Below are 72,089 nucleotides of genomic sequence, written 5' to 3' on the forward strand. Positions count from 1 at the left end.
ACACGCTACTGCTAAGTAGCAGTAGCGCCTTATTTTGAACCGCGCTGCTGGTCCCTAGTAGTGTTATAAAGTTTATAACACAGAAATAGTTCATACAGAAAAAAAATCCCACTTCATATGAAGAAGCCATGAGAAGCCCTCACTCATCAAAGTGGCTAAAGGCAATGGAAGACGAGATGAAATCAATGAGTTCCAAAGATGTTTGGGACTTGGAGAATATTCCTAAAGGATCCAAAACAGTAGGTTGTAAATGGGTCTACAAAACTAAATGTGACTCTAAAGGGTATGTAGAAAAGTATAAAGCACGACTTGTGGCAAAAGGATTTACACAAAGAGAAGGGATATATTACAATGAGACATTTTTCCCAGTCTCATGTAAGGATTCCTTCAGAATCATAATGGCATTAGTTGCACATTTTTATTAAGAGTTACATCAAATGAATGTAAAGAGGACATTTGTCAACACGGATTTAAAAGAAAAAGTTTACATGAAACAACCCAAGGGTTTTATCATGGAAGGCAAGGAAGATATGGGATGCCGCCTGAAAAAATCCATTTATGGATTAAGGCAAGCCTCTAGACAGTGGTATCTAAAGTTTAATGAGACAATCAAAAGTTTTGGATTTAAAGAGAATATTGAGGACAACTGCATTTATGGAAAGTTTAAAAATGGGAAATATATTTTCCTAATCTTGTATGTGGATGATATCTTGCTTGCTAGCAGTGATGTTACTCTGCTGCAAGAAACAAAGAAGTTTTTGTCCTCAAATTTTGATATAACAGATCTTGGTGAAGCATCATATGTTTTGTGCATAGAAATTCACCGAGATACAAAATTGGAGTTTTAGGACTATCGCAGAAGGCATATTTAGAAAACGTTCTTAAAAAGTATAATACGCATGCGAGTAAAGCCACACATGCTCCTATAGTGTCAAGGCGATAGTTTTGGGAAATTCCAATGTCCCAAGAACCAGTACGAGATCGATCAAATGAAAGCAGTACCATATGCTTCGGCTATTGAAAGCTTACAGTATGCACAAGAGTGCACTCGCCCTGACTTAGTTTTTATCACCGGGGTACTCGGTAGATATCAATACAATCTAGGCATAGAGCACTGGAAGATGGTAAAGAAAGCATTGCGTTATGCGCAAGGCACGAAGGACCTCATGCTAACATACAAGAGATCTGAAACCCTAGAGATAAGAGGGTATTCAGAGGCAGATTTTGCAGGAGACAGAGATGATAGAAAATCCATGTTTGGATACGTGTTCACTCTCGCTGGAGGGGCTATTTCGTGGAAAAGCTCCAAACAGTCAATAGTTGCATCGTCCATGATGTATGCAAAATTTATAGCATGTTTTGAGCCCATAGGGCAGGCGATATGGTTAAAGAAATTTATACCCGACTTGAAAGTGGTAGATTGTATTCACAAACCACTAAAGATGTACTGTGATAACCAGCCCGCAGTATCCACTAAAGATGTACTGTGATAACCAGCCCGCAGTATTCTATGCTCACAACAACAAGTCGAGTAATGCTGCCAAAACAATAGAGATAAGGTATTATGTTGTGAAAGATAAAATCCAGGATCACACTATAAGTATCGAGCATATAAGGATAAAGGATATGCTTGCGGATCCGCTCATGAAAGGCTTACCACCCAATGTGTTCAAGGAACACTTAGCCGGCATGGGTTTAAGGGAAAGCCTATGATTCCTGGATCATGAGAGGCCCAAAAGGAACATAATTGTTTCAAAATAGAGAGGTATGTTGTAGCTGTCTGATTCAATCGGCAATTGAGCTGTGACGATGAAACATGCTCTATGTATTGATCTGTGATGAAACGAGTAAAGTAAAAAGTATATGGTTAAAAGTAAAGTTGAGATCAGGGGGGAATGTTAGGTTGATCTTCTCCCGATCGAGTCAAACGGCTCGACGGGCCCCTTGGCCTGCGCCCTGATCAGGGGCGCCCAACCCTCTTATGGTTGGTGGGCCCCTGTCACCAGCGCTATAAAAAGAGTGGTGGGGGCCGGACGCACGTAACACGAGGTTCACCGTGCGTCACACACCCCACCGACATCCCAATCCGATCTAGGGTTGCGCTAGGCCGACGGGAAGCTCCGCCACCAACACTCTCACTCACCATCACCACCGCCGCTGCAGCTCCACCATGGCCTCTGGCTCGGCCTCCTCAAGCCAAGGAGAAGGTAGTCCACTGTGGATCCCTAACCCTAACCAACCCAGACTCCTACCGGTCCCGACCATGATGGTGCCGTCAAGCGTGGCGAGAACAACCATGTGCCATGACTGTTCACCATGTGGACTGCACTTTTGCCATTATACGCCGAGCGCTTTTATAAGCCGAGTGTATTTTAGGTGTATCATGGCATACATGGTAGTAAGCCGACGATTCATTCTTCGCGGCATACCTTGACGCGGGACGCCAACACACGTCTTAAAGAGTTAATAAAGTACGCTCGGCTTACCGCGAATCACAAGGTGATTTTTTCCCATAGTGTATGGACGGAGGGAATGAGCGGGAAATATTTCCTCATAATTCTCACACTTAATATGTGCATCACCCCGTCATGCACTCTGTACTTATACAAAGCGCCCACACATTTGAAAATAGATAGTGTTTTAAATATTATCATGCTTTTATATAGCACCCTATTGCTATGCATTTAGAAAAGATATTGCGCTAAGGGTTTTTGGTCCAAACAGACGTCTTAGCAAACTCATAATTCATATAGCATGCTATAACATTTAGAAAAAGTCTGCCACTAAGATCCTTCGCGCGCTATTTAAAACTATGGGTATTGTTAGAGAATTATGAAATATAGATTACAAAAAAATTGGCATCTAATGATACAATTATCACATTATCGACAAAAATAAATAAATAACGAGTTCACATTTGCTCGCTTCCTCCCTTGCATGACGTGTGATGCTTGACAGCTATGCCCCGTCCTTGTCCATCCGCTTGTCCACTGAGATTTGAATTGCACACAAGAACTGATAACTGGTCTTCCATGCAGCCGCACATGGAAACAGAGCACCGAGGCTTCACCTCATGTCCATTCTGTTACAAACCGAGGTGCCACACACTTAATTGTAATCCCATTCAAATCTCATCATCTAGGGTAGCGAGGGATCTATGGGCGCGCCATTGCCGCCAGATAGAAGGGGTTATTTGCCCCACTGTATTGGTCTGTTTATACAGTACATGTACATGTTCAGTTACAAGTCACTAGGAGGTGGATAATCAAGAGAGAGGTCTAGATCTTCTACATTCTAGCACTAAGTTCTAATTGCTAGACAGCACTAATTCGTCACATTTGACACCCCCTCTCAAGATTGAGATTGCGACGACATCAGTCTAGCATCAGCTTCATGCACAGTTTGGTGAAGACATCTGCGACCTGATCTGCTAAAGCTATGAGCCGAACCTCTAGAGCTCCTAGTGCCACCTTCTCTCGGACAAAGTGGAACTCGACCTCGATATGTGTTTGTCCTTGCATGAAACACTGGGTTCACTGTAAGATAGGTAGCTCCAAGGTTGTCATGCCATAGTACAGGAGGGCGCGGCTGCGATATGTGCAACTCATTGAGTAATGACTATACCCAAGTAACTTCGGCACCCCCATTTGCAAATGCCTTGTACTCTGCCCCTGTAGATGAGCATGACACGATTTGCTGTTTCCATGCGCTCCAGGAAATTAAGGTTGGTCCAAAGAAGGCCGCAAAGCCACCAGTTGAGCGCCGATCATCAGCGCATCCAGCCCAATCCGCATGTGTGAAAACACTCAAAGGTGTATATGTTGATCTCCGTATGCTGAGTACAAATGATATTGTCCTCTTGACATAGCGGAGAATTCGTTTTACAGCTTCCCAATGGACCTCGGTTGGTTGATCCAAGAACTGACAAACCTTGTTGACGGCAAACGAAATGTTGGGTCTGGTGAGCGTCAAGCATTGTAAACCACCTCCAGTAGTGTGATAGACAAAGGCATCCTCATCATTAAGAGCTTGACCAACGTCCTGTGATAACTTCTGTTGCACATTCATGGGGGTTGACAGTGCCTTGCAATTTTCCATGTGTGTACGTCGAAGGTTAGTAGCATATTTCTGCTGAGTAAGACTCAACCCCCCAGAATTGGAAGCCACTGAATGCCCAAGAAGTACTGCAGTGGCCCAAGGTCCTTCACCGGGAAGGACTGAGCTAGCTGACCAATAGACGTCGAACAACAGTTGGGCACGAACTGGTGGCTACACTCCCTCCTTCATGTTTTCTTGTAATTTTGGAGCCTCTTTGACTCAAAGTATTTTCCTAGAAATTATGGATTGTTGAAGTATTATTAGGAATTTTTTCGTGCAAGGATTGTATCTTATGCACGTACTTCGCAAGAGAAATTCCATTGACTCAAAACTCTCTTTTTTTTGCGGGGGAACTCAAAACTCTATTGAAGACTCTTGAACATTAGGAAAAACTCTATTGAAGACTCCTTCACTTTTCCTAATGTTCAAGCTTGAGGGAGTTGATAAGATCAAAACCTATCTTTTTTTATGAACACTTTTGCTTATAATTTTCCTTTTAATCTTGCTCCATTGGATGATAGTGTATCACTTTTCGGCGGAATTGCAAATTGGTCTTTGATATGGTGTAGACTAAATTTTTCCAGCTATGCTTTTCTTGTGGGATAACAAGAAACTAGTGGGGTAACACGCACATTTGCGCAGCTATATTATTGTTTATTTTGTGTATATATATATATATATATATATATATATATATATATATATAATATATATATATAGCATCTATAATACTAGTAAGGTACATGTGCATTGCACGCATGAGATTTGATAACCAAATTACGAATAAATACCACACTATAGCATGTATGCTTTGAGTCATATATGCATGATGTAGATGTTCGTTTAATTCTTATAGTCCATCTTATTCAAAATCAATTAGTTTTATAAAAAATAATCTATTTTAAGATTAATGGAATTGTGCATTGTAAAGCATAAAGTAAAAAATTAGTGACAATTCATTTAGAAGAAAAAAAGTTTGGGCAATTAAGATATGGAAGATTCTAAAACAAAGGAGAAGTGCTTGTGTTTTGAGGTTTGTGCATTATGCTTAAGGTCAACCATGGAGTCTTCTAGATTGTACATGTGGCAGAATCTGGTGGAATGTAGATGATATCTAACGGCAGTAGTGCTCGGATTTGCTATCTCTGTACCATCGGATTAACTTCATACAACGACCAACTTTTAAAGTTATTCACACACTATATAGAGGTATAGATGTATTTCGGTGTTCAAATAAATATTTCATATTATGAAGCTTATTTAATTGCATGTGAAGGAAACTGTTTGTTCATGGAACCAATGTGCCAGCATTTAAAAGTCACACAAGAACATCTGATTCAAATATAAGTTTAATTCTAATTCTAATTCTATAGAGGATGTAGATGTAATTTCTCAGTTATATTATATAATTTCTCTGTTATTATAAAGTTACACCATTATCTTATAAGTACCACCATGGTGTGTGTGCGTGCGTGTGCATGTGTGTGCGTGTGTGGATTACAGCGCAGCTTTGGGCCAGTAGCCGACGTTACTTGTGGCGTGGGTAGGTGGGCCCCATGCCACCACTATTAATTTGGAAACAAAATTTTACTTTATTACTATTGTGTAGTATATTTCTTTTCAAATTTTATATATTATTATTATTTTGCAGTCAACTTTATTTACTGTAATTTTTAGGTTTACTTAGGTTACTTTTTAAGCAATATTTTATTTAGTCCATTTCTTATTTAGGTTAATGTTTAATTTATACTTTATTTAGTTTATATATATTTATTTTGTATTTAGGTTTATTTTTAGCTTAGGTATTATTAAGATTATTTTTAAATATTTTTTATTTATGTTTTATATATTTAAGTCGACCCGAATACATATATATTACTAAGAAAACATAATAGCGACCTAAAGGCTACACAATAGCTACTAATTGTTACTCGATCTAGATAATTGCCTAAATAAACTACATCATCACTGCAATGAATCACACAAGAAAAATGATGTCACCGATCTAGGTGGGAGTACGAGCCTAATCATAACACAAGCCAAAAGTGCATAATGTACCTTCTTGAATTTTCTGATCCGGTCTTGCATCTCGTTGTTATGGGCTTGCATCTCATTTAGCTGTTGTGTCATAGGTTCATGGTAGTACTCGAGCAACTCGCTTGTGTATAGTTCTTTACGAGATCAACACATATCCATGTGTGGCAAGAGACTCCTTTCTGCACATGTGTATACATCATGATGTGAGCAATGCGAGTTTGTATGCATGCCAATTTAATGACACAAAGGGAGATTTTCTGTCATATACCAATGCACGGCCAACACATATGAAGAACTCTCATTGTGGATTCCATGGTGTGTATTCGGTTCTCTTATCAAGAGGGAATTGGCAACCACAAAGCAACATAGGTGGCCTTGCCGGATTCTGGGCCGCTTCGCCGCCAGTGGTGTAGGATTTGCCACGGAATCAAATGGACGCGCTGCTGCAGTGGGATTATTCGCCGGACATGGTTTTTTGCATAGGCCACGGTGACAAGCTCATGGCCGAGCCAAGAGGTCAAAGGGTAGCCCGACCAACACGGCGGAGCCCCAATATTTTCGGTGCTCTTAGCAAACGTGTGCTCGTATGTGGGGTTCGTTCGAAGCTCTGATGGGTCCATTACTGCCAGCTAGGAGAGGAAGACCAAAAACTAAGATGAGCTAGCTTGGGAGAAGTAAACAGGGAGAAGAGGAAAAGTGAAAAAAATAATAGAGAGGCCGCGAACACTTACATAGGCATATAAGTTACCAATGGCGTGCCACATGTCCCACAGGCCACCACTAGTGACAGTACCAGTAGTGTGTCACATGTCACCACTAACTTTTGCCTGGTTAGGAAAGTTGGTCTCACATGCCGGTGGCGTGTGAACATGCAAGCACAACACCAGTAACCTATTAGTGGTGGCATACCAAATATGGCGTAGATTGAAAGTAGGGCGCCACCAATTAAGATTGTGTCTAACCATTTTTGCAATATTGCAAGAAGCTAATCGATGGAGCTTTCTTCGGATATCATTTCAAGGGAGGGGTCATCAAAAAGTATTGTCAATAGTTGGACAAAAATAGCATCATATGCTTCAGTGAAAAAGCCACTTCAGCTGCATGCATCAACCGGAAAACAGTCAGATGAATGGCTAATATGTCATGCACCACATGTATGCATATGTACGGGAGGGAGACATGTTTTCAAAGCAATCAGACGAGGGGAAGACAATAGATCAAGTCTTAGAAGAAGATCACGGAGATGAGTCACTAGTGCAGAATTGGGATTTAGCCCCGGTTCGTAAGGCCCTTTAGTGCCGGTTCTGCAACCGGCACTAAAGTGTGGGGACTAAAGGCCCCTTCCTTTAGTCCCGGTTCAACACAAACCGTCATTAAAGGGCCACCACGTGGCACGAGCCTGCGCCGGGGGCTGGGAGACCTTTAGTACCGGTTGGTAACACCAACCGGTACTAAAAGGTTTAGGGGGTTTTGGGTTTATGATTTCTTTTTCCTTTAATTTTGTGTTTTCAATTTAATTCTTTTTCATTTGCTGGTATTTTACGATACTACATATTATACTCGTTATGCATATATATAAATAAAAATTCTCGTAGAACCAATCATGTATATATATATCATCGAATGTCTCGCACCACCACTCACTCATACACATGTATATATACAATTTGGTATATAGCCTTTCTCCTACATGGAGGCATTACTGCGGTAGCGGGTAACGAAATTCTCCTTTGGGATCTATGACCTGGTCGAGCAAAAATCCCGCTATTTCCTCTTGAATTGCTCGTAGGCGATCCTCCGGTAGGAGCTTATCCCGCATCTCACTACTAGGGAAAACCCTTGCAGTAGCGCGTGTTTAAAGCCTATCAGTAGCGCAGGGTGCAGCGCTACTAGTAAGGCGCTACAGTTAAAGGTTAGCAGTAGCGTGGGTTGGACCACGCTACTGCTATATCGACTTAGTAGCAGCGCTTTGTACTATGAGCGCTACTGGTAATTAGTATTAGCGCTTCTCCTAGCACGCGCTACTACTATTATTCCATATTTCTTTTTTATTTCATGTTGTATTCATACACCTTTATACAAGTTTTCATACCGCAGCAATTTAGAGAATGATTTTACATCATAATGAGTTATTACATCACTGGGAGAAAGAATCGTGGACTAGTTTCAAGTGGATGGACATCCACTTGAAACTAATCCGCGGTTTTTTCACCCAATGATATAATATATCATCATCATCATCATATCATTAACAACTTATCATCATAATACATCATTGTCATATAACACCTCCTCATGATCATCGTTTTCATCAATGAGACATCACATACAAGTTGGTCACTAGACATAATCACAACTACTCATCATCATCAACTCTCATAAACATATTGTACCTCATAGGACCTACTACATTCTCTTAGGTCCTACTATATTATCTTAGGTAAAATAGCATAAAACAAGATAGCCCCTAACTCTCCATTATGGAGAATGGAGATTATCCTGTCTCCAATTCTTGCCTTTCGCACAATGTTGCTTCCAAGAACCTCCTTACGACTGTCCATATATTTTTTCCATTCTATGATTATCATGTGTTCACCGGTTTTAGAAATCCGGTATGGACAGGTGAGATTCGTAGGACGACCTGGCTGTATGTTCAAAACATCAAGGCGACCATTTTGATACATCAAATGAGGCACACAATCCATCGGGATTTTCTGTTGAAAAACATAGTAATAACTTCGTAGTTAGCAATGTAGTTCAGTTTTAGAAGTATGACAAAGATGCACGGATGTCGTAATAGTAAAAAATCTTACCAGGATATCTCCATGGAAGTTATCGTGGTTCAACACGTGCACTAGTGGCACGTATTGACCATAATTTGGAGGAGTTCGATAAAAGGCATTGTAATTCTCAAGATCAGTACAATATGCGACCAGTTGAATTTTCTCCTGATAAGTTAACTCAGAGCCATCGGTGTAGTTGGTTCTGTCTACCATCTTCCGCACATTCTTTGAAGAATGAAAGTAAGCTATCAATGGAAATAAGCTGTCAACTATTTTGAAATAAATAATATAAATTACTTAATAACTATTTTTGAGGAACTCACATAGCGGTAGAATTGGAAGAGTATCAACAAGGACCCAAATGTCCAAATTGTCTTGGTCGATGTCACGATCACCAAGATCCATGGTGACAAACATATGATACGTCTCCAACGTATCTATAATTTTTATTGCTCCATGCTATATTATCTTCTGTTTTGGACATTATTGGGATTTATTATTCACTTTTATATTATTTTTGGGACTAACCTATTAACCGGAGGCCCAGCCCAGAATTACTGTTTTTTTGCCTATTTCAGAGTTTCGCAAAAAAAGAATATCAAACGGAGTCCAAACGGAATGAAACCTTCGGGAACGTGATTTTCGGAACGAACATGATCTAGGAGACTTGGACCCTACGTAAGAGAAGCTTCCAGGAGGCCACGAGGTAGGGGGCGCGCCTACCCTCCTAGGGCGCGCCCTCCACCCTCGTGGGCCCCCTGTTGCTCCACCGACGTACTTCTTCCTCCTATATATACCTATGTACCCCCAAACGATCAGAGAGGGAGCCAAAAACCTAATTCCACCGCCGCAACCTTCTATACCCACGAGATCCCATCTTGGGGCCTGTTCCGGAGCTCCGCCGGAGGGGGCATCCATCACGGAGGGCTAGATGGCTTCTTCTCTCTTTTTGGATCTCAATACAATGTTCTCCCCCTCTCTCCTGGAGATCTATTCGATGTAATCTTCTTTTGCGGTGTGTTTGTTGAGACCGATGAATTGTGGGTTTATGATCAAGTTTATCTATGAACAATATTTGAATCTTCTCTGAATTCTTTTATGTATGATTGGTTATCTTTGCAAGTCTCTTCGAATTATCAGTTTGGTTTGGCCTACTAGATTGATCTTTCTTGCAATGGGAGAAGTGCTTAGCTTTGGGTTCAATCTTGCGGTGTCCTTTCCCAGTGACAGTAGGGGCAGCAAGGCACGTATAGTATTGTTGCCATCGAGGATAACAAGATGGGGTTTTTATCATATTGCATGAATTTATCCCTCTACATCATGTCATCTTTCTTAAGGCGTTCCTCTGTTCTTATGAACTTAATACTCTAGATGCATGATGGATAGCGGTCGATGAGTGGAGTAATAGTAGTAGATGCAGGCAGGAGTCGGTCTACTTGTCTCGGACGTGATGCCTATATACATGATCATACCTAGATATTCTCATAACTATGCTCAATTCTGTCAATTGCTCAACAGTAATTTGTTCACCCACCGTAAAATACTTATGCTCTTGAGAGAAGCCACTATTGAAACCTATGGCCCCCGGGTCTATCTTCATCATATTAATCTTCCAACACTTAGTTATTTTCTTTGCTTTTATTTTACTTTGCATCTTTATCATAAAAATACCAAAAATATTATCCTATCATATCTATCAGATCTCACTCTCGTAAGTGACCGTGAAGGGATTGACACCCCCTTATCGCGTTGGTTGCGAGGATTTATTTGTTTTGTGTAGGTGCGAGGGACTCGCGCGTAGCCTCCTACTGGATTGATACCTTGGTTCTCAAGAACTGAGGGAAATACTTACGCTACTTTGCTGCATCACCCTTTCCTCTTCAAGGGAAAACCAACGCAGTGCTCAAGAGGTAGCAACATACCCTCTTGAAAATCATACATCTTGCAAAGTGCTTCCCAACCCGGGCAACCAAAATGGAATACGCTCTCAGAATTGTATAGATTTACCTCAAAATCCATACCATGATGGGTCCTTAGGTTAATTTTCTTTGTTTCATTCCTCTCATGATCTTCAAATTGAAAAGCTAGTCGAATTGTAAAAGACGAAAATTGCACGTTGAAGTAGTAGAAGTCGAGCTTAATTACGAAAAAAACACTTTGCGTCGTAGCTCACCGTATCACAATCGAAGGCCTCCTCGAGCTTAATGCTGAAGCGTCGACCTTCGTCCAGGTGAGGCCTGTCGCAGAAACCCCTGTTGTCGCCGCACCAGGAGCACTCCCCGGGACCTTCTTCGTCCGACGACATTTCCTATGTTCATAATTCAAAGATTAAACTTGTACAATTAAAACTCTCAGCTTGTTCATTATTCATCACGGGTTGACAATCGGTATGTCGAGTCTTTTCTTGAACACTCTCAGCTCACGTGGTGTACATATTCGACCGTCGGTGATGGTAGCTCCTCCTTTCATTCCCGAGTGCATTACACCAAATTGTCTAGCACACGGGAACGAAGGAGAAGCTACCCCCACGACAACAATTGGGATTCTTCGTCCTCTCATATATGGTGGAGACTCTCCCTCACTGATTCCTCTCTGAGATTTGTGACCATCGGTGATGGTCGTTACTCCCCCTTCCCCTAGTGCATAACAAAGGTCTAGCACCCGGAGAAGAAGGAGAAACGACCCCCACGACAACAGTCGGGATTCTTCGGCCTCGAAAGACTTAAAGTCAACCCGAAATATCGTTTAATTATCTTTCTAGAAAATCCAGGCCACTCGATATTTCCCACATATTCTAGCACAAGTCATGCCAAAATTCACGGAAAATTCCGGCATGACCTTTGCTAAAATAGGACATATCGAGCGCTTGAAATTTGCCGGAACGGAAATTAATCAACACTCCGGCAAAACATAGGCCACTCAAAGGTGTAACCTGAACATGACCGGCCACTTCGGCAACCACATATCCTATTTGAGCAACACAAGATATACATGTTTTTATCTACATCATATCTTATAGGACTCATATTGACATGGATATTTGGCTGGTCTCACCTCGAGGTCGGAGGGGGTCGATGACGGGGACGACGGCGGGGATGATGGAGGGGCTCCTTGATTTCTGCAAAAACAAAAACCCTATAAGTTATCACTAATACATCCCGAATAGTATCATACATATAACATCACTAATACAATTAAAAACCTAGCGAACGATGGGTATCGACGACGAGGATGCGGGATAGGCATCGTCGACGTCGATGCGGGAATAATTGCTTAAACTAAAAAAATAATAACAAATGTGACATGTTCAACTAGTTCTATTAATTCAACTAGTTCTTACTAAATATAAACTTACTATAAATAGAAATAAACTAGTTCTTTCTAAAAATAAAGTAGTACAACTAGTTATATTAATTTTCTTACTAAAAATACATTAGTTCTATTAATTCAACTAGTTCTTACTAAAACTAAACTAGTTCAACTAGTTTATTAATTTACTTACTAATTATTTTAAACACTTACTAAAAACAGTAAAAAAACTACATTATACAATAGTAAAAAACTACAGTGAAAAATAGAAAAAAAGAGATGGAGGGAGGAGGGGAAGGTAGGAGGAAGGAGAGAGGAGGAGGGTGAGGAGGCCGGTGGGATCGGAGGAGGGAGGGGCGGGGGGAGGAGGGGGAGGGTGGCCGGAGGAGGAGGAGGGAGGGGGCGGTAGGAGGAGGGCGGCCGGAGGAGGAGGAGGGAGGGGAAGAGGGAGGAGGGAGTACCTCGGCGAGGAGTAGCGTGGCGGTGGCGAACGACGTACGGGTTCGGCGCGGGCGAGAGCGAGTGAGAGGGAGTGAGTGTGAGAGGGTGAACCGCTCCAGGATAAGGTAAGTAAGCAGTAGCGCTGGTCAGTGGTACGCGCTACTGCTAAGTGGGGCTAGTCTGCGCCCAGTACAAATATAGCAGCAGCGCGGTTTCGCAGAACGCGCTACTGCTAAAGTAGTAGCAGTAGCGCGGTCTATTTGAAAACGCTACTACTAAGTAGCAGTAGCGCCCTGTTTTGTCTAGCGCTACTACTAAGATGTTGTGTATAAGGTTTTCCCCAGTAGTGTCTCCATGAACTTTAAAGAAAGGAGACCAATATGCATTTATTAGTTGTGTGTATATATATATTAGATATCGATAATGATGTAAAAATTGTGAATAGTGTTCTGGCAAACGTACCCATAGCTGTCTATCACATCTGCTCCTTTCGGACGCCATCATGCGAATGTTCTCGCAAACGATGTATGCACATACATTAGTCCCGGACGCCTACTTTATGGCATTTACGAGAATAGAATTCAATCAGATAATAATTAATCAAGCATGATAATTAATGGTATTGAAACTAGAATTAAAGAGATGGTAGCTAGCTAGTACTATACTTAATTAATTACCTTGGGTCGAGACCAATACAACTTTTGTTTCCATTGGCCTGGAACCGTTTTGATGAACTTTTCCCAAGCCCTGCCCGCCAGAAAATTAAACGAATAAAGGAGTTATTAATTAGTTGATATCAGGAAATGGCAAAGTAAAGAGGCCATATAGTTCGATAATGATTGAAATTACCTGTTGACCATCCCCTTCACAATTTCCTACTCAGTAACTGGTTTAAGTAGTGAGTCCAGTACTTCAACTTTTCCATCTTCAACTTGAATGATTAACAAGATCCAGTGGAAACTGCATGCGCACAGGTTTGCATGTATAAATTAAGCGGGCATGTGCATAACACTCATCAACTACCCTAAACCCTATACACTTATTAACATCTAGCTAGTATGCAAAAACAAAATTTATAGTACACGACAGTGTGACTCACCTGAAGTTGTAAGGAAGTAGTATATCTCGATTGGTATTTAGGCGCTTCAAGAACTCTAGCAAGCTTTTCTCTGTGTATTTTCTCGACCATTCTATTGTCCATATCTCTTGATTAATGGTATTTGGGTCAATGAACCCAATGCCATAGCGTCTACCTTTTTTCATTTCATAGATCTTCATTCTTCATAATACCACACAAAGGAATATAGTGAGGATAATTACAAGTAATGATCAACGAACACTACAGCTAGCTTGAGACTTCAATTACAGAAAGAAATCACTTACAGACAATAGCAACTGAAGATAGATTTGTCGAGTGCGTCTTGATCGAATAACTGAAACAGTTATGTAAACTCAACATACAGATCCTTCGCATGGAAGTAATGCTCTGGCTTGACTTTCACCATGATGGACTCTCGATTGGTAGTCTTGGCAATTTTCATGTACCATTCGTGCAATTCATACATTCTCATTGAGAGCTTCTTAACCTCCTTAGGCTTGATCAGAGGTTCGCCGTGGGCATATTTCCGTTTTAGCTCCTCCTCTTTAAAGGTTTCCATGGGCTCCATGCCTAGGAGTTGTTCTATAGTGCATCCGATCTCTTCAGCCTGCCTTCTATGATCGTCGGTTATTACCATCTGATCGGCCGCGCCGGTACTCACATGTGTTGGTACAATTAGCGGGGGGATCGATTGCACCGCCTGTTGTCCTAGCTGGGGAACAGTCTTCCTGCTTTTTTTGGTAGTTGTTTGGCTCGAGCTCGAGCTCGAGCCCTTCTTTTGTTGTGCTTGATAAGACTTCCTGATTTGATGCTCATAGTCCGAGTCAATAGGCTTGGGAGCTGGTGCTTTAGCCATACGAATAAAGTGGTTGACGACATGCTCAGGCACTTTCTCCTTTGGCGGCGGTGGCGGTCTCTGTCCAAAATGGGCGTCCAATTCGGCCCTGCATTGGGCATCGGTTTCCTCGTCGGTCATGTTGTAAGGCCTCTTCGGAAGAGGCGCGAGGCTTGGACCAAATTGGTATCTCTTGCCTCATGTACTTGTACTGCTAGCCGCCATAGCTGTGGTGGCTCTCTTCCGCTATTGCTTAGGCGGCAGAGCCCGCTGAGACGGCGGAGACGGCTGACGCGGTGCCGGACTTGGAGGAGGAGGAGTGGCCTGATGCGGTGCTGGACTTGGAGGAGGAGGAGTGGCCTGACGCGGTGCCAGACTTGGAGGAGGAGGAGTGGCCTGACGCGGTGCCGGACTTGGAGGAGGAGTGGCTTGACGCGGTAGCGGACATGGAGGAGTGGGAGTCTGCTGACGCGGTGGCGGACTTGGAGGAGGAGCCGGCTGACGCGGTGTCGGTGGCCTTGGAAAGATGATGCAATCCTTTCTCCATAGAATGATACGATGTATGGCCTCTCCCAGTGTGTTCTCGTCGTCACCTCCAGGAATGTCAAGCTCTAGCCCCGAATATTTTGCCACCACTTCATTGACAACGACACAAGCATAGCCAGCTGGAATCGGGTTGCAATGGAAGGTTGCTTTAGGGGGATTTGTATAAGCAACGGCGTCCGCCACCTTCATGGATATGTTCTTCATTTTGAAGTGTAGCTCACAATTAGTGTTATCCATGATGTCATCCACACGGTATCTATCCAGCAGTGCCTCATCGCCCGGGGTGGAACCCATGCTGCTTCTCGGCATGGATGATGCACTGCCAGCCGCGGTGCAAAAGTTTAGTCCCACCTCACCCAGCGAAGGGCAGCCGCACTGGTTTATAAACCCAGTCGCGGCTGCTCCTTCGAGCTCCTCTCTATTGCAGGCCTTCTGGGCCTACCTCTGCTGCGATGCCCTGTGGGCCTACCGGGCCTTGCGGGCCTGCATCCTGGCCCAACTACAGGTTTGGTTTCTAGTCGTATGCAGGCCGTTGTGGCCCAGTAGGCGGGCTTTTTTAAAAAAAAAATCTTCATTATTTATTTTTTATTGTTTCTGAGTTGTTTTTTGCTTTATTTAGAGTTTCTTTATGAATCTTTTTGCTTTAGGTAAAAAAATTATAAAATTTCTGTTAGTGCCAGTAGTTTTCAAATTTGAATAGTTTAAATATGAATTATTTGAAATTTGTGTGAATCACTAGTTTGTGAATAACTTTACTTTAATAATAGATTTTTCAGTGATTCTTTTTTACTCTCTCTAATATTAGTGTGTTTTATCATTATATTCAATTTGGCAATACTTAGGTTATTTAAAAAATGAAATTCCTTTTGTAACAGATGAGTTTTCATCCGAAACCCTGATACTTCGAAAGAGATTGTCCATTTTGTATATGAAGTGCATCCAGTTTTTGTCGTAACCCTCTCAACTTTTTAGCACATGCTATGTGGGTGAAATGATGATACCATGCCAACTTTCAACCTTTTCAGAGTTCATTTGTAGTGCTTTTCAGTTTCAGGGTCCTTTAGCTCAAAAAAATCAGTAAATGCATGAAAAATAGCAAATGAAGTCAGAAAGGGTTGAAAATTGATGATGTGGCTTTGAATGGTGCATACTGAACACAAAGAAAGTCTGGAGTTTAAATAAGTTAAAAAGTAATGCCTTTGTAACAGATGATTTTTCGTCCGAAACCCTGATACTTCGAAACTTATTGTCCATTTTGCACACGAAGTGGATCCAGTTTTTTCCATAACCCTCTCAACTTTTTTGCACATGCTATGTGGGTGAAATGATGATACCATGCCAGCTTTCAATCTTTTCAGAGTTCATTTGTAGTGCCTTTCAAGTTCAGGGTCCTTTAGCTCAAAAAAATCAGTAAATGCATGAAAAATAGCAAATAAAGTCATAAAGGGTTGAAAATTGATGACGTTTGTCCGAAGCACAAAAGTACACGTTTCAAATGCCAAAACACATAAGCACCCTAACTATTACAAAGATTCCCTATGGTTTGTCCAAAGTGGGACTTTCCAGATATATAAATCCGGAAACTCACTAGAGAAGAAAGTGATGACAGTGAAGCCGGTCACATCCCAGACTGGGATCTCTGGATGTGAAACTTTTTCTTCACGTGTGTCCCTTTGCGTCGTAACCATGGGCAATCTTCATCATTTAACTGGATGCTCGGGTCAATATTCACTGTGAAGGGAGCTATTTCATGAAATTTTTCATAATCTTCTGACATGTGTGTCTTGTCATCCACTCCCACGATGTTTCTTTTTCCTGAAAGAACTATGTGTCGCTTTGGCTCATCGTATGATGTATTCGCTTCCTTATCTTTTCTTTTTCTCGGCTTGGCCGTAGACATGTCCTTCACATAAAAAACCTGCGCCATATCATTGGCTAGGACGAATGGTTCGTCTGCGTACGCAAGATTTTTTAGATCCACTGTTGTCATTCCGTACTGCGGGTCTTCCGTTACCCCGCCTCGTGTCAGATTGACCCATTTGCACAGAAACAAAGGAACCTCCAAACCATGTTCATAGTCAAGTTCCCGTATCTCCTCTATGTAACCATAATATGTGTCCACTCCCCTCTTGGTTGCTGCATCAAAGCGAACACCACTGTTTTGGTTCGTGCTCTTCTTATCTTGGGCGATCGTGTAAAATGTATTCCCATTTATCTCGTACCCTTCGAAAGTCATCATATTCAAAGACGGTAACTGGGACAACAAATACAGGTCATCTTCAACAGTGTCGTCATGCATGGCACGTGTTTGCAACCAACCGGCGAAAGTCCCCGTTTGTTCACGTGTAATCCGGTCGTCAGACTGCTCTGGGTGTTTGGAGCGTAGAATATTCTTGTGTTCCTCCATATACGGAGCCACCAAGGCGGAATTTTGTAGAACTGTGTAGTGTGCTTGAGTGAGAGAATGCTCGTCCATACATATTATTTGTTTCGGTCCTAGCGTGCCATTTTCATCCAATCTGCCCTTATGCCGTGATTCAGGAACACCAATCGGCTTAAGGTCAGGAATAAAGTCAATACAAAACTCAATGACCTCCTCATTTTCATGGCCCTTGGAGCTGCTTCCTTCTGGCCTAGCATAGTTATGAACATATTTCTTTAAGACTCACATGAACCTCTCAAAGGGGAACATATTGTGTAGAAATACAGGACCCAGAACGTTAATCTCTTCGCATAGGTGAACTAGGACATGCGTCATGATGTTGAAGAAGGATGGGAACACCAACTCGAAACTGAAAAGGCATTGCACCAAATCATTCTCTAACCTTGGTATGATTTCTGGATCGATTACCTTCTGAGAGATTGCATTGAGGAATGCACATAGCTTTAAAATGGGTAATCGAACGTTTTCCGGTAGAAGCCCCCTCAATGTAACTGGAAGCAGTTGCGTCATAATCACGTGGCAATCATGAGACTTCAGGTTCTGGAACTTTTTCTCTGCCATGTTTATTATTCCCTTTATATTCGACGAGAAGCCAGATGGGACCTTCATACTGAGCAGGCATTCAAAGAAGATTTCCTTCTCTTCTTTGGTAAGAGCGTAGCTGGCATGACCCTGATGTATGCCGTCTTTTCCGTGCATACATTATTGGTCCTCTCGTGCCTCCGGTGTATCTTTTGTCTTCCCATACACGCCCAAGAAGCCAAGCAGGGTCACGCAAAGATTCTTCGTCACGTGCATCACGTCCATTGCAGAGCGGACCTCTAGGTCTTTCCAATATGGTAGGTCCCAAAATATAGATTTCTTCTTCCACAAGGGTGCGTGTCCGTCAGCATCATTCGAAACAGATTGTCCGCGAGGACCCTTTCCAAAGATTACCTTCAAATCCTTGACCATATCATGTACATCATCACCAGTATGGTGGCGAGGCTTCATCCGGTGATCTGCCTCACCTTTGAAATTCTTGCCTGTCTTTCTTATGGGATGCCTGCTCGGAATAAATTGACAATGATCCAGGTACACATTCTTCTTACTATTATCCAAATATATATTGTCGGTATCATCCAAACAGTGCGTGCATGCGCGGTATCCCTTGTTTGTCTGTCCTGAAAGGTTACTGAGAGCAGACCAATCATTGATGGTCACAAACAACAACACAAGTAGGTCAAATTCTTCCTGTTTGTGCTCATCCCACGCACGTACACCTTTTCTATTCCACAGCTGTAAGAGTTCTTCAACTAATGGCCTTAGGTACACATCAATGTCGTTGCCGGGTTGCTTAGGGCCTTGGATGAGCACTGGCATCATAATGAACTTCCGCTTCATGCACAACCAAGGAGGAAGGTTATACATACATAGAGTCACAGGCCAGGTGCTACGGTTGCTACTCTGCTCCCCAAAAAGATTAATGCCATCTGCACTTAGACCAAACGATACGTTCCTCGCATCACCTGCAAAGTCCTCCCAGTACTTCTCTCGATTTTTCTCCACCGCGACCCGTCAGCGGGTACTCTCAACTTCCCGTCTCTCTTACGGTCTTCTCTGTGCCATCGCATCAACTTGGCATGCTCTTTGTTTTGGAACAAACGTTTCAACCGTGATATTATAGGAGCATGCCACATCACCTTGGCAGGAATCTTCTTCCTGGGGCGCTCGCCCTCGACATCACCAGGATCATCACGGCTGATCTTATAGCGCAATGCACCGCATACCGGGCACACGTTCAAATCCTCGTACTCACTGCGGTAGAGGATGCAGTCATTAGGGCTTGCATGTATCTTCTGCACCTCTAATCCTAGAGGGCAGACAGCCTTCTTTGTTTCGTACGTACTTCGAGCAATTCGTTGTCCTTTGGAAGCATCTCCTTTAACATTATCAACAACTTTTCAAATCCCTTGTCAGATACACCATTCTTTGCCTTCCATTGTACCACCGTATTCAGGGAACCCATGGCCAGGACAGCTATTGTCGTCCTCTTCTTCTTCATTGTCTTCCATCATAACCCCTCTTTCTCCGTTCTTGGTCCAAACATTATAGTGGAGCATGAAACCGGACTCAAACAGGTGGATGTGAATGGTTCTTGACGTAGAGTAATTCAGATCATTCTTACAGCCAGCACATGGACAAGGCATAAAACCATCCGCCCGCTTGTTTTCCTCAGCCGCAAGCAGAAAAGTATGCACGCCATTAACAAACTGGGGAGAGCATCGGTCATCGTACATCCATTGTCGGCTCATCTTCATTACACATCACCGAAAAGACCAAATTAATACAAGTTCATACATAAAGTTCATACAACACTTATTCTCATAAAACAACATACAAATAACTCTCTAGCTAAAGCATTTAAATGCAACAACAAATGCGATCAAGCTCGTAACTAAGGTAACAATTGATCCAACAACATAATGATACCAAGCCTCACTATCGATGTCATATTTTCTAATCTTCAAGCGCATTTTCTCCATGTTGATCATGTGATTATCGACGACATCGACAACATGCAACTCCAATTCCATCTTCTCCCCCTCAATTCTTTTCAATTTTTCTTTCAAATACTCATTTTCTTTTTCAACAAAATTTAACCTCTCGACAATAGGGTTGGTTGGAATTTCCGGTTCACATACCTCCTAGATAAAAATATCTATGTCAATTTGATGGGCATAATTTTTCATAAACACGAAATGCAACAAATAGTTTTAAAATAGAATATACCATATCCGAATCATAACCCGGACGAGGGCCGACGGGGACGGATATCAAAACCATGGCACTATGTATAACAAACAACGTACGAGCTGGGTAAGATAATTATCCAAGTAACTATATATATAAATCACACAAACATGATTTTTTTATATAAAAAAGATAAGAACAAGAGGCTCACCACAAGGTGGTGCCGGCGATGGGACGGTGCGGACGATCGACGGTGGTTAGGACGAAGACGGGAAGGCACTAAGTAAACCACACCTACATAGGCAAACTAAGAGTTATTTTGACCTCAGATTGCATATAAATCAAATAAACTACCACATATAATTCCTCCCAAACTCAAAAACCCACAAATCACTATACTTATAGAGCATTGCAAGAGCTAATCTAGCAATGAGAGATAAAAGGACAAAGTTGCTAACCTTTGTGATCACTTGGATGGATGGGGTGCCTTCAAATCTTCACAAATTTTGGCAAAAATGAAGGTGAGCTCGAGCAAGAGGGGAAGAAAAATAGAGAGGAGGGAAAAAACAGAGCGCTTCGACTCGGGATGGACGAAGCACTATATATAGTGGTGGCATCTCTAGTACCGGTTCGTTGGATGAACCGGTACTAAAGGTGCTGGCAGGGCCCCAGCCTGACAACAACCTGCCACCACCTCTTTTAGTAGGTTCGCCACGAACCGGTACTAATGAGCGCCGCCCGCCTAGCCGTTGGCACCGGCACTAATGGTCACATTAGTGCCGGTTCAATTACAAACCGGGACTAATGAGCTTCACATTAGGCCCTTTTTTCTACTAGTGAGTTCATATGCATCCAACATATAAGATTGTGATCATCATCAACCAGCATGCCATTCATGCCCACGGGAGGTTCAACTGCAGCGCGGCAAATTCTGAGGAGATATCCGATCACTCAAAGCAATAGATCTGCCATGCTGATGTTTGGCCTGCTAGCATCGGATTGCAATAATACCAAAATGATGCTTATGCTATGAATAGGAGAGTAAAAATGACGGGGTCTTGGGTACTCATTTAGTTTTCATTATGTGTTAACGTTGTTCCTAACTTGCATGGCTATCTATCATCTTCACTACTTTGTTAGAACAATTGTCGTTGTGTGTTAATTAACGTTATTCCAAACTTGTTTACTAATTGTCTTACTTATTATGGTTCTTAAATTCATTGTTTCTATATTGACATATAATTATGACGTGCAAACACGTACATTGATAATCATATTCTTTGCCATGTCAGCAGAATATGCTGCCACGTCTGTCGTGGTAGTGTAGTTCAGATGCATGTCAACCAATTAGTGACATGTCGAACAAATACCACGCCACTACTGTGTCTACTCACAAGAGGTGGTACCATGCCACCATTAACATTTATCAGGGCACAACATTGGTGGTGTGGGTGTTGCACGCCACCAACGTGGTTTTGGCTCGTCACCAGTAGCGTTTTTTGTACTAGTGTTTATAATCGGTAGTCCCTGTTAGACAAGTATGGCTACATGCATGCTTTCTAGAGTTTCACCTTTTATAAACAGATGTAGCATTAGTTTTATCTATTTTTCTTTAGATCTAGCAATGGTATCCCCCATTCTTGAGTTTAGTTGTTCTATGATATTGCTCACATGTGTTTGTTGTGCCGTGTAGTGTGAGTACACATACCTGGACCACATTATTCTGACATATTACACAACAATCAATCTTCAAAAATGATAATCCTACAACAACCTATAAAATTCCTAAGATTTATAATCCAACAAAGCAAACAATCTATATAAAAAAATTTCAACAATTATAATCTTACAAAGTTCTTTTGAAAATTATTAATTAATAATTCTTGTAGATCTATGTTAACATTGAAGATAAACCTCGTTGTATTGATCCTACTGAATTGAAGTGTTGGTTGAAAAAATATGTGTGGGTCGATTGTACATGGCCTTAGATCAGTATGTGCCATTAAAGTTTGGAACATGTCTCTGTCGAGTGATCACCTATACTAAGTTGGTGGGTTGGTCATACATTATATCATGTTAGTACACCCTATCAATGGATTTGGATAATCTCACCTTCGTTTGTTTACGTCATGAAACCATAAGAAAGGAGCAAGTGAAGCATCTAGAAGTGCTTTCTTTGTCGCACACACAAAAAATTCTTCATGGGAAAACCAACTGAAAGATTCGATTTGGACGTCATAGAAAAGGTTATGTTGTTATCTACGTAGGGCTGCCCCGTGACCCTGTCCCAGGGTACTAAGGATTTTGTTTTAGGGACAAATATTTGTGTTCCGGATCAATGCTTTTGTTGTGACATGCTAAGTTTTCTCCCCTATATATATAGCCAGTACATTGATGGGTCTCACACGACAGACGCATGTTTTGCCCTTCCTAAACTCATAAGGGAAAGACGTGTGATTGAGTTCGTGCACGGCCTTATAAGAATTCGAAAATTAGATTACCAATTTGAGATAAATCTATGTAGACCAAGCCTTTTAGTAGTTTCTAAAATAAACATCTTTGCAACATTACATATGAAAAGATGCAACTCCCTACTATACATATCTCAATCCAGGTGCACTTAATTTAAATATGTAGCAATTCAAGTAAATAGATGATTTTTTTTTTACTTTTGCGTGTTAGATGGATGATGGTTGTATGTGTTTGACCAAGTATTATGTAACCTTTTTCTTTGTTATCTTAGTCCTTAAAATCAAAGATTAATGACGTAGATATTTTAGGCTATGTGGCTCAACCTAATTGCTCGAAAAAAATCCCTATATTAAAAATCAAACCCATTCATCCTTGGAAATGATAATAAAACACTATTAATAATAATAATAAAATAAAATTATATATATAATATTACCTCCGACCCAAATTAGTTGTCTTAGATTTGTCTAGATATGAATGTATGTAACACTAAAACGTGTGGAGATACATCCGTATCTAGAAAAATCTAAAACAATTAATTCGGGACAGAAGGAGTAGATAGGTAGCCAAAGTTAGAAAAAATTTACTACTTACTATTTTATATAGTTACCCCCATTTATCCTTGGAAATAAGAATAATACGTTATTAATAACATTAAATATAATAAATTATATATATATTAATAGATATAGGTATTAATGGAAATAATAGTAGTATTATTCTACAGCTCCTAACCCCCGACTATATATATGCCTCAAAATGGAGATGGAGTACGTGTAACCCGTCTAGTTTTGGCTGCAGGCGCGCAGGGAAATAGTCAGGATCCTCGCCGTCGCCGCAGGGATACAGTGCCTCCCCGTCGTCGAGCGAAGGGCAGTGCATACGTCTGTTGAAGAATGGCGGTACGTCGTCGTTCCACCCTCCTTTTTATTTTTGTATGTATTTTTGTATTGATGCATCGAGTAAAGATCAATTAGACATGATGGAGTTTATTTGTTATTTTCTCTCTTGACATGATGGATAATTGCCTGCTGGCTCCCGCCAATTGTTCCTCGAATGCATGCTGAGTTGGGAGGATTGGCTTGCGCTAGTGATGTCTTCTTCCCTAATTAAAAATTGTTATTCATTAGAGCTGTCATCGGAACATTATAATGTGGGCTCTCACTTGCTCAATTTAACATGAGGAAAAACACTTATTATGTTTACGCGTCACTTTTCTCAGTTTAAGGAAAATCATGTGTTCTACGTCCCATTTCCATGTGACCACTCGAGTATCGCCTGCTCATGGGTGGTCTACCCCTCAAAATAGTGGGGAAGAGATAGTCCATATTCGACGCTAAACATCATATTATTCCTATTATCACAATTTTCTAGCCAAGATACCACTCAAGTATCACCACATCTAACAAGAGGGGACTTTTCATTGTTATGCGCTTCGGACGACCAAGTTCTGCAACATGCTCGTGTACTGCAGGTAGCTATGTGGCATGAGTTATGCCGCTACCAAGAGAAACTTAATAATACAGAATGTTTCTAGCTGGAACAACTCAAGATCAATCAAACTTGACTGTATGGCCAAGGAACACTCGATTGTTGTCATGCTGGGAAGGGACTTTTCATCTCCATAAACTCCGGACAACCAGGTTCCATAGGACGCTCATAAACCGCTTGTAACTATGTGGCTTAAAGTACATCTCTACCAAGGGTAAAGTACTGATTTAGCAAGTTGCTAGATAGACTCGCTCAAGACCAATCAAACATTAAGTAGTATACATCTTTCTTCTCTTGCTAACGGTGAGTGTATGTCTTATTTTGTCAATGGCCCATGAAATTGATTAGAAAGTAAGACTTCACATAATTAGTTATCATGTATGGTCATCACCTTAGACACATCTCAGCAATGACACGCGTATATGAACCTTTTTGAACCACAAAAGGATTGGTTTCCATTTGGGTTGTAGATTGTATCTTGATTTTTTTTATTTCCTAAAAGAGTTTTGGTCTAACAGTTTTTCTAGGAAGAAGACAGAAAATAAAAGAAAGAATAAAATATGAAAGAAAAGCAATTCTTGAATGGAAATTGAAAATAAATGTAGCCCCAGTTCCTTCGGAAATGGTAAGATTTTTGGCGCATGAAGAATGGGCGACCCATATCATCTTGACTTGGTTCTGCTTTCCCTCTTTTTTGGGCATGATCCCTATATTCTACCTTGTAATCTACATGAAATGGAGATTGCATCATGTATGCACAAAATAAGGCTGACGGCTTTGTTATCATGTTTCCATGTGAGGATGGTAAGATAGTGAAACATGGTGTAATAGTTTTAGGGAGTGTGGCTTTTCTTGCTCGCACACAATAGAAAAATCATTGGAGGACAAAGTTATGTACAGTAGGGTATTTCATACCCATGTTTTACACGCTTAAATGTGGAAGTACGAATTGCTTTTCTCATGGTTTGCCTTCAATATTTATTGATGTATGCTTAACTAATGTCACAGGGTTGGAGGAATGGTAATGATGACGGTGATAAGGGGAAAAGTATTGTTGAGCCTGAACCCTCATGGTCTCCGGACTTTAGGAACTTAGATGCTCCTGGCTCGTCCATGCTGGTACCTCAGGTAGTAACTGATTTTGTATTTAAATACAAGAGATAGCCATGACTTGTTGTTATTAAGATCGTAGTGTGATATCTGCATGGGAATACAGAAAAAAGGAAGGATATAATGTTTGTTATTGTTTTGTCCAATTGTGTTTCTGAGTCAAATAAAATGGGCCCACGGTTGACTTAGTTGTAGTTACGATGATCTAATGGTTGTGCTTTGTTGATTGAAGTAGGGTAGTATATTAATGGCCTGATTTTTTGCTTTCATGTCCGATTTTCTAGCATGGCTATCCTTTCTCTTGTTAACCTATCAAGTGGTTTTAGTACATAATAGATCCAAAATGGTTGACTATGTGCTGCCCATGATGACACACTGGAACTCCTTTGAACAAACATGGAATGTAACCACTAGTAGGAAAAGGGGCTTTTACCTCGGTTCATAAGGGCCTTTAGTCCCGGTTCTGGAACCGGGACTAAAGGGTCGTTACTAATGCCCTAGCCCTTTAGTCTCGGTTCTTACACGAACCGGGACTAAAGGCCGTCCACGTGGCCGGTGCGGGGAGCCCAGGCAGGAGGGCCTTTGGTCCCGGTTGGTGCCACCAACCGGGACCAATAGGCATCCACGCGTCAGCACCTGGCAGGAGCTGAGGTTTTTGTTTTTTTTGAAAGGGGGGGGGGGTTGGGGGTTTTGGGGGGTTAATTTAGGTTGTTATTAGGTAGCTATTAGAGAGAAGTGTCCTCTCTTATATCTCCGTGCTTGGTTTACCAACGCTACGTACTGCTATGCCTAAACATGGCTTAGATTGAAGTGAAGGCAACATGTGGTGCATGTCGAAAGTAATACTAATCCGGACTTGATCAAGTTTGGATTGTACTACTTTCGGCACACACCACATGCATGTTGCCTTCACTTCAATCCAATCCATGTTCATTTCACCCGCTGATATATAATAACTCTTCATGCGCGCATCATGCATCATCATATATAATAACAAGTCCTACTAATCATCATCATACAACTTCTACTCGTTATTAATAACAAGTCATACGATCATCATCCTCACAGTCATCGAACCAACCCTACTTAATTGTTCTTAGCACATGATCATCAGTATTAGATAGGACCGAAATACCCTCTTTAAGGTAAAATAGCATAAAACAATATAGACCCTGACTCTCCATTATGGAGAATGGAGATCATCCTGTCTCCAATTATTGCGCCTCGCTTCCTTTTGCTTCCAAGAACCTCCTTGCGACTGTCCATACATTTTTTCCATTCTTTGATTTGCATGTCTCCACTTCTTTTAGAAATCCATACAAATATACAAATCGAAAGTAATATAAAATTATATATTAAGGGAAACTTAGAATTGTCAAAATTTCCTAAAAGCGGTGGTTCATTGAGATTCGTAGGATGACCTGGTTGTATATTCAAAACATCAAGCCTACCATTCTGATACATCAAATGAGGCACACAATCCTCTGGGATTATCTGTTGAAAAACATAGTAATAACTTCATAGTTAGCAATGATAATGTACTAGTTTTAGAACTATGCAAAATATGCACGGATGTCGTAATAGTAAGAAATCTTACCAGGGTATCTCCATAGTAGTTACCGTAGTTCAACACGTGCACTAGTGGTACGTATTGACCATAATGTTGAGGAGTTTGATTGTAGATATTGTAATTCTCAATATCAGTACAAAATCCGACCAGATGAGTTTTCTCCTTATAAGTTAACTTAGAGCCATCGGTGTAGTAGGTTCTGTCTACCATGTTCCGCACATTGTTTGAACAATCAAAATAAGCTGTCAATGAAAATAAGTTATCAACTATTTTGAAATGAACAATATAAATTAGCTAATAACTATGTTTGAGAAACTCACATAGCGGTAGAATTGGAGGCGTATCAACAAGGACCCAAATGTCCATATTGTCTTGCTTGATGTCAGGATCACCAAGATCCATGGTGACAAGCATACCCTCATCAAAACCATACATCTTGCAAAATGCTTCCCAATTTTTGCAACCAAAATGGGTTACGCTCTCAGAATTATACAGCTTTACTTCAAAATCTATATCATGATGGGTCCTTAGGTGAATTTTCTTTGTTTCCATACTTTCATGGTCTTCAAAACCCATCCTCTCCAAGACGTAGCGTCTTGCATGGCATGGGATAAGCTAGCCGAATTGTAAAAGATGAAAAGTACACGTTGAAATAGTTGAAGTCGTGCTTAATTACGAAAAAATAACACTTGTCGTCGTTGCGTACCGTTTCAACATCGAACGTCTCCTCCAGCTTAATACTGAAGCGCCGATCTTCGTCCAGGTGAGGCCTGTCGCACTGACCTCGGTCGTCGTGGCACCAGTCACACTCCCCCGGGAGACTTTCGTCGTCCGAGTACGACATTTCCTATGTTCATAATTCAAATATTAAACATCTATAATTAAATATATGTACTAAAAAACCTAAGTTAGATCATTATTATTCATCACGGGTTGACTATCGGTTTGTCGAGTCTTTTCTTGAAAACTCTCAGCTCACGTGGTGTATACATTCGACCGTTGGTGATGGTCGCTCCTCCCTTTGTGCCCGTGTGCATTACACCAAAATGTCTAGCTAGCACACGGGAACAAAGGAGAAGCGACCCCCACGACAACAGTCGGGATTCTTCGTCCTCTCATGTATATATGGTGGAACTCTCCCTCACTGATTCCTCTCTGACATTTGCGACCGTCGGTGATGGTAGCTCCTCCTTTCGTTCTCGAGTGCATTACACCAAATTGTCTAGCACACGGGAACGAAGGAGAAGCTACCCCCACGACAACAGTCGGGATTCTTCGTCCTCTCATATATGGTGGAGACTCGACAGACTTACAGTCAACCCGAAATATCGTTTAATTATCTTTCTAAAAGAGGATTTGGCTGGTCTCACCTCGATGTCGGAGGGGGCGGTGACGGGGACGACGGCGGGGATGATGGAGGGGCCGGGGGCTCCTAGATTTCTGCGAAAACAAAAACCCTATAAGCTATCAACTAATCATAGTGCTCTCCAATTTTAGCATTCAAAGTAGGATCGGAGTAGTTTTACACTGTGAGCATTCAATAAGCAAAATCAAATCACAAAATAAAGTAGTATTCAAATTAGGATGCATTCAATTATAAGCAAAACTACATCATCTCCATGCGTCCGTACATCGTCGAATATTATCACTAATACACCTCGAATACTATCATACATATAGCATCGCTAGTACAGCTAGAACAGTAGCGCTCGATGGGTATCGGCGCGGGCGGTGGACACCCAAAGGGACGGAACCATCACAGGATCATAGCTCCAGTGAGATCCCTGAAGAACCTGCCAGGTATTGTCGAACCTGCCCTCCAACGCAACCATGTAGCGACGGACGTGCTGGTCCTCCTCGCTGACACGGTGACGTACCACCTCCGCGGTGTCCGGAAGTCTCGGCACCGTCACTGGTCCACGCGAGCGCCACCAAACAAGGATCGGGTCAACGACGGGCTGGTTCCTCACCAACCTACGCCCACCGGAAGGTAGCACCTCCCAAAACCAGCCCGGCGGAGCCCAGTCCCGGACATGGCCCCTCTGATCAAGCCGGCCTCCTCCGCCGAGTCGACGACGAGGATGCGGGATAGGCATCGTCGACGTCGATGCGGGAATAATTGCTTTAACTAAAAAAACTAGTTCTATTAATTTCCTTACTATAAATAGAATAAAGTAGTACTTACTAAAAATAAACTAGGTAGTTTAACTAGTTCTATTATTTTTCTAACTAATTCTATTAAACACTTTCTAAGTAGTACTTACTAAAAGTTATCGGGGAGGGGGGTACATATATCGACAACGACATACCCGATAAAAAATAAGAAGAGGAAGAAGACGGAAAAAAAGAGGAGAAGAAGAAAGGAATAGAGGAGGAGATCGAAGAAAAGAAAAGAAAAAAGAGGAGAAGAAGAAAAAATAGAATAATATATTATTATATTTCTTCTTCTTCTCCTCTATTTCTTCTTCTTCTACTCTTTTTTTTCTTCTTTTTCATCTTCTTAATTATTTCTCCTCTACTTCCTCTCCTCTTCTTCTTATTCTTCTTCTTCTTCTCCTTCTTCCTCTTCTTATTTTCCTTTTTTCTCTCCTTCTTTTTCTTCTAAATATGAACATACATAAATGACTTTGATCATACACAATTTCTATGAACAAAAAAATTCATAAAGATTCTATGAACAAAATTACAACAGAAAAAATCATAAAAATTCTATGAAAAAATTTATATATTCTTTGCATATGAACATACAAACATTTGCATATTCAATAATAATATCACCAAAAAAAATCTAAACTACACATCTAAATTAATACATCTAAATTACAACAACTAAATTAACTACACATCCAAATTAATACAACTAAATTACAAATCTAAACTACACATATATAATAGCTAGGGGGCGCGGCGGCAGCGGCGGCGGCCATTACAGGGAGGAGGAGGAGGGGATCGGGGCGGCGCTCACAGGGTGGCGGAGGGCGACGGCGTGGGTGGCGGAGGGAGACGGCGACCGCGGCGGGCCGGGGGCGGAGGGCGGCGACGGTGACGTACGGGGCGACGGCTCGGGGGCGCGCGGCGGAGGACGACAGCGACAGGCAATGGCGTGGGCTCGGGGGCACGGGCGACGGCGACGACGGCGGGGCAGCCTGGCGGCGTAGATCGAGCTCGCGGCGTCGTCGGGCGGGGGGACACTGGCGATGGAAATCAGAAAATTTCCTAAGTGCTGCTTATATAGCAAAGGCTTTGGTCCCGGTTCAACGCACAAACCGGAACCAATACCCACCCTTTAGTCCCGGTTGGTGGCACCAACCGGGACCAAAGGCCTCTTTTCACCAGCGCAAAGGGCGGGAAGCAGAGGGTTTTGGTCCCGGTTGATGGCACCAACCGGGACCAAAGGGGAGCATTGGTTCCGGTTGGAGCCACCAACCGGGACTAATGTGCTGGCGCGGTGCGGTGGGAAGTTTAGTCCCACCTCGCTAGCTGAGAGAGCTCAGCACCTGTTTATAAGCTGCGTTGCAGCTCAGGTGCTGAGCTCCTCTCTAATATGCAGGCATTACATGCCTACCTTTGTCACTGCCATGTTGGGCCTATTGGGCCTGCGGGCCTGCATCCTGGCCCATGTGCAGATGGGTTTCTAGTCGTATGCAGGCCGTGTGGCCCATTAGGCGGCATTTTTTTATTTTTTCCAGTATTTTTTTATTTTTGAATTATTTATTTTCTTTTGATTTTTGCTTTATTTTTTTATTCTTTTTGCTTTTAGCTCAGAATAATTATAAACTTTCTGTTACTCCATTAGTTTCCAAATTTGAATAGTTTAAATTTCATCCGGAAACTCGTCTGTTATAAAGGGATTTCATTTTTTAAAACTTATTTGAACTCCTGACTATTTGTGTGTTCAAAATGCACCATTCAAAGCCACATCATCATTTTTCAATCATTTCTGACTTCATTTGTTATTTTTCATGCATTTACTAATTATTTTGAGCTATAAGACCCTAAAATTGAAAAGCATTTCAAATGAACTCTGAAAAGGTTGAAAGTTGGCATGATATCATCATTTCATCCACATAGCATGTGCAAGAAAGTTGAGAGGGTTACGGCAAAAACTGGATGCACTTCGTGTACAAAACGGACAATCTCTTTCAAAGTATCAGGATTTCATCCGGAAACTCGTCTGTTACAAAGGGATTTCATTTTTTAAAACTTATTTGAACTCCTGACTTTTTTTGTATTCAAAATGCACCATTCAAAGCCACATCATCATTTTTCAATCCTTTCTGACTTCATTTGTTATTTTTCATGCATTTACTAATTATTTTAAGCTATAAGACCCTAAAATTGAAAAGCATTTCAAATGAACTCTGAAAAGGTTGAAAGTTGGCATGATATCATCATTTCATCCACATAGCATGTGCAAGAAAGTTGAGAGGGTTACGGCAAAAACTGGATGCACTTCGTGTACAAAACGGACAATCTCTTTCAAAGTATCAGGATTTCATCCGGAAACTCGTCTGTTACAAAAGGATTTTGACTTATCTCATCACGTACACTGTGGTCTGATGTACATTTGAATAAGAAAATGCCTTATCTCTTTGATTTAATTTGACGTAAGGACACTGCAATATGTGTACATTTCGCAGGTTATGAATAGTTGCTCTAACTCCTTTGGAGGGACAAAGAAAATAAGATTGTTGGAAGATAGAAAGAAAAAGAGGAAACAGTATGGAGGTACAGCACATGGCAATCAAATCTTCTTGGATGGCAGCCATGATGAACATATGCCTCCCCCAAATCCAATGGTTGGATTTAGCCTGCCCAATTATAGACAACTACCAGTGGACAGAAAAATTCCTAAAAAAGCTATCGGGCGACCTTTTTTCTACTATGAAAATGTGGCCCAAGCTCCCAGAGGTGTATGGGCGACCATTTCAAGATGTCTGTATGGCATTCAACCTGAGTATGTGGACTCGAAGCATTTGTGTGCAGCTGCAAGGAAAAGAGGCTACATCCACAATTTGCCGATTGAGAACAGAGCACCTCTTCTTCCTCTGCCTCCAATGACGATACTTGAGGCATTCCCTCGGTACAAGAAGTGGTGGCCTTCCTGGGACACGAGAACGCAGTTCAACTGCTTGCGAACAAGTGTGGCATGTCAACAGCTGACAGGAAGCATTGGTGCTCTTGCAAGAACAGGGAATCCACCGCCTCGAAATATTCAAAAAGATATGATCAAACAGTGCAAAGAGTACAATCTTGTCTGGATAGGAAAGAACAAGGTTGCTGCATTGGAACCTGAAGAGATTGAATATCTACTAGGTTTCCCGAAGGACCACACAAGGGGACTTGCCAGCACAAATAGGTACAAATCTCTCGGCAACTCTTTCCATGTTGATACTGTTGCTTACCACTTGTCAGTGCTAAAAGGCATGTTTCCCAATGGTGTTAATGTGCTGTCCTTATTCACTGGTATTGGAGGAGGAGAGGTAGCTTTGCACAGGTTGGGAATCAACATGAGGACAGTGGTTTCTGTTGAAATAGACAAAGCTAGTAAGAGGATTTTCAGGGATTGGTGGGATCAGACTCAAACAGGCACGCTGATTGAGATTGATGACGTGAAATCTCTTACTGATGATCAAGTTGCAACATACGTTACTACATTTGGCGGCTTCGACTTGGTGATTGGGGGCAGCCCATGTAACAATCTTGCTGGGTGCAACCGATCCAGCCGTCATGGCTTGGAGGGCAAGCAATCTGTTTTGTTCCACCATTATGTCAGAATCTTGAATGCCGTCAAGTCAGCTATGGCCAGGAAGTAGCCTAATCATTGCAGTTCTTGTTGTATCATTCAATGCTTTATATCTAGGAAGCGCAACTTATCTGTGTTTAAACATTGAATTGATGTGGAGGGTTTTTATTTGGGAGAAATATCATATTGACATTTAGCCATACGATGTTTATGGTTGCTAACTGATTTAGATCTTGCTCGTGTTTATTTGGGAAAAGACTATTCTTGGTCCCCTCAACTATTTCAGAGCCTAATTTTGTGCAGGCAGGGAGTACATTTAGTTCTAGGAATTCCCTCCCTTCTAGTTTGTAGAAAAATGCCTTAGTGCTGGTTGCTCCAAATTCTGTTCAGCGGGCTCTTTTTGCCAACAGAATTTGTACATCTTTGATTTATTTGCAAACATGTCCGTCGCATGCATTCCGCGTAGAGGTAGAAGACTGACATTCTGCTGGCAGTAGAACAGATTGTTTTCTTAATTTTTTGCATACGCTGCATCTGAACATAATTTTGCTAGCTGCGGAGCGGAGTTTCTGTTGCTGACATATTTCTTGGAGACTGCATCCAGAGGCAGTGGAGGATTTAAGACGTGCAAATTCAGGGTTTCCTACACTGTTATGTTCTCCATTTTCTGTTCAGATTGTATTCTGAAACAGTCGAAACAAAATATTTTGCCGCGCATTGCTGCTCCTCCTCATTGGAAGCCTCCTGGTCCTCGTTGCTTTCACCCCTGAAGCCTTGGACCTTGCTGTGAGTGAGTCTGAAGGATGGATGCCTATTCTTCCAAAAAAGAGGTGCCCATATGGCAGCTCATATTACCACAAAGCAGCTCATCTCTACTCTTATAAAAAACCGAGTTGGTGATGATTGTGTGTCTGCCATCTTGCAATATAGACCGTCAGATCTATATCTGACGGATAGAAAGCAAACGATGGCAATTTTGCAAAAAGATACCCGCACCTCTCTCCACATTTGCAGATAAGCCCTTCCCTCGTTCATCCTTATCTCCCACAACCTCATTGTTGAGCAATTAAAAAAGGAATTCTCTAGAACAATCTAGCATGGTGGCCACTATCGGCGTCGTCCATCCCCATGCCTCCGCTCAGTCCGACCATCAATCACCACCACGCCCCACTCCTCCTCACCTTATCTCTCCTGTTTCTCGAGATATCATTAGTTTTTACACATGGGATTACTCCCGCATGGGTCAATCACAACAGGTGTTTTGTAAAAAAATGCATCTTGATGTTCCGTGCAATGCACGGGCATCTTGCTAGTATTAACAAATTCAAACTGATCCAGACTATTAAGGTCCTTCCTGGGTTCTGTTTTATTCATGTAACATTGCATCCAACATGACTGTAAGTCTGTAACCATGTTCACTTGACAATATAAGCTTGTTGCTCTAAAAAAAAAAGATTACTCAGGATACAGTGCACCATGCTGGCTGCTGCTGCTGGGAGCCACTGTGGCATTGCACCATGGTCCAAGCATCAGTGGGCCACCGCCTCACTGCGACAGGCTGCCGTGTCCGGCCATAAGGACATGCTAAGTTCTGTAGTTCAAATATGAAAAGATATGAACTGAATACCACTTAAAAGTCTAAGTTTCCACACAACATTCTCAACACTACAGAGCTAAGACAGAGAAACTCGGGATACAATGCATCACAGCAATTCCATCTAACTGATTGCTCTCTCATACACAAATCAGGACACCACCCGGCCTTCTGGAAACTACACTACAGGTGCGAAACGAAACACAAGAAAAGCTTAGACACAGCCTTGCTGGTCTGGTTCCGTCTAGGAGAGCAAGGAAACCAGCGAAACGAACTCCGAGATCGCCCTGCCCTTCCATTTTGTGTTGATGACGAAGTGCTCCGGGTGCTTCCTGAGCAGCTCCAGCAGCCCGAACCATGGCCTCCCCTTGGCTATAATTGGCGACCACTCCTCCCAGGTCAGGTACTTCCGCACCCTGGTGTGGTGCCAGACGTTGCCAAACCGGTCCACAAGCTGCGAGTAGACAAACAAGTATAAGACTTTGCATGTACAATGATTGTAACTGTGTAAAAATAGTCTGATCATGCTTCATTGCTAATCTTTTACATGGCTGGGTGAGTGAAGAAAAGGGAAATTGCCAGAAAAAAGGAGAACAAGTACTCTGAATTTATAGTGAAATGGCAATAATAATAATAATAATAATAATATCATCATAATAATTGTGTTGTGACATGATACAGAATAGGAGGGATATCCCAGTATGTGACATGATTAATTAATGAAAAATGAAGTTTTCCAGGATAGCTACCACAGGATATACTTGCAAGTCTTTCCCACTAATTGTAGAAGAAAAATGTAAATATCAGTATAAAATCGTCCGTAGCGAGTCATGGCTCCACAAAAACGAAGCGACAAGATTCAGCACAAAACATGTTTGGAGTGACAAGTGAAGGATGCTAGCAGGCAAAGTCATGCATTAACAGGCTTAAAGCCTAAGAGCCTAAAATTAACTGCCTTTGGATTTATATGATAGTTTTGACAAGTTATGGTACATACACCTCTCTCGAAACAGGCTTTCGCCCAGCTTTATATATATAAGCCAAACAGCCAAACCGATACAACGTGGTAAGGAAACCCTCATACAAGCAGGTCAAAAGAAAAATAGTATGGCACCTGAGCAAGGGCACAAGTGCACCTTACCCCACTTCGAGCGTGAAAACAGGAGACGCAACACCGAACAAAAGACAGCCAAGACTACTGAATAGGACTGGACCCTCACCACTTTGAGAAACCACCGTACACCATAGTGGGCCAACTCGCCGTTGAGAACTTGAGATAGCCTCCTTGTTCCGGGCCATGGAGCTCAGCTCCTGCTAGGAGATAGCAAGGACCGAGTACAGATACCACGGAGACACTGTAAATGACAGGAGATCACTAGACCATCCCACGCCAAAGTCGAGGATGCTACAAGTCCGGGACAAGGCATGCCCGAAGCCGCTGGCCAGTTGCAACCAAAAGGGACCGGGGCTCCGCACTAACACCCTCAAGATGGTGATGACGCCAAGCGACAGAGTCGAGCCCAAAAGGACGGACTAGGGTTTTCACTTTTCACCCGGAGCCCTTGCATCGAGAGGGGACCCACAACAATGCATCCATGAAGGAAGCGACACTCGTAGGCACTCGGCAGCGCTCGAGCGCGGAGCTTTTGCTAGGACCCTCACAAGTGCCACCTGCGGAGCCAAAGTTGCGACACGATCCGCGAGGAGGGCACCGCTGCCACTAGCGCAAGGCCTCAAGATCGAGACCAGGGAGCCGCCACCACCAAAGCCACAACGACACTAGGATCACCCGCTACCCCTCCCTTTGCTATCCTCATAGCCCAAAAGGAGACGCCACCACTACTGCAACACTGCTCGCCGCAGAGCCAACTATGTAGCCTCAACATCCAGGGTCACCGCCCTGGCATCCAGGAGAGACACACCATCATCGTTAGGGCACCAGGCCGCCGAAAAGCAAGCACCTTCAGACAAACAATGCAAGGGCGGAACCGTCGTGTCGTAGCTCCACCACAGTCAGGGCCAGCCAACACAGATGTTGACCCACGAGCAGAGGACAAATTGCTATGGGTGCCAGATCCCCTTTGGATCCAGCCCCGCCATGGACGGGAATGAGGATCATCGGCTCTAACCAGCATCACTTCGCAGGCTGGCCCACCATGCAATGCCGGGGTGGCACCCACCCGAAGCGGACCGCCTGAGTAGCTGACCTCCACGGGCCAGATCCAGCCGTTCGGATCTGACTAAGGAACAATGGCGAGGCCCGCTACCGGCGAAACCCTAGATTGTGCAAGATACTAGACGCCACCCACTACCGACGAAACCCTAGATCCTGCAAGATACTGGACGCCGGAGCTACGCACGCCATCGGGGGAGCTGCCCGTGCCTCCCGAATGACCGTGGCACCACTTCTGGCCACCACGGACGGGCCACCCACCGTGTAGCCGTCGCGGCTCTAAGCGCGCCCGCACAGCTCCGCCGCAGTGCTCCACGCACAGCACAGCGCCACTGCCAGCCGATAGCACCTTGCACCGCGGGGACTGCATGAGGAGGAAGGAGAGCCCTGCCGCAGCCCATTGCAACCAGGCTTCGCCCGGCGGCGTGACTGAGGAGGGTGGGGGTGGAGAGGGCTGCCCACCCACCCACCGCGTGGTGGTGGCACGGACGAGCAAGAGGAGGTCGCATTTTTTCTATCCTTCACTGAAACCTTCCACATCATAGTACATACACCTACAGGCTACAACTAAGCTATATTACACAGGCAGGGATGCTAGCACCTGACTTCCATCCGCAGACGATATTCTCAGTATGCAGTTTGCATTATTATTCTTTTGAATCAGGAAGACTTTTTTTAGTGTCATAAATTGTGATGACCATCCCATCAATCAATGTATAAACACAGTGAACTACTTTCAGTATATTTAACTTTTCCAGGCCAGAGCAAGACTAATTAAGTTAGGCGTACTTTAGCTTCAGGATAGAAGTTGGGTAGGAAATATGTGTGTTTTTCCATGACAAACCTCTGTGTGAAGTTTTCTCATAGGCATATATTGTCCAGGACCACAAAGGTCAGATAACACAGTCGCAACAGATGACACGACTTCCTTCTCTTCCAATTGAAGGATGTGCTGGTTGTCCACATCCCGGTCACCCCTCAACCTTATTTCTGGTCTATTGTCTGCACACACAAAAAGAAGCAAGTTCAGGTCAGATCAAACAAATATATTTCCCTGCGCATGGTAAAAGATAATGAGTTTGGTCTTTCACTGGACAGAACTCCAAAGGTCCATAGCTGGAAGTCTGGAAACAAGAACAAAGGTCACTAACAGCTTCTAAAACATGCATCATACCATTTCCTAATTCATAATTCTTGATAGTATGTCGGCTGCTTCAGTGATAGAAATATCATAGATAATGTACTTAATTTCTCCCTAGAAACTAAGATTGGAAGGTGTGGAAGACATTCAGATTGAAGCATCTTGGTGTGCATCTTTCGATGTGCGAATATAACTGCATCTCTGCTACTCTTTTTCTCCTATAAAAGGTAAAAACATAAGAGATGCAGTTATGTTCACACATCATGATGTGCCAATTCAGATATAAAGCATCATGTTCTTACATAACACCACTTGCAATAGCAACTAATAATGTATGTGTACTTGCAGTAAACATATGGTGAGAGTTGCTTAAGGGATATTTCCGCAACATTACATCTGTGTTATAATGTGCATATCTACCTCTAATATGTAATGTCGCAATATCAACATTATCTTACTTTGTAGCCATGAGTTGAAACATGCAAATAACGCGTACAGCCAGATTGAGTGACTGAACAAGCAAAATCATCATCAGCTCTAAATATTTTTCAGAAGAGAAACAAGACGACAAGGAAGGGAAAGTATACACAGTAAAAATGCAGAGCAAGGATTATGTATCACCCTCGCCGATTGTTCCTATTGGTTCAACATTGATTATGTGCCCACCATAGATGTCTAAATCTCCCGGAGACTTTTTGGCTCTCTTCAGCTTGCCATTCATTCCACTTGCACTGACACCATTCCCAATGTCATCACTGTCCCGGCCATAATCACCTTCAGGGAGGCGGTCATGGAAATCGGACACACGAGGGTGCCCTGGCTGCACATACGATGGCGGTGCGATATGTGACGGAATAAAAGGGGCTTGTCGAGCAGCGGCAAGCGAGGCAAAGATAGACCTTGTAGGCAGGAGGAAGTAAAACTTCTTGTCCCCAATCTGAAGGAGGTCCTGCGAGTCAAGCTTAAGAGGAGGATTCCCAGGGAGATGCAGGACACCCTCAACAAGGCAGCCGTTCTTCCCGATGACATCGAGCGTGAAGCGGCGGTGCTGGAAGTCGTAGAATATCCGTGCATGGTGGCGCGAGATGTTCATGCCCCCACCAAGGCTGGAAAGATCGACATCCACCGTCGATTTCTTGCTGTTGCGGCCCAGCATGATCGAGTAGGTCTGCATGTAGTACTCAAAATCCTCACCCTGCAGCTTCGCGAACCCCACTTCACCACCACCAATAGGAATTGCACCAGCACCCTCGACGTGAGGCATATTATCTTCAGTTGAATCCCCGATTTTTCGGCAAGATTAGCTGCGCCCCACCCCACCTCAGGCCGACCGACCTAATCGAACCATGGATGTGTGGAACAGGTTAATTAGTAGGGCACCAAGCGGCGAGCAATCAATTAATTACTAGGGCCTATTCATGATAGCACTGATGAGTTGAGATCTCAAATGAGCTAAAATACAGAATCCAAGTAAATATAGTTTGAAGTTGTGTGTTCTATGCTGTGGTGTGCTACACTACAATAGTTTGAAGTCCCCTTAATCTTCATTCATGCCAAGTGATATTTCAGCTGTAGTGCACCTGCCTTCTTACCGGAGCTTCGTCAGCGGAGCCTGCCACCGCTTTCGCTCTCCGGCGTCGCCGTCGCGGGGAAGAATGGATGTAGGCCGCGTCTCCGATGTGCGCGGCTCCTTCCCCCACTCCGGTCGCCGGCGCTGCTCCTCTCCCGTCCCCGGCGCCAAGACAGACCGGTCCCAGGCCCGGCACTCCGCCGCGGCGCGACGCAGGGAGATCCCTGCCGATTGGAGAAGAAGCCGGCGGCGGCGGCGGCGGCAGGCCGGCGCGGCTCCGATCTGGTTGGGTTCGAGGCGTGAGCACGGCCACGAGAGTGTGCGGAAGGCAGTGGCTGCTACATGAAAGTTAGGCCCATCAGGCCATCTGCTGCGTACACTACAAACATGAATGTTCATGAAAGTTGGGCAAGTTGTTGCGGTCAATTGCTTCATTTTGATTTTATCTGTGTTGACTGGGTTTTAATTATGTTATGGCTGTGTTTATTCTTTTTTTCATTTATCGTCCCGGGATGCTGTTGAAGACGGTATTTATTCTGAAAGGATAGCGGAGTTGTTCGGTGTGTGGTGGTGTCCTTATACATTTTGCCCTCGGTGCTGGCTCGGAGTGTGAGCCCCTTACGGTTGGGGCTACTATTCCACGCTAAAAAAATCATGGAATTGTTGTTATAACATTCACATGGGCCCGCCCACAAACCTCTTGCTCACTTTGTATATTTTTGATCGGTCCATTGCTATATGATAAAAGGCTGGCAATCCTTTTTATTTGAATTTTTTCGGTTAACCAAAAGATGTTCACAGATTTTTTTTTAATACTTTTATTTTTAAAATGTTGCATACTAGAAAAAACATGATTTTTCAGAAAATGTTTGAGAATTAAAAACACATGGATTTCAAAAAAAACTGAAATAAAGTTCACAAACTTTAAAATTATTTATAAACTTTAAAATATTGATGTACTTAAAAATGTTCATGAATTTTAAAAAATATTCAAGAATTTTAAAAGTGTTCATAAGTTTTAAAAATGTTCACAATTTTCAAGAAATGTTCATGAATTAAAAATGTCAAAAAAATTAAAATAGAAAAATGAAGCTTTAGGGCCACTTCTTTTGGCATGGGCAGCGTCTTTCGGCAGCAGCACGCGAGGGCCACTACGTTTTTTGTGGAAGTCGTAATGACGGTGAACCAATGATTTGTACAGAAATGTCGAATGTCTGATATCTCGAGTGAAATCGAAGAGCAACAACATCGAAGAGCAACAACATGCCCTCTTACACCCACTCATGCTCCACAAATCTGAATTTCACATACAACTATAAATTTTTGTGTACAGGGAAAAGAATGAGTACAGAGTACAAGTTGCTCATCCTTGGACCAACAGTCCAACACTAATCAATTTACCTAGATTTTTAGTTGCTGCACAAGCTACAACGCTCCGTCCATGTGAAGGTAAATCAGTCAAAGGCCAAGAACAAGAGCAGAGCAGATATAGCATACATGGCGGGCACTGCACATCCCTCTTGATCTTACTAACCGCGTCCTCGAGTTTTGCTTCGAGCTCGGTCTCACCTTATAGAGTTGGAGGCCAGGATCAGCTGCTGCAGGACCACCTCGAGCCTCCCGATGGCCCTGGTCAGCTGCCTTCGAACACTCGGGTCATCTTCTGTCGAGAGATCTGACAGCCCTAACAATCCCCTGCGCGGAGAAGCAAAGGTCAGCAACTTCAGACCCAAGAGCAAAACGGCCACACATTAGTTGCTTTTGTATGAGAAGCGCGACAAGGTTGTATGCTACCAGCTGAATAAAACGAATACATGCTTTCAGTTAGTTCATAATAAAACAGTTGTTGAAAGTAACAGAGCTGGAGTGCAAAACTCATAAGGAAGTAGCAGCAGCTATGATCACCCTTATGATCTGAAGTACCAATAGGGAGGGCTTTAACTGCATATCATCATTTTTGCAATGAGTCTAAATGTCTAATACCATTCCCATCTATGTACTGAACTACTGAACTTGCCAAATGTAGAAATATATGCTCAACATCCTCATTAACCTGACCTGTTGAGACACCATCAATTGGGCACTTCAGTAGAGCATATACTTCTTAACATATCATGAAAATTTGATAGCTTATAAAAAAATTGGACTCTACGTTTTGAACGGATTCAGGTGCACTATCACTTATAAAAGCATGCAGAAGGGGATGAGATGAATTTTCTGAACCTATTCAATATACCAAAACTGAGCTTAAAGTGCATGTGAAATGCTGATAAGCCAGTGGATGAGCTATAAAACTGTCAGGCACAAGGGCACTACCCATAGATAGATGACCATGGCCACTGCCATAGATACATGACCACTTCTTATAATGCTATAAACACCACTAACCACACTGCCAAAGAAAATGTAATTTCCCAATACATCTTCCACATGTTACTAAACACATCAGAAATTCCAGTCATGTATAAGAGTTTCCCCTTTTATGGAATTGGACTGCTCTTGGGTTATCTATTGCTTAACCATACAAAGCTCTGCAGGTGTTCGCAGCAGGGAGATCTACCAATCAGTAGGAATTTCCACTACGTAAGTATGTAATTTCAGGAGTAGGCTACTAAGACTTGTCATATCCATATCTGTATTTTGAATAATTATTTACAGCTTCAAGCTCTGGGACCTGATCACAAATTGGAGAATCTAATTGAAGACATTTTCTGGAAAACAGTCACAAATCTTAGTTGTTTATTTGCATCTGTCTCACTTCAATCAATTATCTTAAATCAGAAGGATATAAGGTATGCGAGTAATATTTACAGCAGGGATATACTGTTTGCTTAACTGTCTGACAGGCTTAAAAAAGCAACAACAACAAAACCACTTGAGTAGGAGAACATTGTTATTAAGGATATAGGTATGGAAAGTAGTACTTATATACAAGATCTATAGTTTCTTCATACATGGAAAATGAAAGGGGTACAGGTTTATATAGTACCTTCAATTTGTATAGTGAAATGAACAGAGGGTCTTAAGATCTAATTTACATGACTGCGGCACACCAAAGTTTACACATTTGAATCGCTAAGCTCAATATCTTGCAATATCTATATCCTCAAGGTTTTTTATTGAAATGAAAAGAAGTTTACACACCAAAGTTCTTAGGATATCTTGCAATACACTTCTGCAAACTTCAGGGTTTTTTATCGAAATGAATAAGAGGTTCTTAAGAACCAACATACATGACTGCAACATCTAGTGTTATAGGAAGAGAAATAACTGAAAGTGCATACCTTCCTATATTACAGAAGTCATACTCAGTGATGATATTAAAGATATCAAACACATAGGGATCATACCTCTTGATCATGTCCTATGTTCAGTGCTGGGAATATAGGCGGCCAGATTGTCATAACAGGAGAGATGCGTACAGCCACACTTCTACACTCATGTTCATCTGCCGTCCTCTGATACACCATCTTAACCACCCTGCTACTGAGATGAACATAAAAGATAACACCGCTTGATGGATGATCCAAGAACACAAAGTCGGCATTGTCTCCGACAGCGGCAACATTAAGATATTCACAAGGCACCCAACTGTCACCCGCAAGACGTGCGCATGCCTCGAGAACAGAAAACGTGTCCACCAAGAGCCAGCCACCTGCACCATGGTTGTCGCCTGCCATCCGATGGAGCCACACGCTGAGCTGAAACCGGTCCACAGTGACAAGATAGATCCCGGAACCCTCCGCAGATGAGAGCATGTAATTGTAACGCACTCCAGCTGGTAGTTGTAGCATCACGAACGTTGCCGTGGCCAAATCTAGACCCAGGGTGTACCCAAAGCCGGTCACCACGAAGACCTTACCATGGACGGGCGGTAGCATTTTTGCAAAGAAGGTTGCGGCATACTGGAGCTCTATCTCTGTGATGGCGGTGGTAGGGACGCCCCATCCGGCGGCTCCCAGCACGTAGACCTCCGCACGGACTTCTCGCTGGACCTTCCACAGATTCACCAAGGTGATGCCTTCGCGCCCCCCGTCCTCGGGCAGGAAAATCTGAGTGAATGACCCTTGAGTGAGCTCCTGCGGATGACGGCGGGGCGGCGGGATCGGTGGGAGGACCGCCTCGGGCTCCCCGTAGAGCAGCGGCGCGAGGACGGAGTGCTTGAATGTTCCCTTGCGGAGGGACTCGACGATGAGGCGGCCGTTCCGGCAGTGCTCGATGCGCTGGCCTCCTCGGGCAAAGGCGTAGGCGCAGGAGGAGGCCGCGCGCCGCGAGAGGGCGGCGAGCTCCGGGGGCTGTGGGAGCGGCACGAACTTGAACGGTCTCACCGAGTAGCCGGCGCAGACGCCGAGGACGCGGGGCGGGTTGCGCTCGCGGAAGCGGCGGAGGAAGGCCGGGTCGGAGGCGTTGAGGAGCCACCGCTGGGAGACGAGGGCGGCGCGGACGAGGCAGTTGGGGAAGCCGAGGCGGATGAAGATCTCGCGGAGGAGATCGTCGTCGCCGAGCACTGATGCCGCCGATGCGGCGGCCGCCGCCGGCGGCGGAGCCCGCCTGTAGCCGTCCATGTTTTGGGGGATTTTGAGACGGAGAAGGATTTCCGTCGCAGATCTGGTGACTTTGCAGAGTCGCCCTCTGCCGTCCATACACGCTGCAGAACTAAGCCCACCACATCTGCCGTCCAATCCAGATCTGACGGCAGAGATGAGGCAAAGGCAAAAAATAAAAAATAAATCTTCAGACTTGTATTTTTAGAGCACGCGAATTGCATACCGTAGTTTTATAGAAGGCACCACAGCCGATGAGAAGCAAACACCATTCAAACTCAAAGGCACACAATACAACTCCAACCCATCAGAGCATGTCGCAAACAGACCAACAAAGTCGTGTTTCGACCAACGCCGATTACCTCCAAAGAGCAATAACTCCAAACGAACTATCCTTGCGGACGCACCAACCACCATGATTGCCTAAAAGAGTTGAAAGGTGGGTGCTGAGACTCAAATAACTCCAAGAAAGTCATCGTATTGAACTTACCCGCAATGACGTACCTAGCACCCTTCACAAGCACTCTAGAATAGCGGCCGAACAATCTAGAACAACGGCGGGCACCAAAGGAATACAATATAGAACCTCCAACTCATGTCTCCACAAATAATGCTCCCAACAAAGCAATGACACCACCATTGCCGATCTGAAACTGAACCTAGATTTTAATGCGGGAGACAACCAACCAAGTGAGGGAGAGTGAGGTGCCGCCACACCACATCGACGCCTCCAAGGAGGGGACGACACCCACATGCGCCGTCACCGCTGGCACCAATCGAAGGTGGGCAGGACTTTCATCTAAGTCATCGCACACATGCATCCCTGCCCAACGGAAATGGGGCAGGCCATCCATGTTGGTTCGCTCCGCCACCATCCCAGCACCTCACCGATGAAGCCACATCATTGCACCCCACCAACACCGCCGTTGGAACTTGGAAATGGTCAGCACCCCAACGTTGAGCTGTTGGCGCTACCGCCTGGACCACCATGGTGTCCAACAGTCGCCGAGGCTCAATGTCACCACGCTTGCCGGCAGCCACGGACCAAGCCACGCTGGCTAGATCCAAATCCAGGTAGGGCAAGCCCAGGACCCCTGGCCGACCACCATCGCCTCCAGAACTTCGCTACACCTTACCGCTAAGCACTCTGCGAGAAAGAGAGTTGTGCAACCACCAAACGCTAACACAACTACCGACGCCCGAGCCAAACCCACCCACGGCAAGACGGATCTAGGTAGGGGAAGCCCTAATCCACCGTCCACTGCCTATCACCAACTTGCCCCCGCAGCCACAGCGAAGGCCCCTGGAGCCACTGCCCAGCACCCAGGCTCTGCCTATGCAAGGCATCCAAGATCCAAGGACATCATCGCGAGAACAGCCGAAGGCCCCTTTGAGGAGGAAGGATGCGAGCCCACCACCACCGTCTGCTGGACGAGCTTTGCTCACAGACTTCCTCTGATGACAGTGGGGGAGCAAGAGGAAGGAGGGTCGGGGAGCGGCGATGGCAGCTAAGGTTCCCTTCAGCCCCCCCCCCCCCCTCTCTCGGGGGCGGCAGCAAAGCGCTCGTTGAGGATGTGGTGATCAAAAAGACTTGGTCTCTTTCACTTACAGGAAAAGCAACAAAACTGCAAACAATTCTACTATGGCATCTCTAGTGTATTCTTCAAAAGTTATATTTGAGGGCAACATTTTTGTTTTAAGGGATTAGATCGCTTCTACCAGATCCCTATCCCTGACACCGTATTTTCCCAAAAGTATGACTCCCCCCACCTCCACGATTTGGCCTCACTTCCCTACTTTTCCTCCAACTAGGGTAAGTCTCATGATAAATGAGCAACCACTCACCTCCCACAGGAATGGCCGAACGCCGGCGCGCCGCCTGATTCAACCACTGTCGGCTATAATGTTGGCGCCGCGCCCCCAAACCGTAGCACACACCTCCCCCAACCCATTTTCGCCGCCGCTGCCGATTCGGGCGTCCACCAGCTCCGATCCATCGGTTATGGAAGCAACAAACTGCAAACGATTCTATTATGTATCATAACACAACATCACTTGAACACAAACAAATTTTCAACAATTCTAAATTAGCCTCTTTCAGCATTGTAGTTACGATAAAAGTAAACTGCGAGCACTTCTATTCTGTAGCATAATAAAACTGTAACATTTTGAGCAGATTATAAAGGCAAAAGCTGAACCGATTACAGAAGGAAACTTTGAACAATTGTGTAGCATAAAACGGCAAGCACTTGAGCTGATTACCGAAGAAAAAACTGAACTGATTGCATAAGGCAAAAACTAAAGATTACACTGAAATTCTGTAGCACATCACTGAAATTCTCTAGCACTTGACACTGAAATTCTTTAGCCTGTCACTCAACTTCGGTACCAACAAGTTAGCCCCCAAATTACATCCAAAGTACCATGTAACCAACATCTAGAACAGATCTCATCGTAAAAGAGTATTTTTAGCAATGACGCGGCAAACAGAGGCCCCACTTTAACCTTTACTTAACTAGTGTTCTAGCTCTGCGCTTCATGGCTAAATAAAGGTTTGTAGACACCAAACTGTAAGGACTTGAGTTCAGCATGAAACGGTTTTAATGGAAATTTCATCTCCTTATGTACTACAAGTTCTCCTTTTGCTTGTGTGCATAAGAGTGATGCGGAGGCTGGGGGTTTTATCCTCCTTTTTAGAAAGAAAAAAAGTTGTCCTTTTGCTTTCATGATTTTGTCATTCCACGAAGGATCTACCACTTGGCAAGAAACCCAGTTCAGGAAACGATGATACGCTATGCCATCATGACTCCGACGGCGTTTCAACAAATATGGGTAAAAAAAATTCCAATGAGAACTGCTTCGTGCTCTACATGGATATGATTCTACGAAAACTTTCAAACTAGCCATATTAATTGTTGGTGATGGTTGTGCGGCAACTTGATATTGGAGTAACCTTGTTGCGTAAGCATTTAGTGAAAAGGATGTGGAATGAAAAGATCAACCACTTTGCAATGTAGAACCTTTTTGCTATCTGCTACAAAAGTAGACGAAAATGGGTTAAAGATATGAAAGTAGACAAGAAAATTATTGGCCAAACAAGTAATTACGCGTCATAGGTAGGTGCTCTGAAGTTTTCTAGAAACAATAAAACTTCTCTGAACTATTTAGTTAAAAAGAAAAGAGTAAATATGGAGGAATCCACTCTTCAGGGCATTAGTCACACAAAATGCTCTTAGGAATTTCATCACATAGCCATAGTTATATAGGCAAGATATATATATATATATATTGCACAATCCAAATTCTCTTTGCCATCAAACTAATCACAAAAACTGACAGGCCTGGGCCACATGACAGCTCCCACAGGCCACCCTCCTGCAAATAAGAATTTTGTATAATTCCAATCCAACTCAATTAATCTTTCCGCATGCCATGTGGGAGCAGCCATGTAGCCATGCCTGTTAGTTTTTTGTTGATCAGGAAGAGAATTTATCTTAAAATGTAACTGAAGATATTTTCATGAAAACAGCGACCAATCTTAATTTGTTTATTTGCATCTGTCTCACTTGAGTTATCTTAAAATCAAAGGATACACATGTTATGCACTTAATAGTTTACAACAAGGATATATGGTTTTTGCGCATTATTGTGACAGGGTCAAAAAAGAGTATCACAGGAGTAGGAGAAGAACATTGTTATTAAGGATATATATGTATGAAAGTACGTTGCAGTTCGTACTTACAAGATCTATAGTTTCTCTGTACAGGGAAAACAAAATGGGTACAAGTTGTGTCCATGGATCAGGTTGTCTGCCTTCTATCTTTTTAGTGAAAAATGAACAGAGGTTCTTAAGATCTAAGTTGCATGACTGCAGTACACCAAAATCTACACATTTGCCCTCTCAAAAAAAAATCTACAAATTTGCATTGTAAAGGAGCTATAAAGTCACTGAATCTTCATACCAACTGGAGGAACTTTTTACCAATGATGTGGCAAGCAGAAGCCCCACTTTAACCTCTTTCTTAACTACTGCTTCTTTTTTTAAGAAATACTGTAAGAACTTGTAACCTTTAAGAACTTGAGTTCAGCATGAGACGGTTTTCATGGAATTTCACATGTATATATACATGACAAGTTCTCCTTTTGCTTTCATGATTTCGTCATTCCACCAAGGAGGTACCACTTGCGAAGAAAACCCAGTTCAGGATACGATGATATGCTACGCCATCACGACTCCGATGGTGTTTTCAACAAACATGGGTGAAAAAATTCCAATGGAAACTGCTTTAATCCTCTACATGGATATCAGGATCCTAGGACACTCTCAAAGTAGCCACATTGTCGGTGACAGTTGCGCACAAACTTGATATTGGAAAAACTTTGTTGCGCGCGAAAGCCCCAACCTACCTCATACTTTCTCCGTGATAGGGATCAAAATTAGTGAAAAGGATGTAGAATGAAAAGAAGATCAACTGCATTGCAATGTAGAACATCTTTGTTATCTGCTATGAAAAAATAGCAACAGTAGACAAAAATGTGTTAAACAGGTATCAAAGTAGACAAAAAGTTATTAGACAAACAGGTAATTCCTTGCAATGTCAAACGCATCAGAGGTAGATGCTCTGAAGTTTTCTATAAACACATCATAGGTAATTATTTGAAATGCCATATTCAAACGTTTTTATGCACCACCAACCGTTACCAGCAAGTCTTCATATAGGCAATATCTTATACAGACTGCGTTGAAGCTTAAAAGATTCAGTGCAGTTCTGCGGGATATGATGCAATACACTTCGGCGAACTTCAGGGAGGCTTTTTTATTGAAATGAACAGAGGTTCTTAGTATCCAACATACATGACTGCAATATCCAGTCTTCTAGGAAGAGTAATAACTTAAAGTACATACCCTCCTATACAGCAGAAGTCATACTCGGTGACGATATTACAAAGATCAAACACAGGAGGGTCATTCCTCTTGATCATGTCCTTTGTTCAGTGTCGGAAAGATAGGCGGCCAGGTCATCATAACAGGAGAGATATGGAAGCGGCCATAGACCGGAGTGATAGCCGTAGGCGTCGGCCTCTGATACACCTTCTCAACCACCCTGTTCCTGAGATGAACATAAAAGAAAATGCAGCTTGCTGGATGATACAAGATCACAAACTCGGCATTGTCCCCGACAAAATCAACAGCAATAAAATTATAAAGGGGCACCCAATAACGATCCACAAGACGTGTGCATGTCTCATGGACACAAAATGTGTCTACCAGCCTCCAGTTGGCTCCACCATCGTCGTCACCGATCATCGGATGGAGCCACACACTGAGCTGAAACCCGTCTGCACTGACAAGATAGAGCCCAGAATCCTCCGCACATGAGAGCTTATAGTTGCTCTGCACTCCAACTGGGAGCTCAAGGGTGAAAAAGCTCGCCGTCGCCAAATCTAGGCCCAGGGCGTACCCAGTCCCAGAGGCGGTCACCATGAAGACCTTGCCAAGGACGGGTGGTAGCATGTCATCAAGGAAGCCTTCGTCATACCTTTGAGCAGGGAGCTCCATCTCTGCGGTGGCAGGGACGCCCCAACCGCTGGATCTCAGGACGCACACCTCCGCATAGATTTTTCGCCCAACCATCCAGAGATGCAGCAAGGTGATGCCGTGGAGGCCCCCATCCTCGGGTAGGAACATCTCAAAGAATCTCACTTGAGCGCGCCTGGCCCAGTCACGGGAGTGTAGCGGGATCGGCGGGAGGGCGGTTGCGGATTCCCCGTGCAGCAGCGGCGCCATGATGGCATGATGATGTGTGCAGCCGTCGAAGTAGTTGGTGATGAGGCGGCCGTTCCGGCAGTGCTTGATTCGATGGATTTTGATGGCGAAGGCGGCGGCGCAGGAGGAGGTCGCCCGGCGTATGGGGACGGCGAGCTCCGGGGGCTGTGGCAGCGGCACGAAAGAATACCCGTCAGGGCAGCGGAGGCAGAAGCCGAGGAGGCGGGGCGGGTTGCGCTCGCGGAAGCGGCGGAGGAAGGCCGGGTCGGAGGCGTGGAGGAGCCACCGCTTGCAGACGAGGGCTGCGCGGACGAGGCAGGTGGGGAAGCCGAGGCGGAGCAGGATCTCGCGGAGCAGGTCGTCGTCGCCGAGGACCGATGCCGCCGATGCGGCCGCGGCCGCCGCCGGAGGCCGCCTATCGCCGTCCATGTGTTTTGGGGGATTTTTGCAGAGGGAGAGGGAGAGGGGTTGGTTTCTTCGGTGTGGGAGCAGAGCAGAATGTGACGATATTTTCAGCAAGCAGAGGTGCGCCCATTTTAAACCTTTTTTTATAAAAAATTTTTGATGGAGTGTATTAATTTTTTTGCAAGAAAAGTTCCGATTTATTCATCTTGTGGTAAAATTACGTCCAGATCCAAAGACCACCTAACGACAACTACAGGCACTGAAGCGAACTCCTTCCTTACTGGAGCCGGGTAAACTTATTGTAGTAGACAGTCAGAAAGTCGTCGTGCTAAGGCCCTGTAGGACCAATGCATCAGAACATCAACCGCCGACAACGAAGAGTAGCGTAGATTGAAATGATCCAACCTGAACACACACAAACGTAGACGAACGATGACCAGATCAGATCCACTAAAGACAAATCCATTGGACACACATCTTCACACGCCCATCGACAATGCTAGACGCATCACCGAAATGGGGGCTAGGTGGGGGAGAACCTTATTCCATTTTCAGGGAGTCGCCGCCGTCTCGCCTTTCTGAATAGGACATCAACTCTAATAAAAATTTAAGAAATATCTAAATGGAGCCCTCCCGCTGGCAAGGGCCAGGATCCACAGCGCCTCCATGACCCTAAGGCCACCGGAGACAAAGCGGACCGGCAGCAACATCGAAAGGTGAAGGAACCCTAATTTTTTTGAGGAAATGATCCAGAAGGCGGCGGAGGCAAATGGAGTATATTGGGACGGAGGGAGTATACTATTATGGGACTTCGCTTCATCCTCTCAAAAGGAAAAAGGTCTTCGCTTCGAGTACAGCGTTTTGATGCCCAGACTTATCTGCACTTAGTTAAAAAATAATTCATAAAAAAAAACTAGAAAAATTCAAATTATTTTGGCGGTAGAAAATTTGATGCGTGAGGCCCGCTCTAAATTTCAAATCATTTGGACATCTGAGAAGCTCTCAGCAAAAAGACAAATCGGGCCAAAACAGTACATGAACAGTAAAAAAAATTACAGACCCCCAATTTGTTTTTTTTTCGAGAGCTGCTCAGATATCCAAATGATATGAAAATTGGAGCGCAGCTCACGCATGAAATTGTCTACCACATAAAAAAAATTAGATTTTTTTAAATTTTTCTAGTATTTCTTTTGATTTTTTCCAACAGCTTGGTGCAAATGAGCTCGGGTGCAGAAATGGATTTGCGCTTCGCTTTGTACTATTTAACTGTTTTTTCTCCTTTCTAGATCATATTTTAGTCACTGAAGATCGTAACTTTTTCTATGGATTTTTCATTCACACACATATATACTCCCTCTGTTCCGTAATACAAGAGTGTTTTTAGCACTAATGCTTTTATATTATGGGACGGAGGGAGTATACACTTGCGCTTTCATGAATTTGTCATTGCACAAAAGGAGACTTGTTAAAAAAATTAGTGGTCTAAATATTTTTATATTTCTTTACAGAAGGAGTTAGGACAAAACAGTGCTTTTGATAAATATGTGTATAAACTTACAAATAAAGACTGCCCTGATCGTTCTCAAATATCTCTCTCTATCAAACCAAGTCCCTTCCTCGTCTTCCGGAGAAGAACGAAGGAAAAATCCTCAAACTACATAGAGAATTTAGCTCTCACCCTCAAGAGTTTACCCCATGCAAATCCATCCTTCTCCGCATAAACCTTTACAACCTCATCCAGCCAATTATGTAGAGCCTTCCTAAAAGCATCAGATCGTTTATACAAAGGGTAAACTTACCAATAAAAACCGTCCAATTCTTCTGCATTGATACCAAGATCGCACTACACTATCAAACTAGCTAGCATGGAAACTTGATAGTGAAAAATACTTGTATACTTAAAAGACGTGTATTTATTACTTTCTTAGTGATAGGGAAGGAATTGCCGAAAAAAATGTAGAATAAGAAAGAGATTAATTTTGACCTAAATATCCTTGGACCTTCTATTAATTATACTATCTAAACCCATTAGGTTTTGCGGTTACTGAATTGCATTGTATTGTGATGTATACTTACTTTGTGACCTGCCATGAATAAATAGCAACACAAGTATACGAAAAAAGGTTTAAACAAACATTAAAGTGGTTAAAAATTACTGGACAAATGAATAATCCACTGCAATGCCAAGCGCAGCCTAGGTAGACGCTTTTTCTTTAAAACTAAAAATTTCTCAAAGTTATTTAGTGAAAAATAGAAAGAGTAAATATCAAGAACCCACTCTTCCAGAAATTAGTCAAACACAATCCAAAATTCCAAATTCTCTTTTCCATCAAAACTAATTAAAAAAACTAGCAGGCGAGGTTTAGACTACAAAATTTTCTTGTGAAAATCTATCTGCATCCAGTTTCTCAGGAGCAAATAGCAATAAATGTGAGAATAGACCTGACCTGTGTGAGTCGATTAATCAACTTTTATCTTCAGTGAGCCTAACATTGTTCTATCAGTTGTGTTGTAATGATATTCTGCAGTGACTACAAAAGTGTAAAAGGACAGACAAAATATCGGCACACAGGTTCAAGGTTAGACTCCTAGCTCTGCTGAATGCTTGCCAAACCCTAATGGATTAGAGTCGATAATCCATTAGGCTCCTGATAGGCTAGGATTGGATCCACTCTAATTGCCTGTTTTTAGACTTTTTACCATTGTGAATGACAAGGAATACCATTGGTGTGGTGTTGTGGACATTCATGCATCACATTTTTCTCAGGATGCCATTGGGTAAAAACACCTTTGTCTAATGCATCTGTAGGTATCCGAATCATAAACCGGACGAGGGCCGACGGGGACGGATATCAAAACCATGCCACTATCCTTCAGACTGGTGAACCAGCAACGATGGATGGATTATAGTTCTGTGGACATAAAAATTGCAAAATAGAATTAATCTAAATGTGAAGAAATGGGTATCACAAATAACATCCAACACGCGTACCTTTTCTTGTTATTTGAGATTGCCTAGAACACAAAATGAAGCTTTCTTGTCACAAGCTGTACCTCCCGTTATTTTCTTCCAGTTGTGTTTGGCCGTCTCTGCTAATCATTGCCACATAATATTCATTAGTGAGAAGTACTTATATAGGCAATATCTTATACACACTGTGGTCAATCTTAGAAGGCTCAGTCTCAGTGTAGTTCTGCTGGATAACTTGCAATACACTTCTGCAAACTTCAGATTTTATTTTTCAGTGAAATGAACAGAAGTCTAAACATTTGAATTGCTAAGCTTAATATCTGTAAACAAACTCGGAACCAAGCACCAGCCAAGAGCCTATTGCTCATACTTATTTGCCAAATAGCAGATAGAACTACACATGTCAATTACAGAGTAATGACAGAAACTAAAGAAAATGAACAAAGTAAAATGGCATCAATTTGTTAGTTGAGATGCAATGCAATCAAACCCATCTGAATAATATTTGACTGTTCCTCCATTTCCATACCTCATCAGAAAAACATAGCTTTTCATTAGAGAAGTCGTACCTAGTGACGGTATTACAAAGATCAAACACACTGGGATCATAGCTCTTATCATGCCCATCGTCCGGTGCAGGGAAAATAGGCAGCCAGATCATCATAAACGGAGAGATGTGTATGTTGCTGATACCATGTTCATACTGTGCATGCTCATACACCTTCTCAACCACCCTGCTCCTCAGATGAACATAAAGGACAACACCATATGTTGCATAATCCAAGAATACAAACTCGGCATTGTCTCCGACCGCAGCAACGCGAAGAAAATGGCCATGTTGTGGCATCCAAACCCAATTATGACCAGCAAAACGAGGGTATGCCCCACGGACACAAAATGTGTCAACCAGCAGCTAGTCACCGCCTGTCATCCAATGGAGCCAAACACTGAACTGAAACCCATCCGCACATGAGAGCATATAGTTGCTCTGCTCTCCTACTGGAAGCAGAGCCTTTGTTACCAAAGTGTAGATTTGTTCAACATGTTACTACATGCCCGCTTGGATGGTGGTCATTCACAGGACATTACCGGTGTAAAACGCCGGAATGGAATATTCAAGATTACAACTATGCACAAAGCAGTGACACCTTATCGCAGTTCCAACAACAAACCATGATTAAGCATATAGGCACACCGTAAAACATTTGAATTACGAATCCTACTTCTCCAGAACACATAAACACAGCCCAAAATACCAACTATTTGAAGCCAATCCGCGGTAATAAAATTATTTTTATTTGATACAGCTGGAGGGCATGCATTGCGTTGTCTCATGCGTACATTTCATTGCGAGAACGAAAAGGTGGTGAACAGGTGATGCCACCAACTCAAACCTTTGCAAGTAAAAAATAAGAGTTGATATATAGCAAGCAGAAGGGCAGCTACGGAAGTTTACTTTCCCTGTTACATCAAAGCAATGAAATCACTTGCTGGAAGTAACACACCCAACCAGCCGAGTAAGTAAATAAAACGAGCATATGTACACAAAACAGATACCTGCAATCAGCCTCCATTGCTTTGACAATAAGCGAGCACGTGGAAAGCTTACACCTATTAGCGGTGCTAAATTAAGCAGCATTATTTCTTGCAGATCATCTAAAAATTCTTGCCACAGGACCTTCATTTTACCTATGTCCTGCTGCTTATCCATGATCAATTCTCAGGTCCATGAGGCAGTTGTATCTCTCTCTCAGTGACAGAGGAACTTTCTTACCAAGAAAAAAGCACACACACAGGACAGAAGCATACCTACAGGAGGTCCTGAGGGCACACACCATATTCACAAAAGATGAGGAGCAAATCAACATTTTAGATTAGTACTAGCATCCATGCGAACGCTACAATAGGAAAATCCAGCTAAGCTCGATCGACTTAGCCGACAAAAGGGGGTCAAGGCTAAGAAACAGTAAACCGCTGATACCTTGAAACAGTCCACTAGCACTATGATTACACTATGTCTAAAGTTCAAGGTGCGAATAGTTTTATGGCAACCAAAAGCAGCAGCACCCTAGATCACAGATAAATCGTAAGTGGGCTCAGCGCTTCCTCTTGTTTGACTGCTTCTGTTCAAGGACAAACTGGATGGTTTCTTCCAGTGTTGCTCTTCGACCATCCTTCTTGTTCCACAGCTCTGGTACACCTACGCGGCAGCAGGGGTCGTACTCGTTGATCTCAAGCAGTGCATTTGTTACCAAGGCGTAGATTTCTTGACCATGCTCTTCTTTTAACTTCTGAAGCTTGGTGTCATCCTTGGAGAGAATTCTCTATGCCAAAGTAAGTATGCACTATCAGATGAATCATGGAAATATTTGCGAGTAGATAAAAAGAAAGAAACTGTTTGCAAAACCAGATGGAATTGAATGATAGATGTAATGTGCAGAATTGATCAGAATATATTTTGTATTACAGATGACTCAAGGTTACAAAATAGAAACTACCAAAGCTAGGAAACTAGGAATGGTAGCTGAGATATTCTACAGCCTACATACCGTCTCTTTACCATCAACAGTGAATACCCTATACGGGCGCCAATTTGGGTTCGCAATTTCATCTTGCCACATGGAGCAAAGAGTATCATAATTAACTTGTGCATCCTGTTGTGCTGCATTTTTGCAAGCATTTGCAAACGCTCTTGGGTCAAGCTCACCCATCCATCTGACACCTATATGTGCACGCGCATTTGTAGACTTATCCGAGGGCAAGGCCTGCAAAGAAGATTGACCAACTTGGTCATAAATATAACGAAATGTGATGCAATTGTATCAAAATGCATACACGCCAGAAACCACTTTTCATTTATTTGATTTTTCCTTGTGAAAAAAGAAGTGTACTGGTTTCTCACTTACCAACATCAGCACTTTCCGAGCATTCCAAGCGTCTTGCAAGTCATCGTTTCTTTTTTTCTCCTTGGCAGCCAGCACCTGCTTGAGCGCGTGAGCGTCCCCTTCTTGCTCAATGTTTGGTTCAGGTATCACACCAAGCTGCTCCGACCTTGCATCCAGCTGCTTTGATCTCGCATCCAGCTGCTTGGATATCGCATCAAATTTCTTGGACGTCGCATCGATGGCCTTGGAGGCGGCGTCGATCTTCTCTAATGCCAAATCGATCTGCTTGGATCTCACTTCAACCTGATGTATCTTGAGCAGCAGTTCCGAGCGGAGCGTTTGGATCTCATCGGAAGCTGATTGGTTGGTGCGAATTGCCTGTTGCTGTTGGGCGCGCGATGCGCCGGGCTCCAGCGGCAACTGGAAGAGGTCTGGCCTCTGCCACCAAATGAGCCTTTGCAGGTATGCGCCATAGTAGCAGTCATGGTCACTCCTGTCCCTCTGAACCAGGTGTGCCATCTCGTCCCTCGCTTCACACCATATCAGAGTCGCCCAGTTAACCCCATGGCCGCCGCCCCACTCCAAATTAGGCAACAAATCGCTCCGCAGGTGACGTTGCTTCCTGCTGACAGCAGCTTCTATATGCGCCATGACGTACACCTTCGCGAACGCCACCGCCGCGGCGGACTCGACGGCGAGGCCCACGCCGCCGGCCGGGGGGGATTCAGTAGGCGGCCATGGGAGGCGGAGCGCCTCCGCGAACGCGCCGATGGAGAGATCGATCCTGGCGCCGCGGACGGAGCTCGACTCGAGATCGAAGTTGACGGATCTGTGGTTGGCGATGAGCTCGGCGACGAGGTCGGGGCGCGGGCGCCGGAGGAGGGGAGGTCGAGGCGGACGAAGTCGAGGAGGCCCAGCTCGCGGAGGCCGGCCTCGTGGGCGGCGCGGGCGGGCCGTGGAGCCGTAGGTTGGCCCGGACTCGGTGGATGCGCTGCGCCGCCTGCATGAGCCCAGCGGAGTGGATCGATTTCGGGACTCCGGTTGGCGGTTCAGGGTGGGCGTTGGGAGGAGGTTTGGGTCTCCGGCTCGGGGCCATTGGTAGAGCAGAGCTTGCGAGGAAGAAGGTGAGTCGAGGGGAAGGGGAGAAGGCGAGAGGCGGGGGTTTAGGGATTGTTATCGATTGGGTAATTGTTCACCCATTTCAAAGTGGCCAGCACTGGGCGCACGGTGCGCTGGCCGAAAGTTTCGGCCGGTCTATCCCCAGCTGCCCGATCTGGCCGCGCGAGACCGTCAGATCGCAGCTCCTCTTCTACCTTTTTCTTACATTATCCCTGCCTTCAGCACGCACAGAGAGAAGCGAGCCCGTCGGGGCCGTCATGGATGCGCGACCACGAAGCACCGCCGGCCGCGCTGTCGCAACCGTCCGCCTCGCTGTCGCCGCTCACCGTCGTCGCGCGCGAGGTTGCCGTCGTCGTCCCCGAGGTGGTCGTCATGTCTGAGGTCGCCATTGCAGCTCCCCCGACCGCTGCGTGGTTGCAGCACCGCGGCACCCCGTCGCATCTCCACCACCAGCCGTCGTTGCAGCTCCGCCATCACCGTCGTGCCCCCGTCCCAGCAAATCGACTCCATGGCCACGGCTTTCCATCTCGTCATCGCTGCTTGTAGCTCCTGCCATTGATGGTTGTAGCATCCACCGATGAAGGTTGTAACATCACCCGCGGCAGATTTCAGCAAAAGAACGCTAGGGGTGTTGAGGAACGTAGTAATTTCAAAAAAATTCCTACGCACACGCAAGATCATGGCGATGCATGGCAACAAGAGGGGAGAGTGATGTCTACGTACCCTCGTAGGCCGTAAGCGGAAGCGTTATGACAACGTGGTTGATGTAGTCGTACGTCTTCACGATCGACCGATCCTCAGTACCGAACGTACGGCACCTCCGCGTTCAGCACACGTTCAGTTCGGTGACGTCCCGCGAACTCACGGTCCAGTAGAGCTTCGGGGAAGAGTTTCGTCAGCACGACGGCGTGGTGACGGTGTTGATGAAGTTACCGACGCAGGGCTTCGCCTAAGCACCGCTACGATATGACCGAGGTGGATTATGATGGAGGGGGGCACCGCACACGGCTAAAAGATCAATGATCAATTGTTGTGTCCTTGGGGTGCCCCCTCCCCCCGTATATAAAGGAGATAGGGGGAGGCGGCCAGCCAAGGAGGAGGGCGCGCCAAGGGGGAGTCCTACTCCCGGTAGGAGTAGGACTCCTTCTTTCCCAGTAGGAGTAGGAGAAGGGGGAAGGGAAGGAGAGAGGAGGAAGGAAAGGGGGGCGCCGCCCCCCCATCCTTGTCCAATTCGGACTAGAGGGAGAGGGGGCGCGCGGCCTGCCTTGGCCGCCCCTCCTCTTCTCCACTAAGGCCCAATAGGCCCATTACACTCCCCGGTGAATTCCCGTAACTCTCCGGTACTCCGAAAAATACCCGAATCACTCGGAACCTTTCCGATGTCCGAATATAGTCGTCCAATATATCGATCTTTACATCTCGACCATTTCGAGACTCCTCGTCATGTCCCCGATCTCATCCAGGACTCCGAACTACCTTCGGTACATCAAAAGACATAAACTCATAATACCGATCGTCACCGAACTTTAAGCGTGCGGACCCTACGGGTTCGAGAACTATGTAGACATGACCGAGACACGTCTCCCGTCAATAACCAATAGCGGAACCTGGATGCTCATATTGGTTCCCACATATTCTACGAAGATCTTTATCGGTCAAACCGCATAACAACATACGTTGTTCCCTTTGTCATCGGTATGTTACTTGCCCGAGATTCGATCGTCGGTATCTCAATACCTAGCTCAATCTCGTTACCGGCAAGTCTTTTTACTCGTTCCGTAGTGCATCATCCCGTGACTAACTCATTAGTCACATTGCTTGCAAGGCTTCTAGTGATGTGCATTACTGAGAGGGCCCAGAGATACCTCTCCGACAATCGGAGTGACAAATCCTATTCTTGATCTATGTCAATTCAAACAAACACCATCGGAAACACCCGTAGAGCACATTTATAATCACCCAGTTATGTTGTGACGTTTGGTAGCACACAAAGTGTTCCTCCGGTATTCGGGAGTTGCATAATCTCATAGTCATAGGAACATGTATAAGTCATGAAGAAAGCAATAGCAACATACTAAACGATCAAGTGCTAAGCTAATGGAATGGGTGAAGTCAATCACATCATTCTCTAATGATGTGATCCCGTTAATCAAATGACAACTCATGTCTATGGCTAGGAAAACTTAACCATCTTTGATTCAACGAGCTAGTCAAGTAGAGGCATACTAGTGACACTCTGTTTGTCTATGTATTCACACATGTACTAAGTTTCCGGTTAATACAATTCTAGCATGAATAATAAACATTTATCATGAAATAAGGAAATAAATAATAACTTTATTTTTGCCTCTAGGGCATATCTCCTTCAGTCTCCCACTTGCACTAGAGTCAATAATCTAGTTCACATCGCCATGTGATTTAACACCAATAGTTCACATCACCATGTGATTAATATCCATAGTTCACATCGTCATGTGACCAACACCCAAAGGGTTTACTAGAGTCAATAATCTAGTTCACATCGCCATGTGATTAACACCCAAAGAGTACTAAGGTGTGATCATGTTTTGCTTGTGAGAGAAGTTTAGTCAACGGGTCTGCCAAATTCAGATCCGTATGTATTTTGCAAAATTTCTATGTCAACAATGCTCTGCACGGAGCTACTCTAGCTAATTGCTCCCACTTTCAATATGTATCCAAATTGAGATTTAGAGTCATCCGGATTAGTGCCAAAACTTGCATCGACGTAACCCTTTACGATGAACCTTTTTGTCACCTCCATAACCGAGAAACATATCCTTATTCCACTAAGGATAATTTTGGCCAATGTCCAGTGATCTACTCCTAGATCACTATTGTACTCCCTTGCCAAACTCAGGCAGGGTATACAATAGGTTTGGTACACAGCATGGCATACTTTATAGAACCTATGGCTGAGGCATAGGGAATGACTTTCATTCTCTTTCTATCTTCTGCCGTGGTCGGGCTTTGAGTCTTACTCAATTTCACACCTTGTAACATAGGCAAGAACTCTTTCTTTGACTGTTCCATTTTGAACTATTTCAAAAACTTGTCAAGGTATGTACTCATTGAAAAAACTTATCAAGCGTTCTTGATCTATCTCTATAGATCTTGATGCTCAATATGTAAGCAGCTTCATCGAGGTCTTTCTTTGAAAAACTCCTTTCAAACACTCCTTTTATGCTTTCTAGAAAATTCTACATCATTTCCGATCAACAATATGTCATTCACATATACTTATCAGAAAGGCTGTAGTGCTTCCACTCACTTTCTTGTAAATACAGGCTTCACCGCAAGTCTATATAAAACTATATGCTTTGATCAACTCATCAAAGCATATATTCCAACTCCGAGATGCTTGCACCAGTCCATAGATGGATCGCTGGAGCTTGCACATTTTATTAGCACCTTTAGGATTGACAAAACCTTCTGGTTGCATCATATACAACTCTTCTTTAATAAATCCATTAAGGATTGCAGTTTTGTTATCCATTTGCCAGATTTCATAAAATGCGGCAATTGCTAACATAAGCATCGATACGAGTGAGAAAATCTCATCGTAGACAACACCTTGAACTTGTCGAAAACCTTTTGCGACAATTCGAGCTTTGTAGATAGTAACACTACTATCAACATCCGTCTTCCTCTTGAAGATCCATTTATCCTTAATGGCTCACCGATCATCGGGCAAGTCAGTCAAAGTCCATACTTTGTTCTCATACATGGATCCTATCTCAGATTTCATGGCCTCAAACCATTTCATGGAATCTGGGCTCATCATCGCTTCCTCATAGTTCGCAGGTTCGTCATGGTCTAGTAACATGACTTCCAGAATAGGATTACCGTACCATTCTGGTGCGGATCTTTCTCTGGTTGACCTACGAGGTTCGGTAGAGACTTGATCTGAAGTTTCATGATCATCATCATTAACTTCCTCACTAATTCGTGTAGGCATCACTGGAACTGTTTTCAGTGATGAGCTACTTTTCAATTAGAGAGAAGGTACAATTACCTCATCAAGTTCTACTTTCCTCCCACTCACTTCTTTCGAGAGAAGCTACTTCTCTAGAAAGGATCCATTCTCAGCAACGAATATCTTGCCTTCGAATCTGTGATAGAAGGTGTACCCAACAGTGTCTTTTGGGTATCCTATGAAGATTTACTTCTTCGATTTGGGTTCGAGCTTATCATGTTGAAACTTTTTCACATAAGCATCGCAGTCCCAAACTTTAAGAAACGACAGCTTAGGTTTCTCGCCAAACCACAGTTCATACGGTGTCATCTCCACGGATTTAGATGGTGCCCCATTTAACGTGAATGTAGCTGTCTCTAATGCATAACCCCAAAACGATAGTGGTAATTCAGTAAGAGACATCATAGATTGCACCATATCTAATAAAGTGCGGTTATGACGTTTGGACACACCATTACGCTGTGGTGTTCCAGGTGGCGTGATTTTGTGAAATTATTCCACATTGTTTTAATTGAAGCCAAACTCATAACTCAAATATTCTCCTCCATGATCAGATCGTAGAAACTTTATTTCTTGTTACGATGATTTTTCACTTCACTCTGAAATTATATGAACTTTTCAAATGTTCCAGACTTATGTTTCATCAAGTAGATATACCCATATCTGCTCAAATCATCTGTGAAGGTCAGAAAATAACGATACCCACCGCGAGCCTCAACACTCATCGGATCGCATACATCAATATGTATTATTTCCAATAAGTCAGTTGCTTGCTCCATTGTTCTGGAGAACAGAGTCTTAGTCATCTTGCCCATGAGGCATGGTTCGCAAGCATCAAGTGATTCATAATCAAGTGATTCCAAAAGTCCATCAGCATGGAGTTTCTTCATGCACTTTACACCAATATGACCTAAACGGCAGTGCCACAAATAAGTTGCACTATCATTATTAACTTTGCATCTTTTGGCTTCAATATTATGAATATGTGTATCACTACGATCGAGATCCAACAAACCATTTTCATTGGGTGTATGACCATATAAGGTTTTATTCATGTAAACAGAACAACAATTATTCTCTAACTTAAATGAATAACCATATTGCAATAAACATGATCAAATCATATTCATGCTCAACGCAAACACCAAATAACACTTATTTAGGTTCAACACTAATCCCGAAAGTATAGGGAGTGTGCGATGATGATCATATCAATCTTGGAACTACTTCCAACACACATCGTCACCTCACCCTTAACTAGTGTCTGTTCATTCTGCAACTCCCGTTTCGAGTTGCTAATCTTAGCAACTGAACTAGTATCAAATACTGAGGGGTTGCTATAAACACTAGTAAGTACACATCAATAACATGTATATCAAATATACCTTTGTTCACTTTTCCATCCTTCATATCCGCCAAATACTTGGGGTAGTTCTGCTTCAAGTGACCAGTCCCTTTGCAGTAGAAGCACTTTTAGTCTCAGGCTTAGGTCCAGACTTGGGCTTCTTCACTTGAGCAGCAACTTGCTTGCCGTTCTTCTTGAAGTTCCCCATCTTCCCTTTGCCCTTTTCTTGAAACTAGTGGTCTTGTCAACCATCAACACTTGATGCTCTTCTTGATTTCTACCTTCGTCGATTTCAGCATCATGAAGAGCTTGGGAATCGTTTCCGTTATCCCTTGCATATTATAGTTCATCATGAAGTTCTAGTAACTTGGTGATAGTGACTAGAGAACTCTGTCAATCACTATCTTATAAAGAAGATTAACTCCCACTTGATTCAAGTGATTGTAGTACTCAGACATTCTGAGCACATGCTCACTAGCTGAGCTATTCTCCTCCATCTTGTAGGCAAAGTACTTGACAAAGGTCTCATACCTTTCGACTTGGGCATGAGTCTAAAATACTAATTTCAACTCTTGGAACATCTCATATGCTCCGTGGCGTTTCAAAAAACGTCTTTGAAGCCCCGATTCTAAGCCATAAAGCATGGTGCACTAAACTATCAAGTAGTCATCATATCGAGCTTGCCAAACGTTCATAACGTCTGGATTTGCCCCTGCAATCGGTCTGTCACCTAGCGGTGCATCAAGGACATAATTCTTCTGTGCAGCAATGAGGATAATCCTCAGATCACGGATCCAATCCGCATCATTTCTACTAACATCTTTCAACTTAGTTTTCTATAGGAACATATCAAAAATAAAATAGGGGAGCTAAACGCGAGCTATTGAACTACAACATAGATATGCTAATACTACCAGGACTAAGTTCATGATAAATTAAAGTTCAATTAATCATATTACTTAAGAACTCCCACTTAGATAGACATCTCTCTTATCATCTAAGTGATCACGTGATCCAAATCAACTAAACCATAACCGATCATCACGTGAAATGGAGTAGTTTTCAATGGTGAACATCACTATGTTGACCATATCTACTATATGATTCACGTTTGACCTTTCGGTCTCAGTGTTCCGAGGCCATATCTGCATATGCTAGGATCGTCAAGTTTAACCCGAGTATTTCTGCGTGTGCAAAACTGGCTTGCACCCGTTGTATGTGAACGTAGAGCTTATCACACCCGATCATCACGTGGTGTCTCGGCACGACAAACTTTGGCAACGGTGCATACTCAGGGGAACACTTGTACCTTGAAATTTAGTGAGAGATCATCTTATAATGCTACCGTCAATCAAAGCATAATAAGATGCATAAAGGATAAACATCACATGCAATCAATATAAGTGATATGATATGGCCATCATCATCTTGTGCCTTTGATCTCCATCTCCAAAGCACCGTCATGATCACCATCATCACCGGCGCGACACCTTGATCTCCATCATAGCATCGTTGTCGTCTCGCCAACTATTGCTTCTACGACTATCGCTACCGCTTAGTGATAAAGTAAAGCAATTACAGGGCGATTGCATTGCATACAATAAAGCGACAACCATATGGCTCCTGCCAGTTGCCGATAACTCTGTTACAAAACATGATCATCTCATACAATAAAATATAGCATCATGTCTTGACAATATCACATCACAACATGCCCTGCAAAAACAAGTTAGATGTCCTCTACTTTGTTGTTGCAAGTTTTACGTGGCTGCTACGGGCTGAGCAAGAACCTTTCTTAACTACACATCAAAACCACAATGATAGTTCGTCAAGTTAGTGCTGTTTTAACCTTCTCAAGGACCGGGCGTAGTCACACTCGGTTCAACTAAAGTTGGAGAAACTGACACCCGCCAGCCACCTGTGTGCAAAGCACGTCGGTAGAACCAGTCTCGCGTAAGCGTACGCGTAATGTCAGTCCGGGCCGCTTCATCCAACAAAACCGCCGAACCAAAGTATGACATGCTGGTAAGCAGTATGAGTTGTATCGCCCACAACTCACTTGTGTTCTACTCGTGCATATAACATCTACGCATAAACCTGGCTCGGATGCCACAGTTGAGGAACGTAGTAATTTTAAAAAAATTCCTACGCACACGAAAGATCATGGTGATGCATAGCAACGAGAGGGGAGAGTGATATGTACGTACCCTCGTAGACCGTTAGCGGAAGCGTTATGACAACGCAGTTGATGTAGTCGTATGTCTTCAGGATCGACCGATCCTCAGTACCGAACGTACGGCACCTCCAAGTTCAGCACATGTTCAGTTCGGTGACGTCCCGCGAACTCATGATCCAATAGAGCTTCGGGGAAGAGCTTCGTCAGCACGACGGCGTGGTGACGGTGTGGATGAAGTTACCGATGCAGGGCTTCGCCTAAGCACCGCTACGATATGACCGAGGTGGATTATGGTGGAGGGGGCACCGCACACGGCTAAAAGATCAATGATCAATTGTTGTGTACTTGGGGTGCCCCCTGCCCCCGTATATAAAGGAGCTAGGGGGGAGGCGGCCGGCCAAGGAGGAGGGCGCGCCAAGGGGGGAGTCCTACTCCCACCGGGAGTAGGACTCCTTCTTTCCCAGTAGGAGTAGGAGAAGGGGTAAGGGAAGGAGAGAGGAGGAAGGAAAGGGGGGCGCCGCCCCCCCCTCCTTGTCCAATTCGGACTAGAGGGAGAGGGGGCGCGCGGCCTGCCCTGGCCGCCCCTCCTCTTCTCCACTAAGGCCCAATAGGCCCATTACACTCCCCGGTGAATTCCCGTAACTCTCAGGTACTCCGAAAAATACCCGAATCACTCAGAACCTTTCCGATGTCCGAATATAGTCATCCAATATATCGATCTTTACATCTCGACCATTTCGAGACTCCTCGTCATGTCCCAGATCTCATCCAGGACTCCGAACTACCTTCGATACATCAAAAGACATAAACTCATAAGACCGATAGTCACCGAACTTTAAGCGTGCGGACCCTACGGGTTCGAGAACTATGTAGACATGACCGAGACACGTCTCCCGTCAATAACCAATAGCGGAACCTGGATGCTCATATTGGTTCCCACATATTCTACGAAGATCTTTATCGGTCAAACCGCATAACAACATACGTTGTTCCCTTTGTCATCGGTATGTTACTTGCCCGAGATTCGATCGTCGGTATCTCAATACCTAGCTCAATCTCGTTACCGGCAAGTCTCTTTACTCGTTCGGTAGTGCATCATCCCGTGACTAACTCATTAGTCACATTGCTTGCAAGGCTTCTAGTGATGTGCATTACTGAGAGGGCCCAGAGATACCTCTCCGACAATCGGAGTGACAAATCCTATTCTTGATCTATGTCAATTCAAACAAACACCATCTGAAACACCCGTAGAGCACATTTATAATCACCCAGTTATGTTGTGACGTTTGGTAGCACACAAAGTGTTCCTCCGGTATTCGGGAGTTGCATAATCTCATAGTCATAGGAACATGTATAAGTCATGAAGAAAGCAATAGCAACATACTAAACGATCAAGTGCTAAGCTAACGGAATGGGTCAAGTCAATCACATCATTCTCTAATGATGTGATCCCGTTAATCAAATGACAACTCATGTCTATGGCTAGGAAACTTAACCATCTTTGATTCAACGAGCTAGTCAAGTAGAGGCATACTAGTGACACTCTGTTTGTCTATGTATTCACACATGTACTAAGTTTCCGGTTAATACAATTCTAGCATGAATAATAAACATTTATCATGAAATAAGGAAATAAATAATAACTTTATTATTGCCTCTAGGGCATATCTCCTTCAGTCTCCCACTTGCACTAGAGTCAATAATCTAGTTCACATCGCCATGTGATTTAACACCAATAGTTCACATCACCATGTGATTAATATCCATAGTTCACATCGTCATGTGACCAACACCCAAAGGGTTTACTAGAGTCAATAATCTAGTTCACATCGCCATGTGATTAACACCCAAAGAGTACTAAGGTGTGATCATGTTTTGCTTGTGAGAGAAGTTTAGTCAACGGGTCTGCCAAATTCAGATCCGTATGTATTTTGCAAAATTTCTATGTCAACAATGCTCTGCGCGGAGCTACTCTAGCTAATTGCTCCCACTTTCAATATGTATCCAAATTGAGATTTAGAGTCATCCGGATTAGTGCCAAAACTTGCATCGACGTAACCCTTTACGATGAACCTTTTTGTCACCTCCATAACCGAGAAACATATCCTTATTCCACTAAGGATAATTTTGGCCAATGTCCAGTGATCTACTCCTAGATCACTATTGTACTCCCTTGCCAAACTCAGGCAGGGTATACAATAGGTCTGGTACACATCATGGCATACTTTATAGAACCTATGGCTGAGGCATAGGGAATGACTTGAATTCTCTTTCCATATTCTGCTGTGGTCAGGCTTTGAGTCTTACTCAATTTCACACCTTGTAACACAGGCAAGAACTCTTTCTTTGTCTGTTCCATTTTGAACTATTTCAAAAACTTGTCAAGGTATGTACTCATTGAAAAAACTTATCAAGCGTTCTTGATCTATCTCTATAGATCTTGATGCTCAATGTGTAAGCAGCTTCATCGAGGTCTTTCTTTGAAAAACTCCTTTCAAACACTCCTTTTATGCTTTCTAGAAAATTCTACATCATTTCCGATCAACAATATGTCATTCACATATACTTATCAGAAAGGCTGTAGTGCTTCCACTCACTTTCTTGTAAATACAGGCTTCACCGCAAGTCTATATAAAACTATATGCTTTGATCAACTCATCAAAGCATATATTCCAACTCCGAGATGCTTGCACCAGTCCATAGATGGATCGCTGGAGCTTGCACATTTTATTAGCACCTTTAGGATTGACAAAACCTTCTGGTTGCATCATATACAACTCTTCTTTAATAAATCCATTAAGGATTGCAGTTTTGTTATCCATTTGCCAGATTTCATAAAATGCGGCAATTGCTAACATAAGCATCGATACGAGTGAGAAAATCTCATCGTAGACAACACCTTGAACTTGTCGAAAACCTTTTGCGACAATTCGAGCTTTGTAGATAGTAACACTACTATCAACATCCGTCTTCCTCTTGAAGATCCATTTATCCTTAATGGCTCACCGATCATCGGGCAAGTCAGTCAAAGTCCATACTTTGTTCTCATACATGGATCCTATCTCAGATTTCATGGCCTCAAACCATTTCATGGAATCTGGGCTCATCATCGCTTCCTCATAGTTCGCAGGTTCGTCATGGTCTAGTAACATGACTTCCAGAATAGGATTACCGTACCATTCTGGTGCGGATCTTTCTCTGGTTGACCTACGAGGTTCGGTAGAGACTTGATCTGAAGTTTCATGATCATCATCATTAACTTCCTCACTAATTCGTGTAGGCATCACTGGAACTGTTTTCAGTGATGAGCTACTTTTCAATTAGAGAGAAGGTACAATTACCTCATCAAGTTCTACTTTCCTCCCACTCACTTCTTTCGAGAGAAGCTACTTCTCTAGAAAGGATCCATTCTCAGCAACAAATATCTTGCCTTCGAATCTGTGATAGAAGGTGTACCCAACAGTTTCTTTTGGGTATCCTATGAAGATTTACTTCTCCGATTTGGGTTCGAGCTTATCATGTTGAAACTTTTTCACATAAGCATCGCAGTCCAAACTTTAAGAAACGACAGCTTAGGTTTCTCGCCAAACCACAGTTCATACGGTGTCATCTCCACGGATTTAGATGGTGCCCCATTTAACGTGAATGTAGCTGTCTCTAATGCATAACCCCAAAACGATAGTGGTAATTTGGTAAGAGACATCATAGGTTGCACCATATCTAATAAAGTATGGTTATGACGTTCGGACACATCATTACGCTGTGGTGTTCCAGCAGGTGGCGTGATTTTGTGAAATTATTCCACATTGTTTTAATTGAAGGCCAAACTCGTAACTCAAATATTCTCCTCCACGATCAGATCGTACAAACTTTATTTTCTTGTTATGATGATTTTCCACTTCACTCTGAAATTATATGAACTTTTCAAATGTTTCAGACTTATGTTTCATCAAGTAGATATACCCATATCTGCTGAAATCATCTGTGAAGGCCAGAAAATAACGATACCCACCGCGAGCCTCAACACTCATCGGATCGCATACATCAATATGTATTATTTCCAATAAGTCAGTTGCTTGCTCTGTTGTTCCGGAGAACGGAGTCTTAGTCATCTTGCCCATGAGGCATGGTTCGCAAGCATCAAGTGATCCATAATCAAGTGATTCCAAAAGTCCACCAGCATGGAGTTTCTTCATGCGCTTTACAACAATATGATCTAAACGGCAGTGCCACAAATAAGTTGCACTATCATTATTAACTTTGCATCTTTTGGCTTCAATATTATGAATATGTGTATCACTACGATCGAGATCCAACAAACCATTTTCATTGGGTGTATGACCATAGAAGGTTTTATTAATGTAAACAGAACAACAATTATTCTCTAACTTAAATGAATAACCGTATTGCAATAAACATGATCAAATCATATTCATGCTCAACGCAAACACCAAATAACACTTATTTAGGTTCAACACTAATCCCGAAAGTATAGGGAGTGTGCGATGATGATCATATCAATCTTGGAACTACTTCCAACACACATCGTCACCTCGCCCTTAACTAGTGTCTGTTCATTCTGCAACTCCCGTTTCGAGTTGCTAATATTAGCAACTGAACTAGTATAAAATACTGAGGGGTTGCTATAAACACTAGTAAAGTACACATCAATAACATGTATATCAAATATACCTTTTTTCACTTTTCCATCCTTCATATCCGCCAAATACTTGGGGTAGTTCTGCTTCAAGTGACCAGTCCCTTTGCAGTAGAAGCACTTTTAGTCTCAGGCTCAGGTCCAGACTTGGGCTTCTTCACTTGAGCAGCAACTTGCTTGCCGTTCTTCTTGAAGTTCCCCTTCTTCCCTTTGCCCTTTTCTTGAAACTAGTGATCATGTGACCAACACCCAAAGGGTTTACTGGAGTCAATAATCTAGTTCACATCGCCATGTGATTAATACTCAAAGAGTACTAAGGCGTGATCATGTTTTGCTTGTGAGAGAAGTTTAGTCAACGGGTTTGCCAAATTCAGATCCGTATGTATTTTGCAAATTTCTATGTCAACAATGCTCTGCACGGAGCTACTCTAGCTAATTGCTCCCACTTTCAATATGTATCCAGATTGAGATTTAGAGTCATCCGGATCAGTGCCAACACTTGCATCGACGTAACCCTTTACGATGAACCTTTTTGTCACCTCCATAACCGAGAAACATATCCTTATTCCACTAAGGATAATTTTGGCCAATGTCCAGTGATCTACTCCTAGATCACTATTGTACTCCCTTGCCAAACTCAGGCAGGGTATACAATAGGTTTGGTACACAGCATGGCATACTTTATAGAACCTATGGCTGAGGCATAGGGAATGACTTTCATTCTCTTTCTATCTTCTGCCGTGGTCGGGCTTTGAGTCTTACTCAATTTCACACCTTGTAACATAGGCAAGAACTCTTTCTTTGACTGTTCCATTTTTAACTATTTCAAAAACTTGTCAAGGTATGTACTCATTGAAAAAACTTATCAGGCGTTCTTGATCTATCTCTATACATCTTGATGCTCAATGTGTAAGCAGCTTCATCGAGGTCTTTCTTTGAAAAACTCCTTTCAAACATTCCTTTTATGCTTTCCAGAAAATTCTACATCATTTCCGATCAACAATATGTCATTCACATATACTTATCAGAAAGGCTGTAGTGCTTCCACTCACTTTCTTGTAAATACAGGCTTCACCGCAAGTCTGTATAAAACTATATGCTTTGATCAACTCATCAAAGCGTATATTCCAACTCCGAGATGCTTGCACCAGTCCATAGATGGATCACTGGAGCTTGCACATTTTATTAGCACCTTTAGGATTGACAAAACCTTCTAGTTGCATCATATACAACTCTTCTTTAATAAATCCATTAAGGATTGCAGTTTTGTTATCCATTTGCCAGATTTCATAAAATGCGGCAATTGCTAACATAAGCATCGATACGAGCAAGAAAATCTCATCGTAGACAACACCTTGAACTTGTCGAAAACCTTTTGCGACAATTCGAGCTTTGTAGATAGTAACACTACTATCAACATCCGTCTTCCTCTTGAAGATCCATTTATCCTTAATGGCTCACCGATCATCGGGCAAGTCAGTCAAAGTCCATACTTTGTTCTCATACATGGATCCTATCTCAGATTTCATGGCCTCAAACCATTTTGTGGAATCTGGGCTCATCATCGCTTCCTCATAGTTCGCAGGTTCATCATGGTCTAGTAACATGACTTCCAGAATAGGATTACCGTACCATTCTAGTGCGGATCTTTCTCTGGTTGACCTACGAGGTTCGGTAGAAACTTGATCTGAAGTTTCATGATCATCATCATTAACTTCCTCACTAATTCGTGTAGGCATCACTGGGACTGTTTTCAGTGATGAGCTACTTTTCAATTCGAGAGAAGGTACAATTACCTCATCAAGTTCTACTTTCCTCCCACTCACTTCTTTCGAGAGAAGCTACTTCTCTACAAATGATCCATTCTCAGCAATGAATATCTTGCCTTCGGATCTGTGATAGAAGGTGTACCCAACAGTTTCTTTTGGGTATCCTATGAAGATTTACTTTTCCGATTTGGGTTCGAGCTTATCATGTTGAAACTTTTTCACATAAGCATCGCAGTCCCAAACTTTAAGAAACGACAGCTTAGGTTTCTCGCCAAACCATAGTTCATACGGTGTCATCTCCACGGATTTAGATGGTGCCCCATTTAACGTGAATGTAGCTGTCTCTAATGCATAACCCCAAAACGATAGTGGTAATTTGGTAAGAGACATCATAGGTTGCACCATATCTAATAAAGTATGGTTATGACGTTCGGACACATCATTACGCTGTGGTGTTCCAGCAGGTGGCGTGATTTTGTGAAATTATTCCACATTGTTTTAATTGAAGGCCAAACTCGTAACTCAAATATTCTCCTCCACGATCAGATCGTACAAACTTTATTTTCTTGTTATGATGATTTTCCACTTCACTCTGAAATTATATGAACTTTTCAAATGTTTCAGACTTATGTTTCATCAAGTAGATATACCCATATCTGCTCAAATCATCTGTGAAGGCCAGAAAATAACGATACCCACCGCGAGCCTCAACACTCATCGGATCGCATACATCAATATGTATTATTTCCAATAAGTCAGTTGCTTGCTCTGTTGTTCCGGAGAACGGAGTCTTAGTCATCTTGCCCATGAGGCATGGTTCGCAAGCATCAAGTGATCCATAATCAAGTGATTCCAAAAGTCCACCAGCATGGAGTTTCTTCATGTGCTTTACAACAATATGATCTAAACGGCAGTGCCACAAATAAGTTGCACTATCATTATTAACTTTGCATCTTTTGGCTTCAATATTATGAATATGTGTATCACTACGATCAAGATCCAACAAGCCATTTTCATTGGGTGTATGACCATAGAAGGTTTTATTAATGTAAACAGAACAACAATTATTCTCTAACTTAAATGAATAACCGTATTGCAATAAACATGATCAAATCATATTCATGCTCAACGCAAACACCAAATAACACTTATTTAGGTTCAACACTAATCCCGAAAGTATAGGGAGTGTGCGATGATGATCATATCAATCTTGGAACTACTTCCAACACACATCGTCACCTCGCCCTTAACTAGTGTCTGTTCATT

General features: G+C 43.3%; 5 protein-coding genes across 8 annotated transcripts; 1 reads left to right on the top strand and 4 right to left on the bottom strand.

The window, feature by feature from the left end:
• The first annotated feature begins 25,022 nt into the window (after positions 1-25,022).
• On the top strand, positions 25,023-32,783 carry LOC123076514 (DNA (cytosine-5)-methyltransferase DRM2-like). The gene is made up of 3 exons (XM_044498721.1): positions 25,023-25,091; positions 25,296-25,415; positions 31,608-32,783. The coding sequence occupies exons 1-3, from the start codon at positions 25,023-25,025 to the stop codon at positions 32,781-32,783; spliced, it is 1,365 nt and encodes a 454-aa protein (XP_044354656.1).
• A 1,533-nt stretch (positions 32,784-34,316) lies between these two features.
• Positions 34,317-39,566, bottom strand: LOC123080507 (FHA domain-containing protein FHA2). Of its 4 annotated transcripts, none has more exons than XM_044503441.1 (4): positions 39,214-39,566; positions 38,288-38,956; positions 37,325-37,482; positions 34,317-34,761 (listed from the first exon to the last, which is right to left on the bottom strand). In XM_044503441.1, exons 2-4 carry the CDS (start codon positions 38,883-38,885, stop codon positions 34,552-34,554), a joined length of 966 nt encoding a protein of 321 aa, XP_044359376.1. In that variant the 5' UTR covers positions 38,886-38,956; positions 39,214-39,566; the 3' UTR covers positions 34,317-34,551. The 4 variants fall into 4 exon arrangements, with proteins under 4 accessions (XP_044359376.1, XP_044359373.1, XP_044359374.1 ...); XM_044503438.1 differs by having other exon boundaries at positions 38,243-38,956; XM_044503439.1 differs by having other exon boundaries at positions 38,243-38,956; positions 39,206-39,566.
• A 909-nt stretch (positions 39,567-40,475) lies between these two features.
• Positions 40,476-43,801, bottom strand: LOC123080509 (uncharacterized). The gene is made up of 2 exons (XM_044503442.1): positions 42,542-43,801; positions 40,476-40,886 (listed from the first exon to the last, which is right to left on the bottom strand). The coding sequence occupies exons 1-2, from the start codon at positions 43,754-43,756 to the stop codon at positions 40,848-40,850; spliced, it is 1,254 nt and encodes a 417-aa protein (XP_044359377.1). The 5' UTR covers positions 43,757-43,801; the 3' UTR covers positions 40,476-40,847.
• A 4,726-nt stretch (positions 43,802-48,527) lies between these two features.
• LOC123080510 (uncharacterized) lies at positions 48,528-50,004 on the bottom strand. Its single transcript, XM_044503443.1, has one exon. The coding sequence runs from the start codon at positions 49,929-49,931 to the stop codon at positions 48,702-48,704; it is 1,230 nt and encodes a 409-aa protein (XP_044359378.1). The 5' UTR covers positions 49,932-50,004; the 3' UTR covers positions 48,528-48,701.
• Positions 50,005-54,982: 4,978 nt separating this feature from the next.
• LOC123075458 (factor of DNA methylation 2-like) lies at positions 54,983-56,878 on the bottom strand. The gene is made up of 2 exons (XM_044498056.1): positions 55,785-56,878; positions 54,983-55,643 (listed from the first exon to the last, which is right to left on the bottom strand). The coding sequence occupies exons 1-2, from the start codon at positions 56,412-56,414 to the stop codon at positions 55,413-55,415; spliced, it is 861 nt and encodes a 286-aa protein (XP_044353991.1). The 5' UTR covers positions 56,415-56,878; the 3' UTR covers positions 54,983-55,412.
• Between the last annotated feature and the right edge of the window lie 15,211 nt (positions 56,879-72,089).

This window comes from Triticum aestivum, chromosome 3D, assembly GCF_018294505.1.
Source record: "Triticum aestivum cultivar Chinese Spring chromosome 3D, IWGSC CS RefSeq v2.1, whole genome shotgun sequence".
Classification (NCBI taxonomy): domain Eukaryota; kingdom Viridiplantae; phylum Streptophyta; class Magnoliopsida; order Poales; family Poaceae; genus Triticum; species Triticum aestivum.

Coding starts and splice junctions, on each gene's coding strand:
- LOC123080507 (XM_044503438.1), bottom strand. CDS start 38,885: ATGCCTCACGTCGAGGGTGCTGGTGCAATTCCTATTGGTGGTGGTGAA. Junction 37,483..38,242: donor AATAGGAACAATCGGCGAGG/GTGATACATAAT, acceptor TTGTGTGTGCAG/ACAATAGACCAGAAATAAGG. Junction 34,762..37,324: donor TGAGAAAACTTCACACAGAG/GTTTGTCATGGA, acceptor GTCTACTCGCAG/CTTGTGGACCGGTTTGGCAA.
- LOC123080510 (XM_044503443.1), bottom strand. CDS start 49,931: ATGGACGGCGATAGGCGGCCTCCGGCGGCGGCCGCGGCCGCATCGGCG.
- LOC123076514 (XM_044498721.1), top strand. CDS start 25,023: ATGGAGATTGCATCATGTATGCACAAAATAAGGCTGACGGCTTTGTTA. Junction 25,092..25,295: donor CATGTTTCCATGTGAGGATG/GTAAGATAGTGA, acceptor CTAATGTCACAG/GGTTGGAGGAATGGTAATGA. Junction 25,416..31,607: donor CGTCCATGCTGGTACCTCAG/GTAGTAACTGAT, acceptor TACATTTCGCAG/GTTATGAATAGTTGCTCTAA.
- LOC123075458 (XM_044498056.1), bottom strand. CDS start 56,414: ATGGCGCATATAGAAGCTGCTGTCAGCAGGAAGCAACGTCACCTGCGG. Junction 55,644..55,784: donor CTCGGAAAGTGCTGATGTTG/GTAAGTGAGAAA, acceptor TCTTCTTTGCAG/GCCTTGCCCTCGGATAAGTC.
- LOC123080509 (XM_044503442.1), bottom strand. CDS start 43,756: ATGGACGGCTACAGGCGGGCTCCGCCGCCGGCGGCGGCCGCCGCATCG. Junction 40,887..42,541: donor ACATAGGACATGATCAAGAG/GTATGATCCCTA, acceptor TTCTCCGCGCAG/GGGATTGTTAGGGCTGTCAG.